A 72,089-nucleotide genomic window follows, 5' to 3' on the forward strand; every position below is an offset into this window, starting at 1 on the left:
TTTGGTAACTGTATATGAGAGCAGAAATACTTTTCACATTTCTAGTTGGAGTCTCTTTACTTTTGAAATTTTGAAATGTATTATACGCTTACCTGACACCCACACTATTGGTATGCAACTAATCTAATTTATATATGGTCTAGATCCAGATATTCTCTGGTGAATACATTTTCAACCACAACCACAAAAATGGCCAATGTGTTGTTTTTTCCTAATTAGTGGGAGAGTGCAATCATCCAGCTATATATAAATGCACCATTTACCATTTAAGCAACTCAAATAAGGGTGAATACCATTTTCCGTTTTGGCAATTATTTTGGAGGCGCTACCCATGCACACGTTGCTCATTCCATAAATGCCTGGTCTTTACAAACCGTACCTCATTGCCATATATGGCCAATACAGAATTCATTCCATATGTTAATCTGAGCTAATCAAACCCTTAGATCTCCATATATGGAGCTGGCCTGTTCTGACATCACAATGGTATGGTATGACAACTACGGCAAAACCTTGAATGTCGAAACCCTGACACACACCTGGTCACACAATATCGTCTCCATGAAGGCTGGAACTGGAAAACCATGGGCGGAATTAAGAATGCGCCCCCAGGGACAGAGAGAATGGGCGGATTACTGGTAGTGTAGTAGTGGCAAAGGTTGTTGACATTCGACAAGACCACTGCATATACAAAGGCGTGTGTCCCCGTGCAGAGTGCAGACTTCAACAAGAAAATTGTAGATCTGGAAGTTACTGCTGTGCCAAATGCAGCAAAATCTTTCCAGACTTTAAATACAGACTTGGGGCCGATTCATACTCCTATTTTAGAGCCGAATAAAAGTCGGTTCGGCTCTGTAGAGCCTACAATGTGACGTCATTTGAGGTTGGGGGGGGGGGGGCAGGTACTGTCCTAAAGTCGCCTCTTCGGTGCTACTGAAAATTTCTGACGAGCCGAAATCATTTTGGCACTACAGCGGTAAAATAGGAGTATGAATCGGCCCTTGTACTGAAGGTCAAAATAGCAGACTCTGGGGACGAGCAACATGGTTGACATGCTTCCAGAAAACCGTCGAGGTCCTGCTGGGTCACAAGTTCGTACTCACTGGCAGAGCTCAGAGACACTCAAAAACGTCTTCCTAACCAACCTCGACCAGTACATCGTCTTTATAAACATAAACAGAGTCAAGCTGGAGACATACAACTCAATCATCAGCTGCCCAGCAGCGGGCGAAAACTAGTCTAGAGTTCTCAACAGGCCTGAAAATTAAGGCTCATAGTTTCAGAGACATGAGGCATTGAAGATCCTACTTTGACTGGAGGGTCTATGGGGGCCATGTGCAAAAAACCCGGTGCTGGGGGTGACGGAGTCAGAGGCGTTGCCTAGCAACCGGGCCAATGTTAAAAGCTGGTTTTCGGCTAAACCGTTTCATATTTGTTGTAGAGCTTTAGGTACGAACATGTTCGTACTTAGCAGAAAGGGAGGATGAATATGTACTTAGCAGTAAAATAATTTAAAAAATCACACCTGTGTAAAGTGAGGGGCGCTCTTATCTTCGTACATCATCATTACGTAAAATAGACACTCTGGGCTGTATTTTGCGTGTCTTAAGTACCAGGTCTTATTACTTAACTTAAGACCTGGAGGCGTGATCAATGCCATTTGGCTATTCTGAGTGGCCAAAGAGCATTGACCACGCCTCCAGGTCTTAAGTTAAGTAATAAGACCTGGTACTTAAGACACGCAAAATAGAGCCCTATGCCTATTTGCTCAGACACATAATATGACATAAATTCTCCATCCATTGTCAATGGGAATTTAATGTTTGTGTAGTACAAAAATAGCGATTTGCTCGTCCACATATGACGAGATTCATTTTATGGGCCGGGAGCATGAATGCATTCAGCAATTGTCATGACAATCTATCCGTTACATTTTGAGATCTTGTACACAAACTAGAGTAAAGGCGGGGACCGGGCCCTATCTTGCCTTACCCCTTATGCCTAAACCTTTTTGAATTGTTTTACTATTTTGAAAAACATTTAAGAATAGTTAGAAATAGAATAGTCGACAACGTGTCAGGAACATGAAGGTGCACAAATTCAACAGAAATCCCCCCAGCGGTTTTTGTTGTTTTGGACCAAACCTTCAAAACAGACATACAAATACATATACAAACACATGGCCATATAGCTACAAAGGAGAGATTGTGCAAAATAAATCATTCATATTTTGACACTATCTGAATTTATATCATGCATAGGGCCTACTTTTTGTTCTAAATTGTCTGCTGGCTTTAGGGAAAGCCAACAAATATCACAAACAAGGTTTCCTATTTATTTTTTTGTTTCCCTCTGAATAAAATCAGAAGGCACCAAAGATCATTTTTAAATAAGACTATTAGATATGACTAAAAAAATGTTAAGACGAAAGACGATGTTGTCTTTGTTACAATAATATTCTCAATTTCTGATTTCAATGCAACAGGTCACATTTCTGTCTTTGCAAGCTTTTGGCACGGACAACAAAAACCTGAAATGTTAAGATGTATACCATAGTTGCCTACGGTTTCATAATAGTGTGGAACCCTGTGTTGGTTAGCTCAACCCAATGGCTATTCTAATAGCTCAGGAGTGGTTATCCTTTTTTTCTTGGGTTTTTCTTATTTGCCTAAACTGGAAGAACCACCAATGATTACTTACCTGAAACAGGGCTTTCAAAGCTTTGCCTCTTGAGTGCAAATCATCAGAGCATATAACCACATACAGTACATTTATCATCCTCCTATACCATGTGTTTAAGGGGCAAATTGCTCTCGAGTAGTATATCTGTAAAACAGCACTTCATAGGCTTCTGGTACATGGGGGTGCCAATTTTGACAACATGCCATATTGCCACAGTGAATAGGCCTATACTGATAAATGCTGTTTACACAGATCCATACGACTGTATGGAGTGTCTTATTGTCTGTAGTTGTGTGAGCAGGAGATGGGCCGTCACCGATGAAGCGATTAGAGACTCATCCCACATTAAACACCAGTGAAACTCCATTTGTCATTGTAGAGGATTTTCTCAAGGGAAGACGACTGCCCCCCCCCCCCTCTCTTCATTCTTTTTATCTGTATATTATTTGAGGAATTTCCTTGCATATTTATAGTTTTTAGTATTTATTTTTGTGCAACTATATGTGCAATGTTTGATTACGAAGCCTAAAAGGCAAACATAAACTATTTCTTTATTCAATATTCCAATGTTCAATGCCAAAAACATGATTACATCGTTAATCACAGTTATCTGTGTGACAATTAATCATTAACCTAAACGTGTTAATTGTAGATGGTTCGACATTTTGAGAACTATAGCTCAGGCTAACACTCTTGACGTTGACCTTGGCTCTGACCAGCTTGCTGCCCTAAAGCCATGCGCTGCCGTATACGCCACACAGACAAGGCGGGCCTGACCTCACCTGTCGCACAACAGCCGAGATGTTCCTTCTCAGACAAAATGGATCACTAACATTTCATAACACATGTGAACTTTAGGGAGAAAGGAATGGCAATAAGGTAAAGTGAGATGAGAAGACAGCATTTCAGTTTGTAGGCCACAAGGAACGACAACAAACACAGGGGGCCCCGCGTGAAATGGGATCCACCTTTAAGAATGATGGTAGTGATTGTGTGTGTGTGTGTGTGTGTGTGCGTGTGTGTGTGTGTGTGTGTGTGTGTGTGTGTGTGTGTGTGTGTGTGTGTTTGTGTGTGTGTGCTAGGGGTGGCATTCTCTGTGTAACAGCCTGCTTTCCGGTAGGGTGGCACTGTGCACGGTCAGTGACGACACCGTCTTGTCATGAAAAGGTCACAGATTTATTTTCCTGCCAACAACCAGTGTTGTGTTCAGTGTTGTTGCCATGTCAACTTATTATTTATAAGCGACTTCTTTAAACATATTTTTCTGTAAAGTTGCAGGTTCTTTTTTTTTCGTTTCTAAAGTGTAGTTGCTTTTTAATTTTAATTTATTTATTCAACCATTACATGTTTGATTATACTACTGAACAACAGGTGGGCTATAGGAACCAGAATGTTTGGCTTTTGTCTTGCTTTGTTTTTGGTTTTTTTATCCGAATGTAAACAATATATATGATGCTTGAATCCTTGACACAAATACTCATGTTTATGATCCATAGATGCTTATATTTCTAGAGGGTGACCCCATAGATGGGATGGTAACTGTTATTTATTTTCTTTATATACGGTACTTTACTGTCCAATATTATGTGTGTGGGTGTGTGTATGTACTATGGTATGTACGCGTACACATATTGTTTGATTATCCTGTCTGTGTGTGATCTCCTACAATTATAGCATTTATCTACTTTTTTTACTTTTTATTTCCTGAGTTGGCAACACATACTGTAATGTTCAATTGTTTGTCTTTTTGCTTTCTGTATGTCACCTTGTCTATTTCTGTTCATGAAAAATGAATACATTTTTTCAATGTAATTTTGAGACAACCGACTAGGCTACTCGATAATGTTAGTGTAGAGTAGATGATGATACATTTTATCTGTATTCATTGATTCAATGTGCAGATGCCTGGAGTTGGTTCTGGAAAGCTATAATTGACCGCCATCTGGCGGTGTCTGGAGGTAGTGCAGCAAACATACCGGTATAAAATTTGTATGTGTATGAGTATGATCAATACTTTTGAAGACTTAAACCACGCATCGGATTTGATAACCTCCAGATGACAGGGCAGGCTCAACTAGGCCTACACCTAATTAGGTGTGTAGCCTACATAAAAGTCAAACTCCTACATAATGTAGGCGTTTACCTCGTTAGGATTAGCTGGGTAGATAGGCCCAGATAACATCCCTGTGCATAAAATATAAATGTGCATAACCTTGATTTAAAAAATCATGTAAACTATGACATAATCCAGAGTTACTAGAGAATAATAGAACGTGATATATATGACAATACCATGCATAGCATATACTGTAGGTATCCTATAGGGTTAGCTCTCATTAGAGAGCTAGGTGGGTCATTATTAGCATATCATATGGGTATTATTTATGCTTTGCTATCTCACCACAAACGTTCTATAACAATCTTACCAAATAAACGCATCTTCAGTTGTATCTTGGCCCTCACTGCCCTCTGGTCCTGCATGCTAACCTTTAGGCTTTTCCATCCAGAACCAGTCAGCTTGACTGAATCCTCGCATTAGTGTTGCTGTGCCTGCCATACCACCTGGAAACTAGCACCACTATGGTGACTATAATATCGTTCACAAGGCTCAGATACCATCGCACTGTCTTTATATATATATTAGTTTTTAAGGAATTCTGTTCTGTACACTGCAATAGGGATAGCTACAACACAAATATCCTTCACAGAATTAAACTAATTTAATTATTTGGGTTGCATTTCAGCCATTGTGGGCAGTAAAGTTAAATAATAATAATAAAAAAGACCCTCAGGGTTCCTTGAGGGGATTCCAAATGGACACCGAGTGTACATATGTGTACCATTTGTACACGCCAGTCTCTTGAGTTATGGGGTCCTTCAAATAAAAAGACAAGCTAATAACAAAAAGACCCAAACACAGTTAGAATTTCTCAGCGCTTTGATACCAGCACCAAGAGAAGACCCTGCTTCTGCGAGGAGCTGCCATAGCGAGTTTATTTACAATTCACAAAATACAGGCTTCTCTTTCAGTTTTAAGCATTTCACATTATCATCTTTTTTTGACCCATTTAAACGTTCCACTCCTCTGTCTATTGCCATCAGTCTTTGGTTTTCCATGAATGAAAACTCGGCATATAGCAAGAAGACCAAACACTTCAACAACAGCTTTAAATTATCCAGCATGTTTTTTTTCTTCTTCCTCTTGCATTTAGAAATGTATGACACAGGTTATTCATCGATACCTGGTTGGAATATAGAATGGCCGATAGGCTATACAATTGGGTCATACAATAACTATAATTCAGTACAATTTGCCTCCAAAATATAGCTGGCTTTCATCTGCCCATCTCTCTACATCTTATGTACAATGCTCTCATTTCCTTGCATATGGCTTCAAAACACAAAGTTATGTTTCAAAGGAACTCTTGCTTTGTCGTTTGTGCGTTGGGTTTGTGGCGGCTATTTGGAAGGCCTTGTGTAGTAGTAGTAGTAATTGTCATTGTACACTTAACTTTTTTCACGAGTCAATGTAGAATGACTAAGTGCTACGAAGCCGTGCAGATTTCAAAATCAAAAGAACAAAAACAAAACAATCAAACAAAGAAACTGTATTTGCTAAGGCATTTAGTTATGCCCTTCGGGACCAATCTGAAATGAAGACTTCTATTCTAAAATGCAACATATTGTAGTAATGTAGTATTCCTGTGAAAACAAAGTCTTCTTGAAGTGTTACCATGAATTTTCCATTTCAACATTTTCACCAACATTTTGTCAAATATGGCCTTTAGCCCACGTTTGACAAAATGGTAAAAGCCGACTACTGCTAATCTTGAAAATGTACCCGTAGTACTAGGTATATATCATTTTTATAACATTTGCTAAAGAAATATTTTGAGATCAAACTCTGCAAACGTGTATCAGCAGCATCGATCTGCACAGACTGATCTGGAACCGAGTCACCTTTTTTTAATCAATGACCCACAGACTGGAGAGAACTGTGTGGACCTGAAACCACTGACCAGGGGGGTAATGGAGAAGCAGAGGACAGCACTGCCCGACCAGGCAGACATCATGTACAGACTAAAGAGCTGAACCATCCATCCGGTGCTTTCAGGTCCCTGAAACAGTCTACAACAGTGTTTCTCAAAAAAAGTCATCTCTGACGGTATACAGATTGAACCAAATGGACCGGGTCCATTTGTCAACTGAGTAACAGACTTGTAAGGGTCAATTTAGAACCCTCTGGATCCCACTTCTGAGAACCACTGGTCTACAGTCATATCCAGGTTCAAGAGTTACACTGCTATATTACATTGTATCGAGTGTTCATTTTACTTGTGTAGAATGGGCCCATAATGCGCAATACTACCTTCCAAGTTCCAACGTCATAAAAAAATGGTTCGGAAAGGTCTCCGACCTAAACTATAGTTTGGGAAGGACAGGATATCTGGAGGTACACAGCTTCCGAGGAAGGAGTATGTACAGTATTGCGCTTAAGGTCCATCTGGTTACATTTGTACTCCGGTTAGGATTTGTATGATTCTAGTGTGTCCTCTACGGTCCGATTCCTTAACAGTTCCCCTTCACAATTCCTTTAGGGGTTCCAAATGTACCCTGTGTAAACCTTTAACTCAGTGTACTTACAGTACAGGTCTGTAACTCTTGAGTGTACACAATTTTGTACACTCCCGAGTTATGGTGGTGCTTGAAATGGAAAAGTTTGAGAAGCACCGATTATTGTAATTGTATAGCAGACGTCCACACACCAGCTTTGACAGTGTGATAACTGGAAACGGCTCCAAATGTGATGGAACAGATTCCGGTTCCTCAATGTTGGATTCGGTTTCCGGTCCGGATCGCAACTCTAATTTGTACACTCTCTTACCACTCAGGATTTACTGTGTAATTTATGCTCATCCAGTCATTGTAACAGCACACCAATCACATCCATCCAATTAACAGAGGCATATGACCCTAATCCCAGCCACAGCTGTGTGTGGGTTTAATACTCAAGTGTTACAAAAATCTAAATGTGACACTCTCAGCTCAGTAGGCCGAGGAGAAGTCCTGCCAGTGTCGCCCACGGGGTGAAGGAAGTTCTTCAGACTTTAAATAAATCTACAAATAATTAGTTACTAGATATTCCTCATTAAACTTAACTCCAGAGAGAGGCAACGTGCCTTTTTCTGACTGTAAGCAGCCACATTACAACGCGCTGACGAAGTATCGGACCATTATTTGTTAATGTCACGTAACCGAACAGCCGTCTCCGGAAGAGAGATTGTTTCATGTGTAAAGTTTAAACTTGTTCCACAGATGAAGTGGTAGTAACATATACTGTATATGCAGTATATATATATTAAAGTGCAAAGTATGTCTACATTAACAGTTGAAAGAGGGTATATTTCCCCAACGCTGAAGGTGTGAGCATTGTCTAGATGTTAGGAGGTTTATCCCTATGGTCTAATTTGTCACTCTTCATCCCTATACACAAGCCACTTCAGGGAAGGGGACTGACAAATTAAACCCAAAAGGAAAAACAAAAAGGGCAGAGAAGGACATGGTTGGGTGGGGAGGAGGTAAACCCGACTCCCCGCCGAACCACCGTGAAGCTCTCGTCTTCTCGCCGCCATGGCGAGCCTCTCAGTCCCGCTCGCCGCCGCGGAGCTGCCTCTCGTGCTGCCGCTTGGTGATGGCGTACTTGAAGAACTCGTAGACGGACCAGCTGATGGCCGTGGAGGGCATCTGGTATATGACGCGGGCCTGGACGCCTTTGAAGAAGGCCGGCATGCCGCCCATCCTGTAAACCGTCCGAAAGGCCTCGCCCAGGCCCGAGATGTGGTGGCGGGTGGAGTGGCCGCCGCCGCCGCCGGAGGCCGCCGCCACGCCTCCCCCCGCGGCGGCCACGGCCGCGGGGGCCTGCGTGGCCTGGAGCACGTGGAGGGTCAGGGCCTCCTGGGTGTTGAGCAGCGTCTTGCACACGTCCAGCGGCGTGGTGACAGAGGCCGCCAGGGCGCCGGCCAGCGCGCCGGACACCACGTGCGAGGTGGGGTTGTACTGTCTGTGCGGGTTGAGCAGCTCCTGCAGGTACTCGTAGGTCATGAAGTGGAGCGCCTGGAACGGCACGTTCATGGTGAGCTGCGTGGTGTAGCTGCGGTAGAAGGCGGCGGGGCCCTCGCGCTGCACCAGGGCGCCGATGCAGTGCAGCACGCCGCGGTACGGAGAGTTGTACATCTGCATGCGCTGTTTCACCACTGGGGGAAGCAGAGAGGTGGTTAGGATGCACAGACATGTCAGAAATTACAACAAAAAAAATCTGTCTTTCCGATTGTACCATATAGTCACTTTATAACAGAATTCCTTCCCAGTTCATTCCCCAAATTGTCAACAGGAGTCTTCTCCATTAGTACAGTAACAGTAAAGAAGAGTCATGAGCTCCCCTAGTGTCACAGCTGCAGAGTTACATGCATGTGTGTGTCAGGCGAGCAAACATATTAGAACAGTGGTTCTCAAAGTGTGGTCCAGTCCATTCCAACCAAATGGAACCTTTAGACTAGAGGTCTATAACTCAGAGAGTGTACAAAATTACAAATGGAACCAAATGGACCCGGTTTCATTTGTACTCTTTGAGTTATCGGGGTTGTTGAAACAAAAATACTCTGAGAGAAGAACCAATGTATTTAATTAGACTAGATAATTAGAGTAAGAAGAGAAAAGACTTGTACCTTCCGCTGGGTTCATAACAGCATCATGGAGTAATGTGGCCATGCAGCCTGCTACACCTACAGGAGACAAAGAGCAGAGGGGAGTTTAGTATCAGGCTTTAGTACTAGGAAATTAAGTACTTTTACATTTGCACGTTTGTTTTGTCACCTTTTTTCCAGTTATGCGCACTGGAATCTGGCCAGTAGAACCACCACAGCCACTTAAAACATTTCCTAGGGCGTATCAGTAGATACCTGGCGTTTAACCAGGTCTGCTATTTTTGAAAAATCGAAGAACCACTGACATAGAAACATAGCCTTTTCAGAAAACTGTCGGGATGTAGACGACATTTTTAGCATCTGATCTCAGGTCAGATTGGGTTAAAAAGGCCAAGGGTGCCTTTTGTCTGTGCCACTTCTCCCAGCACACCATACCCCACCCAGTCCTTTCTTTCATTCCTGACCATCGGCACCGCAGCTCGCTGCACCATTGTACAGAGCAAGCAAGCCTAGTATTTCCGACCCACAATTGACCCAGATCTTATTGTCTCAACGGTTCAGGAATTGTATACATCACTGATGTTTATGTTAATCAATGTCCGACGACGTGCGTTGACTTTCCTTATTATTTTTAATATATATTTTGATCCCACGATTTTGTAACCCATTTTTCACCCCTGTGTCAATCATCTAATGTGATCCTGGGCTCTACACACCTTTACACCTGACAGGGGGGAGTTTCCCTGGTTGGACGTAGCGCGTGGTAGGAACACGTTATTCCAACCAATTCCTTTCCCCTCCATCATACGTTTAATTGTTAACATATTTGACACTACCGGCCATCCAACATTTGTGTGGCCGCGCCCTAAAGCAGAAAATACTTTGGTCATTACCCAACAGCGGCAGTGTACGTATGTCCATAGAACACGTCGTTTTCCTCCAGCAACCAGTCCCATTCTGCCATGCATTTTTTCTATAGTAAAGGCTCATACATTACGTCAGTCGCGGTGATGATCAGCTATCACCGCGGACACAGACCCATGTCTCTGTTTTTAAGTGGTGCAACCACTCCAAGGAACAGCAATGTCCGTGTCCACCTATGTGTTGGTTCACCTATGTATGTGTTCATGAGCACCAGTATGAGTACTAGTAGGGGCGCTGTTGTGCCATGCAGAAACAGAGAGAGAGACACTGTTGCCTGCTAATGAGCGAGAGAGAGAGGGGGGGGGGGGGGTGGAGAGAGGAGAGTTGCACCACTCGGTTCACACGGGTGTGTTTTTACTATCAGACAAGTCTTTTCACTCTGGAGCTATCACCCCGTTCACTGATTGGTCTAGAAGTTGGGTAAACCACAGGGAGGTGGGGTCAATCCTTAAGGACATCACCACGAGTATGATGGCCTCAACTCTTATCACCGTTTTAGGTGATAAGCTATCACATAAAACGCTGATAACCTATCACCAAAAACTGTATATGAGCCTTAATGCTCTAGGCAGCTGGCATTTTTTTTTGTTTTTTGCAGCAGCACACCCCAGGTACATAAATAAATGTACAATTTTGGAGGAGTGCACTACTAGTGCAGCTCATCAATATCACTTTTTTGACTAACCAATTACCTCATTTAGACCTGAGGTAAAAACATTCACTTTGAAAGAATATATATTCAAAGATTTGCGCCACATTTTTACGATTTTTCTAAAATAGCAGACCTACAAGCTCATAGCGCGCCACTCGGTGGCGTGCTATGAGCTTGTAGATCTGCTATTTCTTAATAGCTAAAGCATGACATAATGCTTGAAACACCAAAAGGGGTTCCCGCCCAGAATGGGTTAAAACCAAGGAAGAGGCGAGACTAAGTGGTTGATCATGGCTGTGTCTTACAGCCTGAATTGAAGGGCGATACCACAACCATGCCATCAATTTTTTACCAGTTTTTTGTCTAGGCTATTCGCGATAACGCAGAATCGCAAATGACACGGCATTCAAGCACAGCAATGGTTGCTAGGTTCAAACATTGCGTATGAGTGCCTCTGTGACTGTGTTTTAAAAAAAGCTCTCTACACATATCAAAAGTACTACTGCTACTAAATTAATAATAATAATAATAAATAAATAAACATTATGTGGACACAGCCCTTGATGTTAATAGAAGAAGCAATACTGTGGCACAACTGTTTTTTCCATGGCAAAAGTCAGGACAGGCAAATAAAGAAAATGGTAAATGGTGCTATTATCCAAAGCGCTATACATAGATTGTGCATTACATTCACCCAGTCACAGTGACACACATTCATACATAGATGGCAGAGGAAACCATGCAAGGCACCAACCTGCTCCTCGGGAGCAGTTCGGAGTCTTACTCTTGCTCAAGGACACTTCTCGACACTAACTCATGGGGGAGCCCGGGATCGAAATGGGAACCTCGCGGTTCCTTTCCGGGCTGCTCTACCGGCCACTCTACCCCTGAGCCAATGCCGCCTGGTGCTCGTGTGAAACCAAACAGAAGCACTTCCAACAGTCTTTTGGAGAAGTGGGGTGTCGCAGCAGCGACATCCTGTGTGTCGATGTGCAGTGCACACAGGGCTTCCTAGTTCCTACCGTTAGCAATGTGGCTGTTGGCTCCCGGGTAGACCGTGTTGTTCAAGGAGAATTTGATCTTCTCGTAGCAGGCGAAGTACAAGGCATGGGCTGGCCCCGCCCCGACCGCCATAACATTCATGCCACGGACAGGCCTCCACACCCCTTCGGTGCGCACGATCTGCCGCAGGGCGCCCATCACACTGCGGTAGCGTGCTCCAGGCTCTGGCTGCAGGCTCTGCATGCGCGTCTGTGACAGGGGCGAAGAGACAAGAGGTCACAGATCAACAGATTTCCGACTGGTATGAAACCATGCTGAAGACACTTCCCTTAGAGATAAACGTACATACATCCTACATGATCACTACAAGACTTGGCAACCATTCATAAATCTAACGGACATTTCCACTCAATTGTGTGTCAAATGTCAATGGGAAGACATGAGAACTTGGACCCTGTAACTATCGTGTTAGGATTTATTTTGTTTTTGTGTTTTGTAGTTTTGTCTTGTGTTTAAGTATTAACACATTTTGTACATAATACGTCCTGAAACGTCATAAGGATTGGAACCGAGAGGTGCCTTAGACGTCTGTGGACGTCCTAGCGACGTCCAAACGACGCGGGGCGAGATAATAATATTCAGAATAATTACTTTTTTTTTTTTGGCATTTCGCTTTTCGCTTGCCGTATGCTAACGCTCTGTGAAACTATTAGCTTGTCATTGACTCCCATGTTAGCGCGGCGGAAAGAATGACTCGTATCTCCTCATCCAGGGCGCTCTCCGTGGTGATGATTGGATCGATATGCTGGCGCTGCGTTTCTGCTCCTCATCCGTCTCTCCCGCAAAATATGAACTCTTTTTGTAGCATATATAAATATATTAAGATGATCGGAGATTGTGATGGCACTTTGTCAGTCAACTTTTTTAAGAAAGTATTTCCGGTTCATGGCTTTCAAAATGGAAGCGATCACTACTCTGGCGATTACTCCGGCGCAAGCAGCGCCTTTATTTTGATGCAGTTCCGGTACTAAATGTGTTAAGGGTGGTTCTGATTCTGTTAAATGTCACAACACTTTGGTTCTGTCTGAGCAGAATTCTTTTCGATACATACATGCATTGAATTAATAGAATAGAAAATAAAAGAGAAATCAAGTATCAACAGTTGTTTGTCTGGTCACCAATGTTACAGCAAAATTGGCACACTGGACAGTGCCACAGTGAAATACACACTGCTACACCGACAATAGGTTGAACCAACTGCAAAAAGCCATCCATGCCGGTGGAGTGGTTTTTCCGTCAGAGTTTTAACATTTTTGAATAGTACATTTTCCTGACAGCACTACAGACGTAAAATCTTGTAGTTTCTGGAATCAACTGACCCAAATGCATTAACTTACTAAACCTGACTGTATGAAAAGACAATGACGCAATCCGGCAATTCAATTTTACGCAATGTGAAAAAATCCCGCTTTCTTCCTGAGACGTAATCATTTAGGGCTGCGGTTGGAAGTTTGCCATGGAAATTCCTTCTCGAGACTGCTGGGAAATGACTTCGTCTGTTGGAATGTGCCAACTCACCCACCCCCCCCCCCCCCCCCCCCACCGTCACTGAAAATGTCATGTGTTTAGTGGTCCTGGTCTCGACTAGCCTGGATCCAGCCCATAGACCCCGCCCACTCTCTGAGTGAACTTCAAGAAGCTTCAGTCTGATAATCAGGCTAGGTCTTGACCGATTCCGGAGTGACCCACAACAACTGAGTGTTTATAAAGAAAATGAAAGGAGAAAACTATTCTCCCAACTTCCCTACTACACAGAGCCGAGTGTAAAGAAGAAAAAAGGAACCTAAAACTCTGACAATAAAGTAGTATCAAAACCATCAAATCATGATGGAATACAAAATACAAGTATCATAACACAATTGGAAATCGGAAAAACAAGTATAATATAACTAACTATTCATATGTCTATGTCTACACAGTATAATGGGGCACCTAGTGTGTGTTGCTTATATTTCTGACTAATATGTCTGGCTGAGATGTTTGACCATCATCATATAAGACAACAAAAAAACACTGAGCTTATGCTCAGAAAGCTGTATTTGAGTCATTAGGGAAACTCCCGTTTGAAATGTAAATGGCTTGCCTTGAACCTTGCCTGATATGTGCAACTACTCCACTATCTTGCTTGGACATAACACTGTTAATAGTTTACTGTCAGCCATGTACAATAAACTGTACACTGTTGTTAATAGTTTACAGCCAGCCATGTGCTGTAGACTGTATTTACTATACTTACTCGTCTTGTGTGCATGTCCCTGATTAATTGCCACGTGCCTTCACAATGTTCTGTGCACCATGCGTGTGACTGGATTGGGGGGAATCCTTTTATTTTTTGGCCAATATTGAACATTTGATGCCATTTACAACTGGCTGAGCAGGTAGAACACCACAAAGACACACAAGTATGCCTTTTTAGGGGAGGTCTGCTGTGGCTTTATAAAGAACAGAATCTTGCAGGCCATGAGGCCAAATGACAGAAATGGTAGGTGTCAGGAGAAGTAATGTGATCTTTAGACTGATTGTAACTATTGTCGGTTTGAAGCCTGCAATGTCCTCCTGTCAACGTGTTACTGTAAGACATTGCAAGTCATTCTGGGTAGCACCAGAGACTCTAGACTCTTAGAGCACCAAATGTATATAGGCCATCAGAACCTCAGGTCACCTTTTGAAACCTCTCTCTGCTTGACAGAGAGAGGTTTCAAAGGACCCTGAAGAATGAGGAAACTTATAAAAGCCAAAGCAAGAAATGCATCAGACAATGACCATAATGCAACAAGTCATGACGTAACGTTGAACAACCTTCTTTGTTGACACCAGGAAACAGATGATGAAAATGAAGACAATGGTCACAGTGAGGAAAGAACATTACTAGAATAGAAACCAAATTGACTTCCTAGTTCCTACAAAGATACCATCTGCAAAAAACAGAGCAAAGAAAAGAAAATCTGAAGCTACAGTAATTTAACTGGTTGACACAAACATGTTACGCTCAACGCTAAATCTTTGGAAAATACATTTCCTGTTATGGCCAAAGCATGCTAGTGGGCCAATTATCAGAATAAAACCTTCAAACTGTCCAAAAGAGAATCTATTTTATTTATGGTGAGATGCAATTTTGTGTAAATATCATGACAATGTTATTGTTTCGGCTCATACTACTTTCCTGTTGGGGCCATTTGTATATAGTAGTCTGTGAGACAAACTATGGACTTCTTCAGCTGCCAAGTTCAAAGCTGCAACTGAAGCGGGTAACATTATGGACGCACGATATCAGGTGTTAACTGCGTAGCTACTAGCTAGCTACTCACAGCAGCACAGCTTGTACGTTATGAGCACTAGACATGACAGACTCCAGCTGGCATTGTCAGACTTCGAAGAGCAACAGGGTGCTGCAAAGTAGTAACGAGAGGTACAATCAAACTGACATGACCTTGAGGCCTGAACAATATTTCTACTGTAATAATGTGCAGAAAAAGGTCAACTGTAATTTGCTGTGATAACTGTGATTTGTGACAAACAGCCAGATGATACTGCTCGAGAGTGAGACCAGTAACCAAGCTTCCCTGACCTCAACTAAATAGCCAGCCTCTCCATAGCACACCCAGTCACATGATGACACCCATCCTGTGGAATGATAACGTGCGTTATCATTCGTTACACATACCGGTAAATAATCACAAGCTCCCCATGATCCAGATGAACTACAAAGGCTACAGTTGCACAGTTAAGATCCTCAGTGTAACTCAAGAGAATACAAATGGGACCAAATGGACCCTTAAATGGCAATTTGCTCCCATTTATACACTCTCAAAAGTTAGTGTAGCATACTAACTGTGAAGTTACAGTGTACTATACAGTGTCATATCATAGTAACATAACACAGTAAACACATCATCATAGTAACTAATATAGTTCAAATCAATATACTACCATGTAGTTACAGTGCAATAACTGTAGTTACTCTAACTACACTGTAGTTATGCTAACTGTCTACTTACAGACAGTTATGCTAACTAGTGCTAGTCTGCTAACAAGCCCTTTCATCCAGGCTTAGGCTCAGTTGACGGGCCTTATAAACCCAACTCCCAAGCAATCGGCTCGTTGGACAACACAAACAAACATGCTATGAAATGTATATTCATTGTGATATATACCTTCACACAGTCGATGGGGTACATGATGCAGTGCTCCATGATGCCAGCCACGGACCCTGCCAACATGTGGGTGCTGGTGGGCACTCCCTGAGGAAGCCCCTCATAGTCTATTTCAGGGGGCTCCACCACCGCGGAGTGCTGCTCCGCCGTCCGATGGGGATACACCGGCACCGGGCTAAAGTCCTGCTCGCCGCCGCCTCCTCCTCCTCCCAGCCTCGGCAGGGACGACGACGACAGACTCCCGACGACGAACCCAGCAGCTCCCGTGGTGTCCAGGAGCCTGCCGCCGAGCCACCGAATGTCCGCCGCGGCGCTCGTGGTCACCCCGCCGCTGTTGTTGGCGGCGCAGCTGCTGGAGGTTCTCTCCACCGACATGGTGACTCCTCCGCCTCGCCGGGAAACGAAACCGTCCGCTTCCATGCGGGTGGACGCGAGGGAGGGAGGGGTGGTGACTGAGGTTCGTCGACTAGTCAAACTAGCGGCTGTCTGTTCGGGTGTCGTGGTCCGTCTCCCCCGCGGAGCAAGTGGGCTTTTCTTCCAGCCCTGATAATAAACCGTTTGAGAGTTCCGTTCCTGCCCGACGGTAACGGAGGGGAACCAACCATACAAGCCGAACCGACCGCGGAGCCTCAGGTCGTCACGGCGGCGCGGGCGGTCGAAGGGGTCGTGGATCGGACCGGAAGAGACGTAATATCGGGGGGTGGATATGGCTTCGAACCGGGAAACAGTCCTAGTTGGTTAAAAATAGCTGCCAGTCATCCATGATCGGGCGATACGTCAACGCGATTGGACAGTGGGTTCGTAAAAATAAAGGCGGGCAAGGCAAGAGAGACGCGGGCGGGACTTGAGAGCTGTGACAACAGAAGGGCATTGTGCGGTATTTTTCATAACAGCTGTGGTCACGTGGGTTACGAGCAAGAAGGGTGGGGGGGGGGGGCTTATGTAATTAAAAGTTGTTATGAAAATAATAATTTTATTTGGTAGTGATTTTGGTGGATCATTTCCCCACACAGACACACTAATAGGAACAACAATCTGTCCTTGACCTGTCATTCAAGGTCGAGCTACGAGCTGAGGTCGTGGATGGAATGGATCATTTTTGTATTCATCTCTCAGATGGAAAAAATAATATTTTCTGAATGAAACACCCGCAGTATAAAACACACGTGCAACATTGCATCATGGTTTCGGTTAGCGGCCTGGTCCGGTGCGAGTTGAGAGACCAGAGCTAGGTTTCGGAATGAATGAACTGAAGCAAAAAGCAGCAAAGTTTACAGTGGTGTACAGTGTACACTAATATGGAAGTTAATTTTTGGGCCCACTTCAAGTTCAGGCCTATATACATTTCGGTTATTTGAAAATAGCCGATCTACCTACGAGCATTGTGAATGTGAGTGTGAGCTATAGCCTAGATCTGATATTTTCAGAATATTTTGTATACATTTGAAAACTTGTGAAATGGGGCATCCTGCACAATGAGTGGCATACTTTTGGTACTTTCATTTGATACCATTTGATTGATTGATTGATTGATTGATTAACAGTTTGCAGAATTGCAGTACATTTCAAGTAGGCATACAACTCAATACAAAAACTGTTATTAAACTGTGAGTGGACGAAACCATAAAGATACACTTGTTTACAATAGGGCCTACCATTTTCAATTCATCAGATCATTTAGAGACCTACGAATATACACAACTATATAGTCAAAACAGGAAATCATCAGAGGAGGTAAAAAGGGGAAAGAAACATAGAGTGAGGGCGGGAAAGAAAAGGGGTGGGCGAAACCAATACTTTTGTACTTTTACTCATACATGATATTGAATTCGGGACTTGTACTAGATTGCAGTATTGATACTTTTAAACAATTGTGAGTACTGACTTTACTTACCCACCACCACTGTGACAACATTCTGTCCCTGTCATGTGGGCATTATTTTGTCCACGTGGGGGCGTAGTTCAGCGCACATGTGACGTGGCTTATAAAAACAACAAGCTCCACCCGGATATACGTAGTGTGGTGGATTTAAATACGTCGTGTTGTCATTTCCCATCTGTCTCAACGTCTCAAAATGATCTCGCCTGCCTGGCTGGCTGCTTCCTCTGTAGTAATCCGAGGAAGCAGTTTTTTACATTTTGCACTAAACAAATAATAACACATTTACAACGTCCACCAATTCAACAAGTCTTGGAACAGGAAACGCACAGTAAGTAAATGATCATCACACACATCGTTACATTTCAACCATATGGAAGTAACCAATGGAATAATGGCCCGCCCCGGGAAGCCGGTATTGGTGTTGCTAGCTAAAACTCTACACTTTATCATGTATATGTAAGTTGTAACATGGTAGCCTAATTGTAAGCTTATAATCTATTCTCTGGCAAAGAAAAATACATGCCGTCCTAAAAGCTAACAGGCTAAATGTGCTGATTTCATTCTGACAGATGGTATGTGGTGGCGACTTGTTAAAAATTACATAACAACTGTAGCTTGCTTGTGTGTCTTGTTTGTTGTCGTCTGTTTATATTGATTGCAAATCAATATCATGACATGGACCTGTGTTTTCCTTTTCTCCTCTCCTCCCATGTAGCGCAACAGAAGAAACCCCACCATGACTGAACAACCGTGCACAGTATTGTATTCCACTCTATAACATATGGCAAGGTAATATTGCATGTAAGGCAGTGGTATTTGCTCGTGGAAGCACATCTGAATTATGTTTTATGCCAGGGAGGGGGACCCCCATAAAAAATATTAAAATTTATGTTTTGAGCTTAGATCTGTGATCTGTGAGCCTCACAACGCATCACATTACGACACGTTGTGACTTTGGCTACATGAAAAATCATGTAAAATCATGTAGCCGATGATTTCTATGCCATATTATTAAGGGTCCATTTGGTTACCATCAATTTCATCACCATCATTTCACTGGGGACCCCCCTGGAGAACCCCCACTTTGAGAACCACTGTTGTTAGGAATATGATACTTCACTAATATATTTTTTTAGGAATAGCTTTTAGCCTATTTTACCACTGTTAGTTATTACATAACACTGTTATTAGTAGGCTTTATCTTTATAGATGCATGCAGCAGTCTAGTCTAGTGCACTATGGAAGTTAATTATCAAAGTGTGATAACACCTGTTACATGACGTCGTTCCTTGTCAAAGCACATTGATTTCACAATGTGTTGTATGGAAATATGACTGTCTTGTACTGTTTTCTGTTTTCTTTTTTGGTGTGCAGTTGTGCACAATGCATACATTTGTTGGACAATTCACAATGTGTTGTCACGAGAGTATAAATTATCCTGGCAACAGAGATGCCCATACAGAACATGTTCAGTTTGTTACTGGTTTCCCTCAATATGTGAAATTAAATTAGAGTAGAAAGTGTCTTATTTATGCATCGGCATCACAATCAAATGTTATATTGTGTACTAATACATCACAACACCCTTTGCCAGATGTCTTTGGTAGCTATGGTCTGAAGAACTCCATGTTACTTAATGCAACCTTAGTTTGTATTGGTATATTGGTAGTCTCGCGTAGCAAGTATAGAGTATCTCCCATTCTCCGTATGCTATATAGAGGATATATAGGAACTACACAAAAGATGGGAACGGGAGCCGTCAGACTATTTTGATTCATATCAGGACAAATTTGCACGACCGTATAAAGTAAACGAAACGGAAATGGCGAGGAGGAGGGTGTCAAATCCTTGGCTCATTTTCAGAGCTTCCGTTTGCTCCAGAGTCCAGACTGTCATGACGACGGGAGCTTTTGAAATTTGTAGGAGGCAACAACGAGAGTATAGTATAGCGGCCATGACGGATACATGTTTCTAATTCCATTGTCGTAATTGAATGACGTCCATTATCCATAGTGCATTTTGTTATATTGTTTGCTCATGCTCCTCTGTCTCCTCTCTCCTCCACACACAGGATCAGCCTGTCCTGTGTGCCGGCCTCCTGGTACTGTGGCTGTGTCCCCAGGCAGAGGCTGCTCCTGCTGCTGCTGCTGACCTGCATGACCCTGCTGCTGCTGGGCCTCTACGAGAACCAGCTCCTGGGCCCAAACCATCACCACCACCACCACCGCGCTGGGGGCCGCATCAACAAGTGAGCCAGCTTATAAATAATAACCACTAAAGTGACTTGAACGGACCCCGGCATCCATTCCATCCGTGTTCTGGTGGGGAAAACGTTCGCTGAAAATATAGCCAATCTACAGAAACTAAGAAACTTCACTTGTGTGGGGGACTCTGATCAACCAAGTATAGGGTTTAAGACGGTGGTTAAGTTTGGAGAACAGAAGGAGATAGAGAAGCTATTAATAATAGCCGATCTAATGTAGAATACCGGTAGATTGAACGGCACATCACTACATGTGAGCATGTCTGTTGCGTTATATCTAATCAACAATTAAATAACTTAAATGAGTTCAGGTGAATTGTTATCAAACTTGTATCATTGTACTGCCAGCCAGAATGATCATCTCAAATAAATGGTTCTTCCCCATTCTTGTTATCTAATTTTGTATCATATCATTGTATTTGCAAAGCCAGAATGATTAACTCAAACTTAATTATTCTTCCCCATTCGTGGTCCCTTCCTTCCTTCCTTCCTTCCTTCCTCCACAGATACCTGTCCATAGCCGAGACCATGGAGGCCACTGATGTCTTCAACCCGTCTCTGAACTACGGCGTGGTGGTGGACTGTGGCAGCAGTGGCTCCAGGGTGTTCGTTTACTTCTGGCCCCCCCACAACGGGAACCCCCACACTCTGCTGGACATCAAGCAGATGAAGGACCACGACCGCCGACCTGTGGTCAAGAAGATCAAACCTGGTGAGTGAAGAGCTCAGTTATACTTGGTTGTCTGTCGTGCTCAGTAAATAGCAGATCTATACAAGCTCACAACACGTCATATTCATGACGCATGCAAGTTGCAACACAGACACACAAATCAGGCTTAAAGATGGAGTGCCACCATTTGTTTCCACCCTAAAACATGATCATCAGGTATTATTACAATATAAGGGGGGAAGTCCAGTATTTGTTAAAATCATGCTTTTATGTGGACACGCCCACCAGTTCATATGCTGGTTTGTATGCCTGGTTTGCCTGGTGGGTGGTGATGGGTGGTGATCCACCTGAACTGATAGTGTGGTGTCACTATATTACTGTTTACTTCATTGTCCCATTTGACTGTCAAGGGTTCAGCCTCCAGGAAGAAACCCTAAATACAAAGTCAATACACCATTGCACATACACTAAAAACAACTCCAGGGTGTCTAATGAAGTACTGTCACCTCATAGACACCTGAAAAACTGGAAAAATTGTGGCACTCCATCTTTAAGTAGGAGACGGGAGGGTGTGTCCCGGCCAGCTCACACTATCAGTGATGCTAATGGGGTGCGTTTTGCATCCCAAAATGGCAGATTATTGATAATGGACCCATCTGTGGAGTGTGGACCTTTCTGGGGGTCCCATGGACTGGGCTTTACAAATGTTTGCCTCTAGCGGTGTTGGTGTATGCCGTTTGGGTCAAAGTAATAAACATAGTGATCACTGGAATGGAAGAATTAACACTTAAAGTGAAACACTTATTTTTTTCACATTTGAAATACAGTATGTTTTTCCTAAGCAACCCACACACATTGGTTAAATTTATGTAACTTGTCCTTGTTGTTCACCATACAGAAACCAGAGCCATTTATCCCTGATAAAGATCTGGGGATCTTGTAAATCAATGAGATGAAGAGTCTACATTTCCCAGGATATGTATTGTAATTTGTGAGAAAGGTTGATATTTGTCTTCTTGGAAATGGGTATAGAAAATGTTCCTCTGTAGTCTGTATACACATACTGTAGAAAAGTGCTATACAGTACATTCCAGATATTCATCTACTAAGACCTCAAAGACGCTTTACATGTGTGTTGGGGCCAGGGGAGAGAAGAAAACTACTTCATTGGGGGGAAAGAAACTCAGATAAGCAAAAGATAAGCTTGGAAAGGCGATTCTAGAGAGGTGGGTTTTGAAGGTAGGGAGGGAGGGGGTGTCTCTGTCTCTGTTTGGGGAGTGCATTCCAGAGGGAGGGGCCACCCACAGAGAAGACCCTGTCGCCACCAGGTTGGGAGCCTGGTCTTGGAGACCTCCAGGAGGCCGGCATCACTGACTGGACCCGAGGGAAAATACCCATACTTCAGGTGGTGGTGCTCTACGACGCTGCTCCTTGCGGTGGTGTGGTTATTTTCTTATCACTGGCTTACATAATGTCGAGATTATGGGCAGCAGAGGGTTGTATGTTTTTTTTTTTGTTGTTGAGGAGTCCTCACATGCGATTGACTGATGTTGGCCCGTGGCCAATATCAGCTCAGAATGTAGTGTGTGTGTGAACGGAACATAAACCAAAAGCATGGAAATATGTAATGTTTGTGTTCCTCATGAGCCCCGTGATCCTTTTGATTATTATCGTTTTGGATTAAACGCATTCCACCTGGCGTCTCTATTTTGGGTACGTCACTATACTAGGTGGAAACGTTCGCAAACCTTTCACAATACGTTTTACCATTTTCCAAAAGATTTCAAACGTTTTCATCAGCTGTCGCCGGTAGTCGCCGGGTCCCCATAGACAAATAATGCACTTCCGGAAGATTCGTCTGGCTGTCGCTCCGCTGTTAAAACGTACTGTCATAGTTACTACAGGGGGCCGCCAAATTTTATATATACAGTATATATTATTTTTACATTAACCACTTGAACTTGAATCATCCCTACTCTGAGCACTTTAGCCAAAAATAGACGATCTACAAACACCGCCTCAATGATGTAAAGTAACCAAGTTAATTTACTAGTAGTAGTGGAGCAATTTAAACTAGTTGTTCTCAAAAACGTTCATTCCAAAATGTATGTATTTTAGCTGTAGAAGCCTGAATCTGAAAAGAGCTTTGTGCCATGGACCACATAAGAGCAGATTCGTATTGTTAACATGTTTCAAAAATATTATTAATTTCTTAATTATTCAAGATAATACATCTATAAGGTCACAAAATGGGTTGTGATGCATTGTGAGTTTGTAGATATGCTATAGATATACTATTAAATAAGGTTAAATGTTGCTGGGGAACCCCTGGAAACTATTCAAGCCCCCGAACCCCACTTTGAGAACCACTGCTTTAAAGTAATGGTACCAGTAGCCTGTTACATTGAATAGACCAGAACACAAAGTAATGGCATTGATTTAATACTTTATTAGTAGTTTGTTTTCATTGGTGCCCTTATGTGCTCAATTCATCAAAATCATACAGTAGTACCAGTAGCTTGTTACATAGAATAGAGCAGAACACCATTGAACATGCTGTGGTTGTTAAAGTCATCAAAGAGCCTGTGCCCTCCATGTAAACGCATGTAAACTCTGTCCCCCTTCTCCAGCTCTATGATTCTTCCATTAGATACCTGTTCTTGACCTCCACTATTGTATGCACAGTTATACAAGAGCTTCTGCTCATTTTTATACATGTAGTTGCACACATACTCTGATGGCCACACACCAGTTGCAGAAAATGTGAAGTGATAGACCCCTTTTACGGGCGCAGAGAAGACGCCTGTAGATGAATCGTACGAGTCGCCGATGTTGGTGAAGACCTTCTGGTAGACCAGCGTAGTTTCAGAAGCATACGGTCCGACTTGTTGAGAATCGGTCAAACCAGCAGAGAAGGCCACTTTTGGTTTGTTCCACAGTTCCTGCACTTGGCTTTCAGCAGCAGTCAGCCTGGTTTCTATGGTGGACAACTGGGCAAGATGGGCTTCACGTTCATCCTTCAAGTCTTTGATCTGGGCCTCACCGGTACTCATTCTGGTTTGGAGGTCTAAAACATGGCTTTCGCTGGTGCCGAGTCTGGTTTGGAGGTCCACAACATGGCTTTCGCTGGTGCCGAGTCTGGTTTGGAGGTCTTTCACGTGGCCCTCGCTAGCACTCAATTTAGCAGCCATTACCCTCATGAACATTCTCTGCTTTTTTGCGTCTTCCTCCATGTTCCTCATCTTCTCTTGCTGCACCACCACCATATCTCTCACCTCCATCAGCGCTGCCCAGTAGTCAGGTTGTAAGAGGGTACCTGGTTCAACATTGCTCTGTCTCTGGTTGACCAGTCCGTTCTCTCCCTGAGCCCTGGCCCCGGCCAGACGGAACAGTAAAACAAGCAAAGCCCCACAGACCTTCATCCTGAAACAGAGAGTCACTATTGATATCGTGCAGCCGCCTTTTATATTCTACCTCCTCGTACGTGAACTCTGGACACGTCATTGTACCCAGTGGAAGGTTTAGTTTAGTGTACTGGACACTAAAGTAAATGGTGTCAAGGACCGCCTGAGAACTCCAACATGTGGTTTGATAAGATTTGGCAACGTTGAATGTCCTGGTTCTGAAAAGAGTTGGTGCAAATATATTTAATGTAACCAGCTGTCCTTATGTTGTAAAGTAATAGCCTTGTTTATTTTTGGTCTCCACCAGGCCGAAGGCATAGGAGAGAGTATGTTTTGCACACCGTCCGTGTGCGTGTGTCCATCCGTCCGTGTGTGTGTGTCTGTTGGTGTGTGTCTGTCCGTCCGTCTGTGTACAGCTAATCTCAGCTACCCACTCACACTCCCTGGATGCCAACGATGAACCTCTTTTCTTATAGTGCCAACAGGAGGCCGACTTTTGAAAAACATATTTTTTGATATTCCTCCTCCAGATTCAAAAGCCTCAAATCATGAACGCAGCGTGCAATTAATGTGAAATCTTTCACTGACTTTCCTACTAGGCTGAGGAATATATCCCACCCTTATCACATTGGCGGATTTTAGCAAAACACATTTTTGGAACAAAATTCCTCAAATCATCCAATTGACATCGGCCATCTTGCCATCACTCATTTTCAGTGCAAATTCCTGCATTATGTGCAAATTCAAAACAGGTGGTACGCAGGGAAGTTGAGTGATATCTAACGAGCACTTCCAAACTGCAACACTTAGAAAAAGAATCACCTGCAAGGACAGAAAGTAACTCATAACATGTCTACAGTGGAGTTTTATGAAACAAACACTTTGAGGATAGAAAGAGAATAATTCAAGCTTTTCGTACACCTGCAATGTTGGTGAGTTTGACGTTGTGTAATACAATCAGACAGGACTTTTCTGTTTGGATGAATGGGCTGCCAATGGGAAGTTGCACCTTGTTAGCACCCTGCCATTAACTTATATGGTAAGGTGGTCTGCATATGGACCATTGCCATCCAAGGCGTAAGAAGAAATGGCACCCTTTTCACATTGGCCTATTATAGCGCTACCAGGAGGCCACAACCTGACGTGCCCTGGTGGGAACCTGTGCTCCGAGGGGTATTTTTTCTAGTTATATGCTGTATTTGTTGATCTACAAAGTTTCTTTGTAAATTTTGATTATCATTTCAAAACATACATTAACCACTTCAGCCCTACAGTATATACATATATATATATATATATATATATATATATATATATATGAAAATAGCCGATATACAAGCTAATGCGTTGCGATGTGAAGCATTGTAAGCTTGTAGATCTGCTATTTTCAAAAGAAAAATATATACAATTTATTCATTTGTTTATTCAACTTGTGAAATGGAACATTGTACATAATGAATACTTTCTACTTTTGATACTTTTTTGTACATTTTGATACCAAATAATACTTTTGTACTTTTACTCAACTCAATTTTGAATTCTGCAGTATTTCTACATTGCCGTATTGATACTTAAGTAAAGCATTTTAGTACTTTTCCCACCACTGCAAGGCCTTGGACTACGAGGAGTTCTGAGCTTGTAGATTGGCTATTTTCGTCAAAGAGGTTTGGTGTAGATTTTACTTATATTGACCCTATAAACAATTTAGTATTATTTAGTATATGTAAGGTTTTGCACACGCAAATGGTACCTCGTCAGATAATCCCCACATAGCCTACAACAACTTCTGTGAACAGACTTCAATGTAGTAGCTTTTCATAAATTATATTTGTACTTGGGCTGTCTGCTGTCATGAAAGTTTATAGTTAGAGAAATTCAAAGTCCAGCCGTCTGCTGTCCAGCCTCTCCCCCCCCCCTCACTGGGGAACATTCTGGGAGGAAAACAGAAACGGGGCGAGTCTTGACTCTTCTTGTTACCGTTCATACCAGGTGCTGTTTTTTATCTTAGTCCCACAACTCAGATTAGATTGTTCAGTCGGCTCAGTATGTGCCTAGAAGGGCACACGCGGATTGGCCCCAGCACAGAACATTATTATGTGTTATGTTGTGTTCTTTTCACGAGGGTGGCTAGGCCCCCTCTGGCACATTTGAACAGCTGCCATAATTATTAACCCATTCTGACCTGAGATCAGATTCATACGAGGTTTCCACGGGACACACACTGGTCTGATTAACCCATTCTGACCTGAGATCTGATTCTAAAAATGTCAGTCGTTCTTCGAATTTTTCAAAAATAGCAGACCTACAAGCTCGTATCGCGCCACTCGGTGGCGCGATATGAGCTTGTAGATCTGCTATTTTTCAATAGCTAAAGCATAACATGATGCCAACACCAAAATGGGTGCCCGGTCAGAATGGGTTAAGATTTATTTTTAAGAACATGGAAAAAAGCAGACTTTCATGCTGCACAATACATATTCACGTATTCATTTGAATTGTTAACGGGTGCGGTATAAAAGGGGCCGTGTTTACTAAAATGCCATCCTTTTTTTTATGATTTATGATTTAATTCGGTTTACATGTGCCAGTGGATAAAGAATAGAGAGGACGTGGAGCTAAATGGAAATTATAAAAAATTTGTATTTACTAAAAAACTACCGGTATGTATTACAGTAGGTACTACAGCTATACCCTGTGCTGTTTATCTGTAACATACTGTAATTAGCTCTGATAACTAACAAATTGCCTGTTTCTTTCATAAGCTTCTTACACACAAGAGTAATTGTATTATGACACCTGTTGTAGCTGGTGTGTGTTCTTAAAATCTGTGCAAAGATATGCATCTTTTTCATTATAAAAGACAGAATTATTTGTTTTACTGTTCCTTCATATAGGCCCCAAGGAACCAGCTCAGGACCAAGTGGGTGAAAGTTAAACGATTAGATTTTTATACCAGAAAAACAAATCACCTCTCAGTCAGCACTGGGTCTTACCCATAGAGTATTAAAAGGATAGAGACTGAACTGGCGCGAAGCTCCGCCCCGTCCGCTATTCATGTCAGTGGAAGGTGTCTATTTCCGCCTTTTTTTTTGGGCGCATTTCCGCATTTGACCTCCAAAATTTGGATGTCAACTGCGGAAGTGCAACCGAGCGCTCAATGTTAAAGCTCAGCTGCACGGGGGGTTTTCTCGTCATGAATCCACGGGTCCGCCTGCAGTCCTTCCTCTTACCACCCAGCGTTTCAACATTGGAGTGCCTATAGCTGGCCCCTTGGTCTTACCCAGCGTTGTGTTGTCATCATCCTCATGCTCTCAGGTATCTCCACCTTGGGCCAAACGCCAACCAAAGCCAGTGACTACCTGCAGCCACTCCTCCGCTTTGCAGCAGCACACGTCCCCAGGGCCAAGCACAAGGAGACCCCCCTCTACATTCTCTGCACCGCAGGCATGAGGCTGCTGCCAGAGAAGTACGGTTTTAGATGTAGTGTGTGTGTGTGTGTGCGTGCATGTACTGAGTGCTACTGTAGGTTTTTAGTAGGGATGCACCGAAATTCTTGGCCGAAACCGAATACCGAATATAGGAAACAGTTGGCCGAATACAAAATATCCGAATATGATTAATATTATATATCTTTTTTCCTACCATTGCTGTCATGGCCGTACCTTAAAGCTACCTGATTTATGGCTAAATAAATGGTTATGGAAAAACTTTACTTGAAAAATAATCACTATTATTATGGGTCCATAAAAAACGTTTATTCGGCTCTCTTGAATGCATTCATTGCATACACTAGTATTCGGTGATATATTTTCTGCCTATTCGGGCTGAAACCGAATAGGCCGAAAATGCATTTTTAGCCATTTTCTGCCGAATATTTTCTGCGGCCGAATATTCGGTGCATCACTAGTTTTTAGTAGAGCCAAACGATTATATCCGTTTGGCTGATACATCAGCCATCATCATTAGATATTCTTTGACGAGATCGGTATCTGCAATTACGCAGCCGATGTGTCCCAATCATTATAGGTGATCATTGAATCAAAATGTCAATGCGTTACACGTTAGAGTGACGTATACCTGTACTGTGTGTTATTAGCCAACAGACTGCAATCCTGGAGGACCTGGTCACCGATGTTCCCCTTGAGTTTAATTTCTTGTTCTCACAGTCGCATGCCGAGGTCATATCTGGCAAACAGGAAGGTGAGTTTCTATGTGGGATTACTTGGATATTATCATTGAATGCTCACATTGCTTTGAGTAAGTTGGTTTTAATGTTGAGCAATGGGCAAATTTGATCAAGTGTCCTTTAGTCACACATGAAGAATTTATTTATTACAGAAATAGATAAATGTATCAGTTTACAAATGAGCATTCACTTGTGTGTTGTCTCCACTAATATTGGCCTACCTGAATGTGTGCGCTAGGCAGCTATCTTAATACTGCTGCCTTTTTCTACCTCAGGAGTGTATGCATGGATTGGCATTAACTTTGTGCTGGGCAGATTTGACCATGCTGATGAGGGTGAGTGTGCAATGGTTTAATCGCGTTCAACCTGGCATCCTTCATTTTGTGCATCATATAAGCAAAAATGTAACCAAAACTAAATCAATTCATGGAAACCATGAATTCAAGGCTTCATGATCAGGGGTCATTTTGGACATTTTTGTCAACATTCCATTTTTGTCACAGACATACAAAATGAGTGGACAAAAGAATATTTCCAGAAACACATGAATAAATAGCCCCTGAATGACCATAACAGGTCAGTAGCTCTGAGAAGAGTTATAGTGTTCGAATGGAACCAAATGGACCCGGGTCTTTGCAAATAAAACATTTGAGAACCACGAGGACTAGACCACTAGTGGACTCTTAACCCATTCTGACCTGAGATCAGATTCATACGAGGTTTCCACGGGACACACACTGGTCTGATTAACCCATTCTGACCTGAGATCAGATTCTAAAAATGTCAGTCGTTCTTCGAATTAAAAAAAAATAGCACACCTACAAGCTCGTATCGCGCCACTCGGTGGCGCGATATGAGCTTGTAGATCTGCTATTTTTCAATAGCTAAAGCATAACATGATGCCAACACCAAAATGGGTGCCCGGTCAGAATGGGTTAATGTGCCATTAGTGTGATTGTAAATAATTGTCATACATAGTCTGAAGAAAACCTGGAGACTTACTTGACATTCAGTATTAAAGTGGGTTTTATAAGAACATTCATTATAACGGCGTGTAAAACGAAATAAAATAAAAATGTGACGGACATGACCAAGTCTTTGCCACGGACGTATTTGTCCGCGTACGGACATGTTGGACTGTTGGTGACCCCGTTCATGATCTGAGGTCTAATTGATAGAAAATATATCATTTTTTTGGGGGTAAACTGTCCAAATCTGATGCAGGATGATCGTTAATCTGTGACAGCATTTATGTTCTTGTGAACACACACACACACACACACACACACACACACACACACACACACACACACACACACACACGTACACACACACGCACACACACACGCTGCATGTGCAAAGAAAATAAGCATTTGGAGTTATTTAATGTGCAACCGAAAAAAAAGAGAACAATGAAATAATCTTCCTCCATTCCCTTCAGCAGAAGACGCCATGGTTGAGGTGACGACAGGGTCACAGAACCAGCAGCCAATCAGCCGACGGCGTACGGTGGGCATCATGGATATGGGAGGGGCTTCGCTGCAGATAGCCTATGAGGTGCCCAGTGCTGTCACCTTCAGTTCACCAGATGAGGTGAGACTAACCATGTCAAGTGTGTGTGTGTGTGTGTGGGCGGGGGGGGGCGGGGGTCCAGGGGTTCCCCCAGCAAAAGTAGTTAACGTAACAACACAATCATTTTAACCACTTATCTATTTATACGTTAGCTATTAGTACGGATATTTTGCTGTTGGACTCATTTGTTCACTTATTATCTTTGATGACCATTTCTATGCATGTATTACCGTGTTGTTCTTGCTTACTGTAAGTTGCTCTGCGTTAAGAGTGCGCGCTTGTGTGTGTGTGTGTGTGTGTGTGTGTGTGTGTGTTCCAGGAGGCGGCAGGGAAGAGCCTGCTGGCGGACTTCAACCTGGGTTGCGACGTGGAGCGCACGCAGCACGTGTACCGCGTCTACGTCACCACCTTCCTGGGCTTCGGTGGCAACATGGCCCGGCAGCGCTACGAAGACATGCTGGTCAACAACACAATGGCCAAGAACAGGTATACGCACACGTCACTGTGGATTCCGTCGACCACAACTATGACGAAAAATGTCAGTCGACTTAGCTTTTTTCACTGGCGAAAAACGAAAAAAAAACCTGCTAGCTATGATGACTGAAACTAAATATATTGACAATTTCGTCGCAAAAAAAAAAAAAGTAGGCTAAAATGTCAGGGAGGGACAAGTGACAAGTGATCTTTTCAGATTGGATAGCTATAACCTTTAATTAGTTCTACGAGTGATTCATTGGGGAATGCATGGGGTCACCACAGTGCAGTGTGCGACATGCGAGACGCTAGTGACAGCTGAGCTGAGCCCAGAGCCACAATATTGACTGCAACTTTATCCTGTGGGATTTATACAACGTATATATATATATATACTGTATATATATTTACAGCAGTACAGTATCCAATGTCGCTGCCCACCATGGAATAAAAATAGGCTTTGTATCCTACATATAAACCAAGTTTCACTTTTCATTAATGGCTTACTCTGAAACCGTAGCTGATAAAGGCACATCGAGAAAACCACACGCTAGTGCTTTTTTGATTACGTTGCTGGCCATTTTATCACCGATTTGCCTCCAGGATGGAACCTACAGTAGGTTGTGACCAAGTGGGTCACTACCCAGGGTACGGAAGGACACGACACAGGCAGTTGTTCTCAAGTAGGCTGTTTTATTCCTCTTAAGCCAGGGCATATAACCATTTGAAAGCATCACAACTTCACAATATTGGTTTACCCAGGAGAGCAGATGGCTCTCCACTGTCCGGACAGAGGCTCTCTCCTGAGTGTTTGTGGAGGTGACTGATTTATCCTGTTGTGCCGTGATCAAGTCCATGATGCACAACAGGTGCGCAGCCACACCCAGCTCTGAGTCCAGTTCTAGTTTGACTCAGGCCAGGTGTGATTGCTTAAATCAGTCATCCTCCCTCTCACAGTAATTTCATCTTTTCGTGTGATCATAATATTGTCACCCACTTACGTTGGATTGTTCTTCCCTTCTGCAGGTTGCTGACGGTTCAGACTGGCCTGAGTGAAGATAAACCCTTCATGGACCCGTGCCTCCCCGCGGAGCTGTCGGACACGGTGGTCCGTGGCGGTCACACGGTGTACCTGAGGGGCCAGGGGGACTGGGCACAGTGTCAGGGCGCCGTACGTCCCTTCCTGGGCCTCCACAACGGAACCATGTCCCCGAGAGGCGTCTACCAGGTAGAGTAGGACCTTCTGTTCCAAGAAGTATTTAAAAACCACACAACGATACTGGAAGGTTCACGATACGTTTTTTTAAAAACACACAATTATTGAGTGGTGCAACCACTCCAAGGAACAGCAATGTCCGTGTTCACCTATGTGACGTTAATGAGCACCAGTATGACTGAGTACCAGTAGGGGCGCTGTTGTGGCAGAAGAAGAGAGAGAAAGAGACAGTGCTGCACTGTTGCCTGCTAATGAGAGAGAGAGAGAGAGAGAGGAGGGGGGGGAGAGAGAGAGAGGGGAGTTGCACCACTCAGTTCACACGGGTGTGATTATTTTTTCTGACCATTTTTTTACATTATTTCTGTCACACAAAACCAGTATTTTCTTCTATTATTATTATTATACATTTGTTCTTACAATATTGCGTTCTCTCTTATCCTCTTCAATATAGTAGCAAATGACTGAAAATCAATTTCCTTACACAGATCCTGCGTTATTCTCGTCTTTACTTTATTAATCGATAAACGTTTTTTCAAATTGTCACCAGTTTGAATCGAGTTTAATCGATGTACGATGAATCATTACATACCTACCTGTATATGGATATGGGCCTCATTCCCTGTGTGGTTCGTTTGGTCTCCAGGCCCCCATTGACTTCAGCAACAGTGAGTTCTATGGCTTCTCCGAGTTCTACTACTGCATGGAAGACGTGCTGAGGATAGGAGGACAGTACGACAGCGGAAAGTACTCGCGCTATGCCAAGGTAATTTGGATTAACGAGCCGTTATATCATTTTGGGGCGTCCTGGACATGAAATTGATTGATTGAAATATGTATTAACAGTTTGCAGAATTACAGTACATTTCAAGCACAAACTCAATACAAAGACTGTTAACTGTGAGTGGATGACCCAATTAAGCATTACACTTGTTTACAACAGGGTCCACATTGTTCAATTCATCAAAACATTTAGAGACATACAAATAGACACGTCTATGTAGCTAAAGAACAGAACAGGAATTCATCATAGAATTTAGAAAGAAAGAAGAATAGAATGAGTTTGAGCACCACTGATAACCGCAACATATGTTAAATAATGTGCTAACAACTGTTTAGGAAACGGCGCTATAGTTCACGCTGTATCACAAATCACAGTCGGGGACTTAGCCTAACAACAACTTTCAGTCTGTTGGTTTTTTGCTTTATACCCTCTGGCTGCATACAACAAATATATTAAACAAATCACGATCATCACACTTCAAGATCACCGTGATTTATTCCGTGCTTGGTCGAGTACATTAAACACTTTCAAACTGGCTGGCGTCCCCATCTTGTGCATTATAACTTTTTGTGTTTTTTTAAGACATTAAGTCCTAACAGTGTGTCTGTCTGTCTGTCTGTCTGTCTGTCTGTCTCTGTCTGTCTGTCCGTCTGTCTGTAGGAGTACTGCGCCACCCAGTGGCCTAAACTGAAGCAGCGCCTGGACAGCAGGCTGTTCTCCCAGCAGGCAGACGTCAACAGACTGAAGTAAGTTCGTCTCATCCAGGGTGTCATCATGAGTCCAATGATTAGACTTATGACACCCTATTTATAGTGGACTAATGATGGGATTAGACTCTAATCCAATCATCTGTCCACTATAAATTCAGCCAAATTGCTGTACATTTCAGTACACATAGCAATCCCATTTTAGTTATGTATTTGTTTTTGTTTTATATCGTTGCTGACGGGCAGAAACCTCCCATCTCCAGTTGCATACTCTTTTTGTAAATTACTACTTGATCATAGTACAGTAAATGACTGCTTGATCATAGTACAGTAAATAGTACAGTAAATTACTGCTTGATCATAGTACAGTGAATAGTACAGTAAATTACTACTTGATCATAGTACAGTAAATAGTACAGTCAATTACTACTTGATCGTAGTACAGTAAATGGTACAGTAAATTACTACTTGATCATAGTACAGTAAATAGTACAGTAAATTACTACTTGATCATAGTACAGTAAATAGTACAGTAAATTACTACTTGATCATAGTACAGTAAATAGTACAGTCAATTACTACTTGATCATAGTACAGTAAATAGTACAGTCAATTACTACTTGATCATAGTACAGTAAATAGTACAGTAAATTACTACTTGATCATAGTACAGTCAATTACTACTTGATCATAGTACAGTAAATAGTACAGTCAATTACTACTTGATCATAGTACAGTAAATAGTACAGTAAATTACTACTTGATCATAGTACAGTAAATTACTACTTGATCATAGTACAGTAAATAGTACAGTAAATTACTACTTGATCATAGTACAGTAAATAGTACAGTAAATTACTACTTGATCATAGTACAGTAAATGACTACTTGATCATAGTACAGTAAATAGTACAGTCAATTACTACTTGATCATAGTACAGTAAATAGTACAGTCAATTACTACTTGATCATAGTACAGTAAATAGTACAGTAAATTACTACTTGATCATAGTACAGTCAATTACTACTTGATCATAGTACAGTAAATAGTACAGTCAATTACTACTTGATCATAGTACAGTAAATAGTACAGTAAATTACTACTTGATCATAGTACAGTAAATTACTACTTGATCATAGTACAGTAAATAGTACAGTAAATTACTACTTGATCATAGTACAGTAAATAGTACAGTCAATTACTACTTGATCATAGTACAGTAAATAGTACAGTAAATTACTACTTGATCATAGTACAGTAAATTACTGCTTGATCAGTACAGTAAATAGTACAGTAAATTACTGCTTGATCATAGTACAGTAAATTACTACTTGATCATAGTACAGTAAATTACTGCTTGATCAGTACAGTAAATAGTACAGTAAATTACTGCTTGATCATAGTACAGTAAATAGTACAGTAAATTACTGCTTGATCATAGTACAGTAAATTACTGCTTGATCATAGTACAGTAAATAGTACAGTAAATTACTACTTGATCATAGTACAGTAAATAGTACAGTAAATTACTACTTGATCATAGTACAGCGTCGCAGAAAAGCATCAAAAGTAGCAGATCCACAAGCTCGACACGCAGCACGAAGGAATGCACTTTAAGCCTGTAGATTTGTTTTTGAATCTTGAAAAGTAACCCTTTTGTGCACGACAATTTACATTTAACCAAAAAAGCTTGTCTTTTGTTTCAAATTATTATTATTAATTATTATTATTATGGGTCGCATGCACTTATAATACAGCTGTGGCAACATAGCAGAATGTGGTGAAATGTATAGTTTTTTTTGTAGGGCCTCCAGTGTGGATAGAAAGTACAATATGGAGGGGAAAAAGGCACGGACGGAAAGACAAGCAAGGCACATTCCTGTGAAAATGTGGCTTTTGTGCTCATGTCAAGAGTTTAATTGTGTTTCAAGGTTTTTTTTTTCTACCCGCGTAGAAACGCATTAGCTTGTGTAGTCGGGGCAAGAGTGGTCAGCGATGCGTTCTAGTGTTGCAAGTTCGCTACGATCACTAAATATCACTCAAATATTGCATGTTCTGATTCTGCACTGTCTGGTGTTAATTCTGGTTGTGTGAGACTTAATGTCCTTGTTTGCATGAATTACTGGCAGTTACCTCATTTAAACAGAAATGGCCAGCGTTGGATCCCCAGAGAACAGACTATAAGCCGTTTGGAACGTTGTAGATGTTGGCTAACTAACTTACAGTAAGAGCTGTTGTAGATCATGTTGGTAAGACAGTTAGTCTTACAGTATGAGCTGTTGTAGAGCTTTGTCCTGTCGGGTGACTTGGACAATGTCGTTGAGGTTGAATGCGTTGGCTTGATCCAGACCTTCGCAAAAGTCAATAAAAGCTACTAACGCACCTTGGGACCTTTCTTGAAGAATACATTGTCCACAGCTCGAATTTCAGTTTGCGCATAGTTACTGATCCACAAGTGAGCATACAAACAGCTTTCTTGGACATTGTTCTTGGCCCGTGCTGTGGTAAAAAGCATCTGCCCAGCCAGGTGGGCAAGGCATGCGATTGATTGGGAAATGGCATGCACCTGGCTGAGACATAAGCCCTGGAGAGACGTGCTCTAAGGTGCCCACAAATAAGTCCGTTCTACAAATGTCTTCTAAATCAGTAGTTCTCAAATTCTGTCGTGCCAAGCACCCCCAAATTGATAATTGTGTTGCAAACCACCTAACTCCGTTTTTGAGGTTTTTGATTTCTTTGCATAAATCAGTGCTATTGCCTATTGAACACCCTTTACGTCTGTGTGTTGATTAAAACGATATTGAACCAATGAGAAGTACCGTAAAAAAAAAAGTGCTTCGGACAAAACCTCTTAACTCAATTAAACCCTCAAACTGTCTGTTCAAACACCTCTCCCCCTCTCATGCAAGTAATATATAACGTCACAACACCAACTTTGATGACAGTATTGCTACCTGCCATTTAACCCATTTTGGGCGGGAACCCCTTTTGGTGTTAGCATTATGTTATGCTTTAGCTATTGAAAAATAGCCGATCTACAAGCTCATAGCGCGCCACCGAGTGGCGCGCTATGAACTTGTAGGTCTGCTATTTTTTTTAATCGTTAAAATGTGCCTCAAATCTTTCTGAAAATTGTCATGATTTAGAAAACATTTATTTAAAATTTCAACGTCAGGCTTGAATGGTTATAATTTTCCCCCCTGTATACTCCTGAAGCGTTTGGCTCATCCTTTCCGTACTTCCAGGTACCAGTGCTTCAAGTCAGCCTGGATGTACGAGGTCCTGCACTCGGGCTTCCGTTTCCCCAAGGACTACCGCAGTCTGCAGACGGCCCAGCTGGTGTACGACAAGGAGGTCCAGTGGACCCTGGGAGCCATCCTCTTCAAGACCCGATTCCTGCCTCTCAGGTACGTCGGAGTCCGGTGACTCGGTCCCAACAATGCGGAAAGAACTTTGGAGAGACGATGACGACGAAATCTGCCTCTGACTGACTCCCGACCGGGTCGCCGACCTGTCCCCTATAGGTCGTGACTTCCGACCTGTCCCCTATAGACGAATCCAGGAACGGGTCTCATACCTCATACTTTAAAGGCTTAGTATGAGGTATAAAATACTAAACTACATAAGTTCATCTCGATGTTCTGGGCATCTTTGTAATGTTAGTGTTAGTAAAAAGCAAGTAAAAGAGTAACGTTTGAGGCAGACTAACATCAGTCACTCTGCCGTTCACTGTAGTGGAAGAGGTGCGCCTGGTGAGGGTTTAAACCCCGCAGCTACGTCGAGTCCGTCTACAGGAAATACGTAAGCTGAGACCATGAGACCCGTTCCTGGATTCGTCTATAGGTCGTGACTTGTCTCCTATGTCGGCGACCCTCCGCTGTAAGTCGACAACCTAGCGGCTGTAGGTCGGAGACCTAGCTTGTAGGTCGCTTTGGAAATTATTCCACCTGTGGGAATTATTCCACCTGTGGGACTTGCATGGAATGGAGTTCTCAGTCGCCGCGACTGATTTCTGTCATTTGGTCATCATGTGTTCTATGAAAGCAATAAGCATGCACCGAAAATAGGCAGCACAACAGGAGGTGTGAACACCTTACACCAGTACTGGCCTCCGTTCATTGACTGCCAGCAAGTTTTAGAATGAGATTTTAACATGCTTGAACCCATACATACACCAAGCCGAGGGTCCTTGAATTATAAAACAAGTCAAAAGGAGCAGCACCTGCGCTGCTTCAAGAGAATAACTCCCACCTCTCCTCTCCTCTCCTCTCCTCTCCTCTCCTCTCCTCTCCTCTCCTCTCCTCTCCTCTCCTCTCCTCTCCTCTCCAGGGACCTCCAGCAGGAGACCTTCCGGAAGGACCAGAGCTCCAGCTGGCTGCGCTCCTCCTTCGTGTACAACCACCACGTGCTGTCGCTGTGCATCCTGGTGGTGCTGCTGGCCATCCTGCTGTACATCCTGCGCCTGCGGAGGATCCACCAGCGGGAGCAGCGGCAGGCCGACGCCCTGGACCTCCTCTGGGTGGAGGAGGGAGAGTCTCTCCTGGCCTGAACGCCCGCCTGGACCTCCTCTGGGTGGAGGAGGGAGAGTCTCTCCTGGCCTGAACGCCCGCCTGGACCTCCTCTGGGTGGAGGAGGGAGAGTCTCTCCTGGCCTGCCCTGAACGCCTCACTATAACGACGTCCTCCTCCGTCCGTCTGTGACGCACACCCCGTTTTCTTTTTCCCCCCACGAAGGGAGGGTCTGCCCCACTACTCAGCCACCATGACTGAGTCGGTCGGCTCAAGCGAACTTCGCAAACGTTCGACGCGGCAACTCGCTCGCTTTGGCTTCGCTCGGTGGTGTCTCTCTTGTCGTGGCTCAAGTTTGCTTGAGACGGCGCCTCCCCTCCGACGAGGTCTTCTAGGGCGAAAGTCCCTCACTTCGTAACTGTGTACACTGTGTAAACTGTGTCTCGTCTGCGACGGGACTGAACGTATTCAATAAACGATAAACTAGAGTAGAATCGTGTTTAGAGGCTGACTTCTGACGTGTCACACGGATGCGACGGTCATCTATTTTCAGCGCCGCGCGACACAGCGTGCACAACGGCGCACACGTTAGGCTTAGGCTTGAGACCATGGCTCGTCTCATTGAGTGGATAAAAACAAATCGAAATGTAGGCCAACAACCCCCTGCCTACTGGAATGCGGTCTTTGGACACACACACACACACACACATGCCTCCATCCCTCCCATGTGATGTGGACTGAACATGAATGTTCTACTAGACCCCGGCTGTGACTGTTAAAACAAGAAAAATGAAGAAAGAAAAAAGGTAATGTCAACAAATCGGGATTTGCCAGCGCTGGAACGGAATTGACCTACGATTGACCTCGACTGAAACAACAGAAGCTCACTCTCTGTTTTAACCCACAGACTGCACAGGTCAAGCCTGTCTTATCCTTTTGTGTCGTTCGACGACGGAAGTCGCTGAAAACAGCGGATCTACAAGCTCACAATGCATCACATCTGCGCCGCATTGTGAGCTTGTAGGTCAGCTATTTTCAGCACGTGACCCCTGCCATTTGATGGGCTATACATTAAGCATTCAGAGGCCACCACAGAACATTTCCATTTCCAGTCTTGTCGGTGGGCCAAAAAGACATTTTTGTATTGGGCAGAGGGGAAGGCAGACAGCCGTCGACCTTGAAGACGAGGGAGAGAAAATGTAATATGCATGACCCCTGCTCTCAAAGGATTTCCTCTGCAGGCAAAAGACTGAGATGGAACTTTTAAATGTTCAAAGGTAACAATTTCAAAACTCATTCCTCCTGAAGAAGGTGACTTGAATCAAGGAGCCAAAAATGTTTGTTTTAGTCTGACTGTACTTCTTTTAACCCATTTTTAGGTCGGGAACCCCTTTTGGTGTTTTAAAACATTATGTTATAATTTAGCTATTGAAAAATAGACAGATCTACAAGCTCATAGCGTGCCACCGAGTGGAGCGCCACGAGCTTGTAGGTCTGTTTTTTTTTTTTTTTTTTATCTTGGAAATGTGCCGCAAATCTTTGAAAATATATTCTTTCAGAGCGAACGTTTTTACTCAAATTGTTGCGTCCCTGGAACAACATATTTTCAGATGGGGGGGGGGGGGTCCGCGGACAAATACAGATAATTCTGGGGGTCCTTGACATGGAATATTGAGCACCACTGAAACATAGGTATTTCAGAAAACTGCCATGATTTAGAAGATTTTTTCATTTTATTCCGATGTCGGGCCTAAATGGGTTAAAGTCTGTCCCAATTCACTTCTGTTCGTTCCCTGACTGTCATGCCTCTGATCGGCCCGACCTCTGTGGTGATGATATACTCTCACAACGTGTCTGAGTAGAACTTTATCTATAACTACGTTTTTTTTTTTTTTAATAATGCTTTATCTGTCTGGGTTCAGAAAAAAAAAGACTTGAATGATTTATTGCATTGCATCCCAGTTTTGGGGTTGTCATTGTAGGTGGATATTTTAAAACATTTCAACATAACGCCGATCTTTAGATGCATTGTGAGATTGTAGATCAGCCATTCTTCATGCGATTGTGTACTGTACATATAGATAGGGCTTAGGTGGTTAAGTCGAGCTATGATTTAATCAGTGTTTCGTAACCGCGGTGCTAATAGGAATATCCAGAGCCATTTAATAATGATGGTGTAGTAGGTTACTACAAGGATTCTCACACTGTTCAGGCCCCCCCCCCCCAAATCATATCTTCATTCCTTAAGCCAATAATTTGATGACCGCCTATACCGTCTCTGGTAGGCGAGTCTAAAGAATCATCAAAGTGTTGACTCAGGAATGCGACAAAAACCGAAACATTTCCATTAATTCAAGGCTTCATGGGGTGTGTAATTGATAGAAAATAAGTGATGTTTTTATTTTTTGGGGGGGGGGGGGGGGGGGGTGTGAACTACTCCTGTAAGCTAATCACCTGGGCCCCCCAAAAATGTATTACTTACCAGTGGTGTAGGCTAAAATAAAACGGGGGATATTTTGTCAAAACGTGTTTGAGCGAGAGAGAGAGAGAGAGAGAGAGAGAGACCAACAAGATGGAGAGTCCCCTCAATTCAGTCCATGTAAGTTGACAGATTTTCATGATGGCTAGTTGTATACAGCTCCGTGCAGCTGGCTATTTATTGCTGTAACCTCATCCAAGGAAGGACTTATAAAAGGATTGGACCCAGAGACAGAGAAACAAGCCCAGGGGCTTTGCTCGGGTTTATTATGTGATGTCTATCGCAATAGAGGAAATGTGGTATCAATTTGTTGTTCTCCGTTCGGCATTCACGCAGCCATCTGGTGACATCTCTCTCCAGCGCTGCGGCAGTTCGTTTTTTTTTTTTTAGTGCTACATCTCTCTGCCCATAAATTGACGACTTTTCCAACAACGGTTGTGAAAAGGCCAGGCAAGTGTTGGTGGTAGAACGGGAACTGTAAATGAAATGTCACAATGGAAACGGCTCTCATCTCATCTCATCCTCCTCACTGCTACAACACCCAGTGGCTCCCAAATGTTTTTATGTTCAATGCACACCAAATGAATACGTTTTTAATTTACATACCTGCAGACCCCCCCCCCCCCCCCCCATCTGAAAATATTTTGGGACCAACGTACATGATTTGTATTTAGTTAAATCACATTTCTTTTATTTTTACAGTGGCAGATCTATAAGCCTACAACATATGGACATATCACATCACAGCATGTTGTGAGGAGCTTGTAGATCGCCCTTTTTCGATGTATAAAATGGGGTTAAAGGGTTGTAAAACCGATTTTTATGCTACTGTATAATTTCGTCTCCGGCGTCGGGTGGAAACCTCATTTTGTCCAAAACGTATTTCTGTTCAGGATTAAAATGAAAAGCAAATCAAAAGTAGCAGATCTATACAAGCCCTAAAACGTGCAGATCTGCTACTGTATATACAGTATACCTGCCTGATGCTTTTGTGTGACACTGTAGTATGATCAAGTATAGGGCGTCAATTTTACCAAACTTGGAAAATGGGCATAAGCGGTTTCTGCTCGACCACATACCACCACATACCCCCCCCTCCCCCCGACCTCTAAAAGACCCCGAGGTGGTATCCGGGGACCACCACTTTGTGTGATTGAGAGATCCACTCGTTCTGCCTGTATTGACTGTAATGAAGACTATTTGGGTGGTGTTTTCAGGGGCGTTCGTTTCTACTGCTCCACTTTGTAATTTTATTAGTATTATTAACCAGGGACCAATCACGGTTGACGTCTCACTAAAGCTGGGCATTGTGCAATGAAGAACAATAACTCACCACCGATAGAGCGGAGCACTATAGCTGCTTCTAAAAAAAAAAAGGTAATAATTTGATGCTAATGTGAAAAACAACAACTTGAACTCCAATAAATCGAGATTCATTTTTCTTTTTGAAATAAACATGTAGTGTCTTTGTTTTGTTGGTTCTTCCAGAGCTTGTCTGAACCTGTTGCAGTGGAGCAGGTTTGGTTGAGTAGACCAGTGGTTCTCAAGCTCATCATATTTTAATTTTGAACTGAGGATCGACCCCCCCCCTGGCCTGCACCCTGACAGGCACTTGGAATTGTAGGAGTTGAGGCATTACATTTAGCTTGACTCTGTTCCACAGATAACTATTGTGAAAATAGCAGATCTGTTGGCTCGTCGTCATTATATTATTTGGCAATATGACCAGTTTTCATAGTCTATAGTTTGTTGATTACTTTTGATGCAGTAATGGTCTTATTTATTTTCTTAAGTCATTAAGAAAGTCACAACACTTAAGTCACCTTTTTCTTTACGTTTACTTCTATTTAAAAAATATATATATATACATTTCCAAAGATTATTTGTTTCAAAACTTTTCCCTACTTTTTCAAAATACCGTTATATTTGAAAAGGGGCTTATGTGGATAATGTATAATCTATATCTATGTTTGTACGTTTTGGGTCCCAGAGAGACCTTTGTGGGTCTCTGAGTTGAAAAGGTTTGAGAAGGACCAAATGGAGACGAGAGGAACAACCCTCAGCGATACACAGGGTTTGGTTGGTATATGCTTCATGTGCCCAAACAGGCTTTGCCAGTGCTTGCCTGGGCACAAGCAAACCAGCACGGGAAGGCAGGGAGGCATTCCAGTAGTGAAGCCAGGCGAAGTGCCAGAATTTAAAATGAGCTTTCCAGAGCCTTGTTGTTCCTCTGATGAGGGGTTTATCCCACTTCCACCTGGATACCCGTCATTCCTGCTACAACCGCATGGAGGTGCTGTTTGGCATCTGTTATTTCTACCAGTTGATGCTGGTAAGTGACTGCCTTAGTAGTCTAGTAGCCAGCCTATAGAGCCCCATTGTGAACCCGGACATGTTGAGTACACCAACGTTTTATGTTATAAATGTTTAGTATGGGTCCCCAGCATGTAGAAACGGCCGGATGCTACCTTGCATATGTTGGGCAATTTCCATAATTGGCATAATCTGTGACTATACCATTAACAACCTATAGAAGGCAAAATATTCAAAATTTCATCATGCTTTATGTAGCATGTGACATGTCAAACTAGGGGGTTTTCATGATGCTGAAGCATTAGTTTTGCAAAAATCATTGGGCTAAAAACGGCCTTGCCCAATTGTGCTGTTAATGGTGTATGGTCACAGATTATGCCAATTATGAAATTCAAATGCTAATAGGGTGGCTTTTGTTCTGCTGTATAAATGTTGCATACAGTACAGTACAGGCTTTACTTCCATTTGACTACTATGATGAAGCCACCTCAAGCCAAGAAGAGATTCGTCCAGTCCATGCTACAATTCGGCGCCGCTGCCGCTTAGGTTCATCTTACGGTGGACATCTTTGAAAGGTGTCATAGTTTTAGAAATATAGTGCTTTCAAATTTGAGACTTTTAACATGGGGCTCAATGGCAGATTTTGGCACACAAAAAATCACTTTCACCTAGAAACTCCATTCACACTTTTTATTATTCAGCTTACTGTGGAGACACATGCTGGAACGTTTTACTTTGAAATGTTTTGTAGTTTCTGAGTTATTGTGGGCTCGCCACAGCGAGCACTCACTAGTTATCCCCAGTTTATATTTGTGGGCTCGCTACAGCGAGCACACACTAGTTATTGCCAGCCTATATTTATTCCGCTTCTTCTTTATTCTGCCGTTTTTTTGGCACCCTACTACTTCCACATACTTTATGCTAGAAATTTAGTTCAAACTTCAAACTGTTCAGCTCTTTGCAGTGATGTGTGCTTGCATACAACTTTTTACAAAGTTTTATACTTTTTATACTTTTTAACTTTTTAACTTTTTTTTACATCCTTTATAATGAGAGTCGATGGAAGAAAGGTCCCATTTTTCACAGTTAACTTTTTTGAGCTCTTATTACTCCGTCATACTTTCACTTTGAAACTTCATTCAAACTTTATAATGTTCATCTATCTTTGAACTTTCATTGGTGAAAAAGTTGTTTTGAAAAAGTTTATACTTTTGAATATATTTCACTTTATTTATAGCTTTTTCCTCCCATTGACAATGTATGGGATTTATCTCTAAATCAACCTCACTTTTGCAGCCTCATTACTCTGGCATACTTTGTCGTAGAAACGTGATTTAAACTTTAGAACGCTCACACGACTCTGGACTTTTTCGTGGTTCAAACCGTATTCGAATACGTTAAACGTTTTTTCCGAAATTGCAGTTCAATCGCAGGCCGTTTCGCGTAATTAGTGCCATTTTAGAGTGCGGGCCTTCTTTGACTAGAGTGTGGAGACTGAAATTCTTTCCTTGAAAATGTACCAAACAAATTGTCGTCCCGGCCAAAGTATTCATTTTACACGCATGTTCTTTTGTCATTTTGTAGCCACACATGTCCTTTTTCACACAATGTGACCACCAAAGCACAGAGACATACAGAATGTGAACTACGGCCTTTTAAGTGACACAAAAACAGTCAATCTGCTCATTGACCTCCATTGTATAATTCTTACGAGGAAATTATCGCGCTGACAATTCTTAACTCGCTCTTATAACCACATTTTCAATCGTACCAACACCACAATCGCACATGGTGTACCTCAATAGCTCAGGCCACTCACAGCGAAAAAAATATTTGCATTCGACTTTTACTTTTTGCGATAGAGCAATTTGTTCGGGCATAGTTTCCCCCATCCAGGACCATTGAAATATCCCAGTCATAGTACTGGCATAGAACTTGGAAGTCTTTTACTTCCACAGCTGAGACATATAAGGGCTTAATTACAGGGCTGACATTAAAGTTACAAGATCTCAATGAGTTTCTCTGCGATACCTTGTGAGCTTGTAGGTCTGCTATTTGTGCAATTAGGCTAGACACACGCAAATGCACGCACGCACGCACGCACACACACACCCTGTCTTCTTATTGGCTGGCCTTTACACAGCTCTTGCAACGAGCATAACGAGGATAACTTTTTTTTTCAAAATTTCAAAAAACATGGGCTATAACCCATCGTTTTTTTCATATTTTCATTATTTTCAAATCCTCAAAAATGATAAAAAAACGGCGTGCTATAGTATGCCGTACGATATGGGCTATAGCCCATGGTCCAAAATGATGAGAAACGAGAATAACTCAAATTGTCGTAGTGGTTAAGATGTTGGCTTTCCACGTGGGAGACCAGGGTTCGATTCCCGGCTGTTACACTATCATACAAAAGAAGACCTCAACAGCGCTAAGAAAGATCTGATTAATATGATGCTGTGTTATTTAAACTTTACTAACTGAAGGCTAACGAACAAAAGATCACTTCAAAATTACCAGGAGACTTTGCCTGAGAGTGTCTGACTGATGGTGCAGTGGTCTAATCATCAGGGTTTCAGTACAGACATTCCATGTTCAAGGCCTGTTCCTCCTACAGCTCAATGCTGCAGTAATTTGAACTTTTCAAGGCTAGAATAAAAAATAAAAACTCAAAAGCACCCGGAGACATCTGCAGAATGCCCAAAGGTGCCGTGGCGTAATGGTGTGGAGCGCTTGGCCCGATGCCTCTGCTACAGTCAGTTGGCCGGTTCAAGTCCCATGTCATGACATCAAGGTGCTGGAGGACCATCGGGAGTTCCTCCTACAGCTCAATGCTGCAGTAATTTGAACTTTTCAAGGCTAGAATAAAAAATAAAAACTCAAAAGCACCCGGAGACATCTGCTGAATGCCCAAAGGTGCCGTGGCGTAATGGTGTGGAGCGCTTGGCCCGATGCCTCTGCTACAGTCAGTTGGCCGGTTCAAGTCCCATGTCATGACATCAAGGTGCTGGAGGACCATCGGGAGTTCCTCCTACAGCTCAATGCTGCAGTAATTTGAACTTTTCAAGGCTAGAATAAAAAATAAAAACTCAAAAGCACCCGGAGACATCTGCTGAATGCCCAAAGGTGCCGTGGTGTAATGGTGTGGAACGCTTGGCCCGTTGCCTCTGCTACAGTCAGTTGGCCGGTTCAAGTCCCATGTCATGACATCAAGGTGCTGGAGGACCATCGGGAGTTCCTCCTACAGCTCAATGCTGCAGTAATTTGAACTTTTCAAGGCTAGAATAAAAAATAAAAACTCAAAAGCACCCGGAGACATCTGCTGAATGCCCAAAGGTGCCGTGGCGTAATGGTGTGGAGCGCTTGTCCCGTTGCCTCTGCTACAGTCAGTTGTCCGGTTCAAGTCCCATGTCATGACATCAAGGTGCTGGAGGACCATCGGGAGTTCCTCCTACAGCTCAATGCTGCAGTAATTTGAACTTTTCAAGGCTAGAATAAAAAATAAAAACTCAAAAGCACCCGGAGACATCTGCTGAATGCCCAAAGGTGCGGTGGCGTAATGGTGTGGAGCGCTTGGCCCGTTGCCTCTGCTACAGTCAGTTGGCCGGTTCAAGTCCCATGTCATGACATCAAGGTGCTGGAGGACCATCGGGAGTTCCTCCTACAGCTCAATGCTGCAGTAATTTGAACTTTTCAAGGCTAGAATAAAAAATAAAAACTCAAAAGCACCCGGAGACATCTGCTGAATGCCCAAAGGTGCCGTGGCGTAATGGTGTGGAGCGCTTGGCCCGTTGCCTCTGCTACAGTCAGTTGGCCGGTTCAAGTCCCATGTCATGACATCAAGGTGCTGGAGGACCATCGGGAGTTCCTCCTACAGCTCAATGCTGCAGTAATTTGAACTTTTCAAGGCTAGAATAAAAAATAAAAACTCAAAAGCACCCGGAGACATCTGCTGAATGCCCAAAGGTGCCGTGGCGTAATGGTGTGGAGCGCTTGGCCCGTTGCCTCTGCTACAGTCAGTTGTCCGGTTCAAGTCCCATGTCATGACATCAAGGTGCTGGAGGACCATCGGGAGTTCCTCCTACAGCTCAATGCTGCAGTAATTTGAACTTTTCAAGGCTAGAATAAAAAATAAAAACTCAAAAGCACCCGGAGACATCTGCTGAATGCCCAAAGGTGCCGTGGCGTAATGGTGTGGAGCGCTTGGCCCGTTGCCTCTGCTACAGTCAGTTGGCCGGTTCAAGTCCCATGTCATGACATCAAGGTGCTGGAGGACCATCGGGAGTTCCTCCTACAGCTCAATGCTGCAGTAATTTGAACTTTTCAAGGCTAGAATAAAAAATAAAAACTCAAAAGCACCCGGAGACATCTGCTGAATGCCCAAAGGTGCCGTGGCGTAATGGTGTGGAGCGCTTGGCCCGTTGCCTCTGCTACAGTCAGTTGGCCGGTTCAAGTCCCATGTCATGACATCAAGGTGCTGGAGGACCATCGGGAGTTCCTCCTACAGCTCAATGCTGCAGTAATTTGAACTTTTCAAGGCTAGAATAAAAAATAAAAACTCAAAAGCACCCGGAGACATCTGCTGAATGCCCAAAGGTGCCGTGGCGTAATGGTGTGGAGCGCTTGGCCCGTTGCCTCTGCTACAGTCAGTTGGCCGGTTCAAGTCCCATTTCATGACATCAAGGTGCTGGAGGACCATCGGGAGTTCCTCCTACAGCTCAATGCTGCAGTAATTTGAACTTTTCAAGGCTAGAATAAAAAATAAAAACTCAAAAGCACCCGGAGACATCTGCTGAATGCCCAAAGGTGCCGTGGCGTAATGGTGTGGAGCGCTTGGCCCGTTGCCTCTGCTACAGTCAGTTGGCCGGTTCAAGTCCCATGTCATGACATCAAGGTGCTGGAGGACCATCGGGAGACGGTCCTGTTTCCTGAGATGTAACGGTTGGGGCTTATGTCTGAAAGAACCCTGTCCAGCTAATCTTTTACCATGAAAATGTCCAATTTAACATACTCTTACCACCTCTCAGTGTGCCATTTACCAACTGGCCTGGAAGCCAGACATAAAAGAGGGACTTTCCAACCAAGTTTTGGGCCACCTCAATTTCCCAAATTTGCAATTTCCGCAATTTGCAATTTCCAATTTCCGCAATTTGCAATTTCCTCAATTTCCGCAATTTCCAATTTCCCAAATTTGCAATTTCCGCAATTTGCAATTTCCGCAATTTTCAATTTCCGCAATTTTCAATTTTCAATTTCCGCAATTTGCAATTTCCTCAATTTCCGCAATTTCCAATTTCCCAAATTTGCAATTTCCGCAATTTCCGCAATTTTCAATTTCCGCAATTTGCAGTTTTTCATTGTCAAATTCATATAGTCACAGACTATTCTGTCAGATGATGGGCCAAAATGCATTGCTATTTCTTTTTAAAAGTTTGCCCTAATTCTTATCTGTAAAACTTTAGGTGGACAGGGTTCTTTCAAACATAACCCCCAAATGCTACTTTTCAGGAAACAGGGGGAGAGAGCACCGTCTCCCGATGGTCCTCCAGCACCTTGATGTCATGACATGGGACTTGAACCGGCCAACTGACTGTAGCAGAGGCAACGGGCCAAGCGCTCCACACCATTACACCACGGCACCTTTGGGCATTCAGCAGATGTCTCCGGGTGCTTTTGAGTTTTTATTTTTTATTCTAGCCTTGAAAAGTTCAAATTACTGCAGCATTGAGCTGTAGGAGGAACTCCCGATGGTCCTCCAGCACCTTGATGTCATGACATGGGACTTGAACCGGCCAACTGACTGTAGCAGAGGCAACGGGCCAAGCGCTCCACACCATTACGCCACGGCACCTTTGGGCATTCAGCAGATGTCTCCGGGTGCTTTTGAGTTTTTATTTTTTATTCTAGCCTTGAAAAGTTCAAATTACTGCAGCATTGAGCTGTAGGAGGAACTCCCGATGGTCCACCAGAACCTTGATGTCATGACATGGGACTTGAACCGGCCAACTGACTGTAGCAGAGGCATCGGGCCAAGCGCTCCACACCATTACGCCAGGGCACCTTTGGGCATTCAGCAGATGTCTCCGGGTGCTTTTGAGTTTCTATTTTTTATTCTACCCTTGAAAAGTTCAAATTACTGCAGCATTGAGCTGTAGGAGGAACAGGCCTTGAACATGGAATGTCTGTACTGAAACCCTGATGATTAGACCACTGCACCATCAGTCAGACACTCTCAGGCAAAGTCTCCTGGTAATTTTGAAGTGATCTTTTGTTCGTTAGCCTTCAGTTAGTAAAGTTTAAATAACACAGCATCATATTAATCAGATCTTTCTTAGCGCTGTTGAGGTCTTCTTTTGTATGATAGTGTAACAGCCGGGAATCGAACCCTGGTCTCCCACGTGGAAAGCCAACATCTTAACCACTACTACAATTAGAGTTATCCTCGTTTCTCATCCTTTTGGACCATGGGCTATAGCCCATATCGTACGGCATACTATAGCACGCCGTTTTTCATCATTTTTGAGGATTTGAAAATAATGAAAATATGAAAAAAACGATGGGTTATAGCCCATGTTTTTTGAAATTTTGAAAAAAAAAGTTATCCTCGTTTCTCATCATTTTGGACCATGGGCTATAGCCCATATCGTACGGCATACTATAGCGTGCCGTTTTTCATAATTTTTGATGATTTGACAAAAATGAAAAAATGAAAAAAACGATGGGTTATAGCCCATGTTTTTTGAAATTTTGAAAAAAAAACTTAACTTAAACCCCCAATGCATTCTCTATGGCAATAGCACAAACTTTGGTATGCTACTAGCGCGCAGGGTCCGGCCCATTCCTCTCTGTTATGTCATATGACGAGCATTTAACTTTTAATATCACAATTATTGTAGCTAATCTTTAACTGAATCTGGAAGTATTCCTTTATTAAATGATTCTTCATAGTCTGGAATTATAACTGATACATTTTCTTTTGTGACTTTCGCCTTTATTTTATATGGAGGGACAGTCAGTGGTGTAAACTTTATTTATATAGCACATTTCATACATAAAATGCAACTCTTTCACATTCTGTCTCTCCCTCAGTCTCCACACTGGCCTCCCATATCCCATTCCAGCACACCCAGTTCCATTTACACACCTGTCAACTACCTAATCAGCCCAGCAGTGAACACTTCTCCAATCAACCTGCTCACTATAAAACTGGACTCAGTACAAACACTCATTGTCAGTTCATAACCTGTGTCACAGATGTCCTGCCTGTTCATGTGTTGACTTTGATGTCATTCTGATTCATGCCTGATTCCTACCTGCATTCCCCTGTGTAAGATATCTCGTAATTCTTTATTAAATACTTTATTATTATACTCTAGTTTGTTGTGACTTTGCTCCTGGGTTCAACTCTGTCTGCATCCTTGACAACTAAAGTACTTCACATATTAAACTTTATTTATATAGCACATGTCATACATAAAATGCAACTCAAAGTACTTCACATGAAAATTAAATAAAAAATAACAAGCAGCGGAATGCCAGAAACAAAAAGTAGGTCAATCTACAATTAGCAAATAAAAATAGCAATACAAAACTAAAACATTAAAAATGGTAAGGAAATTTGTATTGGATAATACATTTTAAATTGATATTATTAGATATTCAACTTTATTGACATTTATAATTAAATTGGTGTCTTTACACTGTAGAATCCATTGTTGTTTGTTTCTGTTGCTTAACTCTGTTGCTTTAACTACATATAAGTGTCTATTTGTTTGTCTCTAAATGTTTTGATGAATTGAACAATGCCCTTTGTTCAATTCATGCCATACTATAGCACGCCGTTTTTCATCATTTTTGAGGATTTGAAGAAAATTCAAAATTTCAAAAAACATGGGTTATAGCCCATCGTTTTTTGAATTTTTGAAAAAAATGTTATCCTCATTTTTCATCATTTTTGAACATGGGCTATAGCCCCTACCGTACGGCATACTATAGCACGCCGTTTTTCATCAATTTTGAGGATTTGAAAAAAAATCAAAATTTAAAAAAACATGGGTTATAGCCCATCGTTTTTTGAATTTTTGAAAAAATGTTATCCTCATTTTTCATCATTTTTGAACATGGGCTATAGCCCCTACCGTACGGCATACTATAGCACGCCGTTTTTCATCATTTTTGAGGATTTGAAGAAAATTCAAAATTTCAAAAAACATGGGTTATAGCCCATCGTTTTTTGAATTTTTGAAAAAAATGTTATCCTCATTTTTCATCATTTTTGAACATGGGCTATAGCCCCTACCGTACGGCATACTATAGCACGCCGTTTTTCATCATTTTTGAGGATTTGAAGAAAATTCAAAATTTCAAAAAACATGGGTTATAGCCCATCGTTTTTTGAATTTTTGAAAAAAATGTTATCCTCATTTTTCATCATTTTTGAACATGGGCTATAGCCCCTACCGTACGGCATACTATAGCACGCCGTTTTTCATCAATTTTGAGGATTTGAAAAAAATTCAAAATTTCAAAAAACATGGGTTATAGCCCATCGTTTTTTGAATTTTTGAAAAAATGTTATCCTCATTTTTCATCATTTTTGAACATGGGCTATAGCCCCTACCGTACGGCATACTATAGCACGCCGTTTTTCATCATTTTTGAGGATTTGAAGAAAATTCAAAATTTCAAAAAACATGGGTTATAGCCCATCGTTTTTTGAATTTTTGAAAAAAATGTTATCCTCATTTTTGAACATGGGCTATAGCCCCTACCGTACGGCATACTATAGCACGCCGTTTTTCATCATTTTTGAGGATTTGAAGAAAATTCAAAATTTCAAAAAACATGGGTTATAGCCCATCGTTTTTTGAATTTTTGAAAAAAATGTTATCCTCATTTTTCATCATTTTTGAACATGGGCTATAGCCCCTACCGTACGGCATACTATAGCACGCCGTTTTTCATCATTTTTGAGGATTTGAAGAAAATTCAAAATTTCAAAAAACATGGGTTATAGCCCATCGTTTTTTGAATTTTTGAAAAAAATGTTATCCTCATTTTTCATCATTTTTGAACATGGGCTATAGCCCCTACCGTACGGCATACTATAGCACGCCGTTTTTCATCATTTTTGAGGATTTGAAGAAAATTCAAAATTTCAAAAAACATGGGTTATAGCCCGTTGTTTTTTGAATTTTTGAAAAAAATGTTATCCTCATTTTTCATCATTTTTGAACATGGGCTATAGCCCCTACCGTACGGCATACTATAGCACGCCGTTTTTCATCATTTTTGAGGATTTGAAGAAAATTCAAAATTTCAAAAAACATGGGTTATAGCCCATCGTTTTTTGAATTTTTGAAAAAAATGTTATCCTCATTTTTCATCATTTTTGAACATGGGCTATAGCCCCTACCGTACGGCATACTATAGCACGCCGTTTTTCATCATTTTTGAGGATTTGAAGAAAATTCAAAATTTCAAAAAACATGGGTTATAGCCCATCGTTTTTTGAATTTTTGAAAAAAATGTTATCCTCATTTTTCATCATTTTTGAACATGGGCTATAGCCCCTACCGTACGGCATACTATAGCACGCCGTTTTTCATCAATTTTGAGGATTTGAAGAAAATTCAAAATTTCAAAAAACATGGGTTATAGCCCATCGTTTTTTGAATTTTTGAAAAAATGTTATCCTCATTTTTCATCATTTTTGAACATGGGCTATAGCCCCTACCGTACGGCATACTATAGCACGCCGTTTTTCATCATTTTTGAGGATTTGAAGAAAATTCAAAATTTCAAAAAACATGGGTTATAGCCCATCGTTTTTTGAATTTTTGAAAAAAATGTTATCCTCATTTTTCATCATTTTTGAACATGGGCTATAGCCCCTACCGTACGGCATACTATAGCACGCCGTTTTTCATCATTTTTGAGGATTTGAAGAAAATTCAAAATTTCAAAAAACATGGGTTATAGCCTATCGTTTTTTGAATTTTTGAAAAAAATGTTATCCTCATTTTTCATCATTTTTGAACATGGGCTATAGCCCCTACCGTACGGCATACTATAGCACGCCGTTTTTCATCATTTTTGAGGATTTGAAGAAAATTCAAAATTTAAAAAAACATGGGTTATAGCCCATCGTTTTTTGAATTTTTGAAAAAAATGTTATCCTCATTTTTCATCATTTTTGAACATGGGCTATAGCCCCTACCATACGGCATACTATAGCACGCCGTTTTTCATCATTTTTGAGGATTTGAAGAAAATTCAAAATTTCAAAAAACATGGGTTATAGCCCATTGTTTTTGAATTTTTGAAAAAAATGTTATCCTCATTTTTCATCATTTTTGAACATGGGCTATAGCCCCTACCGTACGGCATACTATAGCACGCCGTTTTTCATCATTTTTGAGGATTTGAAGAAAATTCAAAATTTCAAAAAACATGGGTTATAGCCCATCGTTTTTTGAATTTTTGAAAAAAATGTTATCCTCATTTTTCATCATTTTTGAACATGGGCTATAGCCCCTACCGTACGGCATACTATAGCACGCCGTTTTTCATCATTTTTGAGGATTTGAAGAAAATTCAAAATTTCAAAAAACATGGGTTATAGCCCATCGTTTTTTGAATTTTTGAAAAAATGTTATCCTCATTTTTCATCATTTTTGAACATGGGCTATAGCCCCTACCGTACGGCATACTATAGCACGCCGTTTTTCATCATTTTTGAGGATTTGAAGAAAATTCAAAATTTCAAAAAACATGGGTTATAGCCCATCGTTTTTTGAATTTTTGAAAAAAATGTTATCCTCATTTTTCATCATTTTTGAACATGGGCTATAGCCCCTACCGTACGGCATACTATAGCACGCCGTTTTTCATCATTTTTGAGGATTTGAAGAAAATTCAAAATTTCAAAAAACATGGGTTATAGCCCATCGTTTTTTGAATTTTTGAAAAAATGTTATCCTCATTTTTCATCATTTTTGAACATGGGCTATAGCCCCTACCGTACGGCATACTATAGCACGCCGTTTTTCATCATTTTTGAGGATTTGAAGAAAATTCAAAATTTCAAAAAACATGGGTTATAGCCCATTGTTTTTTTAATTTAAAAAAAAAATGTTATCCTCATTTTTCATCATTTTTGAACATGGGCTATAGCCCCTACCGTACGGCATACTATAGCACGCCGTTTTTCATCATTTTTGAGGATTTGAAGAAAATTCAAAATTTCAAAAAACATGGGTTATAGCCCATCATTTTTTGAATTTTTGAAAAAAATGTTATCCTCATTTTTCATCATTTTTGAACATGGGCTATAGCCCCTACCGTACGGCATACTATAGCACGCCGTTTTTCATCATTTTTGAGGATTTGAAGAAAATTCAAAATTTCAAAAAACATGGGTTATAGCCCATCGTTTTTTTAATTTTTGAAAAAAATGTTATCCTCATTTTTCATCATTTTTGAACATGGGCTATAGCCCCTACCGTACGGCATACTATAGCACTCCGTTTTTCATCATTTTTGAGGATTTGAAGAAAATTCAAAATTTCAAAAAACATGGGTTATAGCCCATCGTTTTTTTAATTTTTGAAAAAAATGTTATCCTCATTTTTCATCATTTTTGAACATGGGCTATAGCCCCTACCGTACGGCATACTATAGCACGCCGTTTTTCATCATTTTTGAGGATTTGAAGAAAATTCAAAATTTCAAAAAACATGGGTTATAGCCCATCGTTTTTTGAATTTTTGAAAAAAATGTTATCCTCATTTTTCATCATTTTTGAACATGGGCTATAGCCCCTACCGTACGGCATACTATAGCACTCCGTTTTTCATCATTTTTGAGGATTTGAAGAAAATTCAAAATAACAAAAAACATGGGTTATAGCCCATCGTTTTTTTAATTTTTGAAAAAAATGTTATCCTCATTTTTCATCATTTTTGAACATGGGCTATAGCCCCTACCGTACGGCATACTATAGCACGCCGTTTTTCATCATTTTTGAGGATTTGAAGAAAATTCAAAATTTCAAAAAACATGGGTTATAGCCCATTGTTTTTGAATTTTTGAAAAAAATGTTATCCTCATTTTTCATCATTTTTGAACATGGGCTATAGCCCCTACCGTACGGCATACTATAGCACGCCGTTTTTCATCATTTTTGAGGATTTGAAGAAAATTCAAAATTTCAAAAAACATGGGTTATAGCCCATCGTTTTTTGAATTTTTGAAAAAAATGTTATCCTCATTTTTCATCATTTTTGAACATGGGCTATAGCCCCTACCGTACGGCATACTATAGCACGCCGTTTTTCATCATTTTTGAGGATTTGAAGAAAATTCAAAATTTCAAAAAACATGGGTTATAGCCCATCGTTTTTTTAATTTTTGAAAAAAATGTTATCCTCATTTTTCATCATTTTTGAACATGGGCTATAGCCCCTACCGTACGGCATACTATAGCACTCCGTTTTTCATCATTTTTGAGGATTTGAAGAAAATTCAAAATTTCAAAAAACATGGGTTATAGCCCATCGTTTTTTGAATTTTTGAAAAAAATGTTATCCTCATTTTTCATCATTTTTGAACATGGGCTATAGCCCCTACCGTACGGCATACTATAGCACTCCGTTTTTCATCATTTTTGAGGATTTGAAGAAAATTCAAAATAACAAAAAACATGGGTTATAGCCCATCGTTTTTTTAATTTTTGAAAAAAATGTTATCCTCATTTTTCATCATTTTTGAACATGGGCTATAGCCCCTACCGTACGGCATACTATAGCACGCCGTTTTTCATCATTTTTGAGGATTTGAAGAAAATTCAAAATTTCAAAAAACATGGGTTATAGCCCATTGTTTTTGAATTTTTGAAAAAAATGTTATCCTCATTTTTCATCATTTTTGAACATGGGCTATAGCCCCTACCGTACGGCATACTATAGCACGCCGTTTTTCATCATTTTTGAGGATTTGAAGAAAATTCAAAATTTCAAAAAACATGGGTTATAGCCCATCGTTTTTTGAATTTTTGAAAAAAATGTTATCCTCATTTTTCATCATTTTTGAACATGGGCTATAGCCCCTACCGTACGGCATACTATAGCACGCCGTTTTTCATCATTTTTGAGGATTTGAAGAAAATTCAAAATTTCAAAAAACATGGGTTATAGCCCATCGTTTTTTGAATTTTTGAAAAAATGTTATCCTCATTTTTCATCATTTTTGAACATGGGCTATAGCCCCTACCGTACGGCATACTATAGCACGCCGTTTTTCATCATTTTTGAGGATTTGAAGAAAATTCAAAATTTCAAAAAACATGGGTTATAGCCCATCGTTTTTTGAATTTTTGAAAAAAATGTTATCCTCATTTTTCATCATTTTTGAACATGGGCTATAGCCCCTACCGTACGGCATACTATAGCACGCCGTTTTTCATCATTTTTGAGGATTTGAAGAAAATTCAAAATTTCAAAAAACATGGGTTATAGCCCATCGTTTTTTGAATTTTTGAAAAAATGTTATCCTCATTTTTCATCATTTTTGAACATGGGCTATAGCCCCTACCGTACGGCATACTATAGCACGCCGTTTTTCATCATTTTTGAGGATTTGAAGAAAATTCAAAATTTCAAAAAACATGGGTTATAGCCCATTGTTTTTTTAATTTAAAAAAAAAATGTTATCCTCATTTTTCATCATTTTTGAACATGGGCTATAGCCCCTACCGTACGGCATACTATAGCACGCCGTTTTTCATCATTTTTGAGGATTTGAAGAAAATTCAAAATTTCAAAAAACATGGGTTATAGCCCATCGTTTTTTGAATTTTTGAAAAAAATGTTATCCTCATTTTTCATCATTTTTGAACATGGGCTATAGCCCCTACCGTACGGCATACTATAGCACGCCGTTTTTCATCATTTTTGAGGATTTGAAGAAAATTCAAAATTTCAAAAAACATGGGTTATAGCCCATCGTTTTTTGAATTTTTGAAAAAATGTTATCCTCATTTTTCATCATTTTTGAACATGGGCTATAGCCCCTACCGTACGGCATACTATAGCACGCCGTTTTTCATCATTTTTGAGGATTTGAAGAAAATTCAAAATTTCAAAAAACATGGGTTATAGCCCATCGTTTTTTGAATTTTTGAAAAAAATGTTATCCTCATTTTTCATCATTTTTGAACATGGGCTATAGCCCCTACCGTACGGCATACTATAGCACGCCGTTTTTCATCATTTTTGAGGATTTGAAGAAAATTCAAAATTTCAAAAAACATGGGTTATAGCCCATCGTTTTTTGAATTTTTGAAAAAATGTTATCCTCATTTTTCATCATTTTTGAACATGGGCTATAGCCCCTACCGTACGGCATACTATAGCACGCCGTTTTTCATCATTTTTGAGGATTTGAAGAAAATTCAAAATTTCAAAAAACATGGGTTATAGCCCATTGTTTTTTTAATTTAAAAAAAAAATGTTATCCTCATTTTTCATCATTTTTGAACATGGGCTATAGCCCCTACCGTACGGCATACTATAGCACGCCGTTTTTCATCATTTTTGAGGATTTGAAGAAAATTCAAAATTTCAAAAAACATGGGTTATAGCCCATCGTTTTTTGAATTTTTGAAAAAAATGTTATCCTCATTTTTCATCATTTTTGAACATGGGCTATAGCCCCTACCGTACGGCATACTATAGCACGCCGTTTTTCATCATTTTTGAGGATTTGAAGAAAATTCAAAATTTCAAAAAACATGGGTTATAGCCCATCGTTTTTTGAATTTTTGAAAAAAATGTTATCCTCATTTTTCATCATTTTTGAACATGGGCTATAGCCCCTACCGTACGGCATACTATAGCACTCCGTTTTTCATCATTTTTGAGGATTTGAAGAAAATTCAAAATAACAAAAAACATGGGTTATAGCCCATCGTTTTTTTAATTTTTGAAAAAAATGTTATCCTCATTTTTCATCATTTTTGAACATGGGCTATAGCCCCTACCGTACGGCATACTATAGCACGCCGTTTTTCATCATTTTTGAGGATTTGAAGAAAATTCAAAATTTCAAAAAACATGGGTTATAGCCCATTGTTTTTTTAATTTAAAAAAAAAATGTTATCCTCATTTTTCATCATTTTTGAACATGGGCTATAGCCCCTACCGTACGGCATACTATAGCACGCCGTTTTTCATCATTTTTGAGGATTTGAAGAAAATTCAAAATTTCAAAAAACATGGGTTATAGCCCATCGTTTTTTGAATTTTTGAAAAAAATGTTATCCTCATTTTTCATCATTTTTGAACATGGGCTATAGCCCCTACCGTACGGCATACTATAGCACGCCGTTTTTCATCATTTTTGAGGATTTGAAGAAAATTCAAAATTTCAAAAAACATGGGTTATAGCCCATCGTTTTTTTAATTTTTGAAAAAAATGTTATCCTCATTTTTCATCATTTTTGAACATGGGCTATAGCCCCTACCGTACGGCATACTATAGCACTCCGTTTTTCATCATTTTTGAGGATTTGAAGAAAATTCAAAATTTCAAAAACATGGGTTATAGCCCATCGTTTTTTTAATTTTTGAAAAAAATGTTATCCTCATTTTTCATCATTTTTGAACATGGGCTATAGCCCCTACCGTACGGCATACTATAGCACGCCGTTTTTCATCATTTTTGAGGATTTGAAGAAAATTCAAAATTTCAAAAAACATGGGTTATAGCCCATCGTTTTTTGAATTTTTGAAAAAAATGTTATCCTCATTTTTCATCATTTTTGAACATGGGCTATAGCCCCTACCGTACGGCATACTATAGCACTCCGTTTTTCATCATTTTTGAGGATTTGAAGAAAATTCAAAATTTCAAAAACATGGGTTATAGCCCATCGTTTTTTTAATTTTTGAAAAAAATGTTATCCTCATTTTTCATCATTTTTGAACATGGGCTATAGCCCCTACGGTACGGCATACTATAGCACGCCGTTTTTCATCATTTTTGAGGATTTGAAGAAAATTCAAAATTTCAAAAAACATGGGTTATAGCCCATCGTTTTTTGAATTTTTGAAAAAAATGTTATCCTCATTTTTCATCATTTTTGAACATGGGCTATAGCCCCTACCGTACGGCATACTATAGCACTCCGTTTTTCATCATTTTTGAGGATTTGAAGAAAATTCAAAATAACAAAAAACATGGGTTATAGCCCATCGTTTTTTTAATTTTTGAAAAAAATGTTATCCTCATTTTTCATCATTTTTGAACATGGGCTATAGCCCCTACCGTACGGCATACTATAGCACGCCGTTTTTCATCATTTTTGAGGATTTGAAGAAAATTCAAAATTTCAAAAAACATGGGTTATAGCCCATTGTTTTTGAATTTTTGAAAAAAATGTTATCCTCATTTTTCATCATTTTTGAACATGGGCTATAGCCCCTACCGTACGGCATACTATAGCACGCCGTTTTTCATCATTTTTGAGGATTTGAAGAAAATTCAAAATTTCAAAAAACATGGGTTATAGCCCATCGTTTTTTGAATTTTTGAAAAAAATGTTATCCTCATTTTTCATCATTTTTGAACATGGGCTATAGCCCCTACCGTACGGCATACTATAGCACGCCGTTTTTCATCATTTTTGAGGATTTGAAGAAAATTCAAAATTTCAAAAAACATGGGTTATAGCCCATCGTTTTTTGAATTTTTGAAAAAATGTTATCCTCATTTTTCATCATTTTTGAACATGGGCTATAGCCCCTACCGTACGGCATACTATAGCACGCCGTTTTTCATCATTTTTGAGGATTTGAAGAAAATTCAAAATTTCAAAAAACATGGGTTATAGCCCATCGTTTTTTGAATTTTTGAAAAAAATGTTATCCTCATTTTTCATCATTTTTGAACATGGGCTATAGCCCCTACCGTACGGCATACTATAGCACGCCGTTTTTCATCATTTTTGAGGATTTGAAGAAAATTCAAAATTTCAAAAAACATGGGTTATAGCCCATCGTTTTTTGAATTTTTGAAAAAATGTTATCCTCATTTTTCATCATTTTTGAACATGGGCTATAGCCCCTACCGTACGGCATACTATAGCACGCCGTTTTTCATCATTTTTGAGGATTTGAAGAAAATTCAAAATTTCAAAAAACATGGGTTATAGCCCATTGTTTTTTTAATTTAAAAAAAAATGTTATCCTCATTTTTCATCATTTTTGAACATGGGCTATAGCCCCTACCGTACGGCATACTATAGCACGCCGTTTTTCATCATTTTTGAGGATTTGAAGAAAATTCAAAATTTCAAAAAACATGGGTTATAGCCCATCGTTTTTTGAATTTTTGAAAAAAATGTTATCCTCATTTTTCATCATTTTTGAACATGGGCTATAGCCCCTACCGTACGGCATACTATAGCACGCCGTTTTTCATCATTTTTGAGGATTTGAAGAAAATTCAAAATTTCAAAAAACATGGGTTATAGCCCATCGTTTTTTGAATTTTTGAAAAAAATGTTATCCTCATTTTTCATCATTTTTGAACATGGGCTATAGCCCCTACCGTACGGCATACTATAGCACTCCGTTTTTCATCATTTTTGAGGATTTGAAGAAAATTCAAAATAACAAAAAACATGGGTTATAGCCCATCGTTTTTTTAATTTTTGAAAAAAATGTTATCCTCATTTTTCATCATTTTTGAACATGGGCTATAGCCCCTACCGTACGGCATACTATAGCACGCCGTTTTTCATCATTTTTGAGGATTTGAAGAAAATTCAAAATTTCAAAAAACATGGGTTATAGCCCATTGTTTTTTTAATTTAAAAAAAAAAATGTTATCCTCATTTTTCATCATTTTTGAACATGGGCTATAGCCCCTACCGTACGGCATACTATAGCACGCCGTTTTTCATCATTTTTGAGGATTTGAAGAAAATTCAAAATTTCAAAAAACATGGGTTATAGCCCATCGTTTTTTGAATTTTTGAAAAAAATGTTATCCTCATTTTTCATCATTTTTGAACATGGGCTATAGCCCCTACCGTACGGCATACTATAGCACGCCGTTTTTCATCATTTTTGAGGATTTGAAGAAAATTCAAAATTTCAAAAAACATGGGTTATAGCCCATCGTTTTTTGAATTTTTGAAAAAATGTTATCCTCATTTTTCATCATTTTTGAACATGGGCTATAGCCCCTACCGTACGGCATACTATAGCACTCCGTTTTTCATCATTTTTGAGGATTTGAAGAAAATTCAAAATAACAAAAAACATGGGTTATAGCCCATCGTTTTTTTAATTTTTGAAAAAAATGTTATCCTCATTTTTCATCATTTTTGAACATGGGCTATAGCCCCTACCGTACGGCATACTATAGCACGCCGTTTTTCATCATTTTTGAGGATTTGAAGAAAATTCAAAATTTCAAAAAACATGGGTTATAGCCCATTGTTTTTTTAATTTAAAAAAAAATGTTATCCTCATTTTTCATCATTTTTGAACATGGGCTATAGCCCCTACCGTACGGCATACTATAGCACGCCGTTTTTCATCATTTTTGAGGATTTGAAGAAAATTCAAAATTTCAAAAAACATGGGTTATAGCCCATCGTTTTTTGAATTTTTGAAAAAAATGTTATCCTCATTTTTCATCATTTTTGAACATGGGCTATAGCCCCTACCGTACGGCATACTATAGCACGCCGTTTTTCATCATTTTTGAGGATTTGAAGAAAATTCAAAATTTCAAAAAACATGGGTTATAGCCCATCGTTTTTTTAATTTTTGAAAAAAATGTTATCCTCATTTTTCATCATTTTTGAACATGGGCTATAGCCCCTACCGTACGGCATACTATAGCACGCCGTTTTTCATCATTTTTGAGGATTTGAAGAAAATTCAAAATTTCAAAAAACATGGGTTATAGCCCATCGTTTTTTGAATTTTTGAAAAAAATGTTATCCTCATTTTTCATCATTTTTGAACATGGGCTATAGCCCCTACCGTACGGCATACTATAGCACTCCGTTTTTCATCATTTTTGAGGATTTGAAGAAAATTCAAAATAACAAAAAACATGGGTTATAGCCCATCGTTTTTTTAATTTTTGAAAAAAATGTTATCCTCATTTTTCATCATTTTTGAACATGGGCTATAGCCCCTACCGTACGGCATACTATAGCACGCCGTTTTTCATCATTTTTGAGGATTTGAAGAAAATTCAAAATTTCAAAAAACATGGGTTATAGCCCATTGTTTTTGAATTTTTGAAAAAAATGTTATCCTCATTTTTCATCATTTTTGAACATGGGCTATAGCCCCTACCGTACGGCATACTATAGCACGCCGTTTTTCATCATTTTTGAGGATTTGAAGAAAATTCAAAATTTCAAAAAACATGGGTTATAGCCCATCGTTTTTTGAATTTTTGAAAAAAATGTTATCCTCATTTTTCATCATTTTTGAACATGGGCTATAGCCCCTACCGTACGGCATACTATAGCACGCCGTTTTTCATCATTTTTGAGGATTTGAAGAAAATTCAAAATTTCAAAAAACATGGGTTATAGCCCATCGTTTTTTTAATTTTTGAAAAAAATGTTATCCTCATTTTTCATCATTTTTGAACATGGGCTATAGCCCCTACCGTACGGCATACTATAGCACTCCGTTTTTCATCATTTTTGAGGATTTGAAGAAAATTCAAAATTTCAAAAAACATGGGTTATAGCCCATCGTTTTTTTAATTTTTGAAAAAAATGTTATCCTCATTTTTCATCATTTTTGAACATGGGCTATAGCCCCTACCGTACGGCATACTATAGCACGCCGTTTTTCATCATTTTTGAGGATTTGAAGAAAATTCAAAATTTCAAAAAACATGGGTTATAGCCCATCGTTTTTTGAATTTTTGAAAAAAATGTTATCCTCATTTTTCATCATTTTTGAACATGGGCTATAGCCCCTACCGTACGGCATAGTATAGCACTCCGTTTTTCATCATTTTTGAGGATTTGAAGAAAATTCAAAATAACAAAAAACATGGGTTATAGCCCATCGTTTTTTTAATTTTTGAAAAAAATGTTATCCTCATTTTCCATCATTTTTGAACATGGGCTATAGCCCCTACCGTACGGCATACTATAGCACGCCGTTTTTCATCATTTTTGAGGATTTGAAGAAAATTCAAAATTTCAAAAAACATGGGTTATAGCCCATTGTTTTTGAATTTTTGAAAAAAATGTTATCCTCATTTTTCATCATTTTTGAACATGGGCTATAGCCCCTACCGTACGGCATACTATAGCACGCCGTTTTTCATCATTTTTGAGGATTTGAAGAAAATTCAAAATTTCAAAAAACATGGGTTATAGCCCATCGTTTTTTGAATTTTTGAAAAAAATGTTATCCTCATTTTTCATCATTTTTGAACATGGGCTATAGCCCCTACCGTACGGCATACTATAGCACGCCGTTTTTCATCATTTTTGAGGATTTGAAGAAAATTCAAAATTTCAAAAAACATGGGTTATAGCCCATCGTTTTTTGAATTTTTGAAAAAATGTTATCCTCATTTTTCATCATTTTTGAACATGGGCTATAGCCCCTACCGTACGGCATAGTATAGCACTCCGTTTTTCATCATTTTTGAGGATTTGAAGAAAATTCAAAATAACAAAAAACATGGGTTATAGCCCATCGTTTTTTTAATTTTTGAAAAAAATGTTATCCTCATTTTCCATCATTTTTGAACATGGGCTATAGCCCCTACCGTACGGCATACTATAGCACGCCGTTTTTCATCATTTTTGAGGATTTGAAGAAAATTCAAAATTTCAAAAAACATGGGTTATAGCCCATTGTTTTTGAATTTTTGAAAAAAATGTTATCCTCATTTTTCATCATTTTTGAACATGGGCTATAGCCCCTACCGTACGGCATACTATAGCACGCCGTTTTTCATCATTTTTGAGGATTTGAAGAAAATTCAAAATTTCAAAAAACATGGGTTATAGCCCATCGTTTTTTGAATTTTTGAAAAAAATGTTATCCTCATTTTTCATCATTTTTGAACATGGGCTATAGCCCCTACCGTACGGCATACTATAGCACGCCGTTTTTCATCATTTTTGAGGATTTGAAGAAAATTCAAAATTTCAAAAAACATGGGTTATAGCCCATCGTTTTTTGAATTTTTGAAAAAATGTTATCCTCATTTTTCATCATTTTTGAACATGGGCTATAGCCCCTACCGTACGGCATACTATAGCACGCCGTTTTTCATCATTTTTGAGGATTTGAAGAAAATTCAAAATTTCAAAAAACATGGGTTATAGCCCATCGTTTTTTGAATTTTTGAAAAAAATGTTATCCTCATTTTTCATCATTTTTGAACATGGGCTATAGCCCCTACCGTACGGCATACTATAGCACGCCGTTTTTCATCATTTTTGAGGATTTGAAGAAAATTCAAAATTTCAAAAAACATGGGTTATAGCCCATCGTTTTTTGAATTTTTGAAAAAATGTTATCCTCATTTTTCATCATTTTTGAACATGGGCTATAGCCCCTACCGTACGGCATACTATAGCACGCCGTTTTTCATCATTTTTGAGGATTTGAAGAAAATTCAAAATTTCAAAAAACATGGGTTATAGCCCATTGTTTTTTTAATTTAAAAAAAAATGTTATCCTCATTTTTCATCATTTTTGAACATGGGCTATAGCCCCTACCGTACGGCATACTATAGCACGCCGTTTTTCATCATTTTTGAGGATTTGAAGAAAATTCAAAATTTCAAAAAACATGGGTTATAGCCCATCGTTTTTTGAATTTTTGAAAAAAATGTTATCCTCATTTTTCATCATTTTTGAACATGGGCTATAGCCCCTACCGTACGGCATACTATAGCACGCCGTTTTTCATCATTTTTGAGGATTTGAAGAAAATTCAAAATTTCAAAAAACATGGGTTATAGCCCATCGTTTTTTGAATTTTTGAAAAAAATGTTATCCTCATTTTTCATCATTTTTGAACATGGGCTATAGCCCCTACCGTACGGCATACTATAGCACTCCGTTTTTCATCATTTTTGAGGATTTGAAGAAAATTCAAAATAACAAAAAACATGGGTTATAGCCCATCGTTTTTTTAATTTTTGAAAAAAATGTTATCCTCATTTTTCATCATTTTTGAACATGGGCTATAGCCCCTACCGTACGGCATACTATAGCACGCCGTTTTTCATCATTTTTGAGGATTTGAAGAAAATTCAAAATTTCAAAAAACATGGGTTATAGCCCATTGTTTTTTTAATTTAAAAAAAAAATGTTATCCTCATTTTTCATCATTTTTGAACATGGGCTATAGCCCCTACCGTACGGCATACTATAGCACGCCGTTTTTCATCATTTTTGAGGATTTGAAGAAAATTCAAAATTTCAAAAAACATGGGTTATAGCCCATCGTTTTTTGAATTTTTGAAAAAAATGTTATCCTCATTTTTCATCATTTTTGAACATGGGCTATAGCCCCTACCGTACGGCATACTATAGCACGCCGTTTTTCATCATTTTTGAGGATTTGAAGAAAATTCAAAATTTCAAAAAACATGGGTTATAGCCCATCGTTTTTTTAATTTTTGAAAAAAATGTTATCCTCATTTTTCATCATTTTTGAACATGGGCTATAGCCCCTACCGTACGGCATACTATAGCACTCCGTTTTTCATCATTTTTGAGGATTTGAAGAAAATTCAAAATTTCAAAAAACATGGGTTATAGCCCATCGTTTTTTTAATTTTTGAAAAAAATGTTATCCTCATTTTTCATCATTTTTGAACATGGGCTATAGCCCCTACCGTACGGCATACTATAGCACGCCGTTTTTCATCATTTTTGAGGATTTGAAGAAAATTCAAAATTTCAAAAAACATGGGTTATAGCCCATCGTTTTTTGAATTTTTGAAAAAAATGTTATCCTCATTTTTCATCATTTTTGAACATGGGCTATAGCCCCTACCGTACGGCATACTATAGCACGCCGTTTTTCATCATTTTTGAGGATTTGAAGAAAATTCAAAATTTCAAAAAACATGGGTTATAGCCCATCGTTTTTTGAATTTTTGAAAAAAATGTTATCCTCATTTTTCATCATTTTTGAACATGGGCTATAGCCCCTACCGTACGGCATACTATAGCACGCCGTTTTTCATCATTTTTGAGGATTTGAAGAAAATTCAAAATTTCAAAAAACATGGGTTATAGCCCATCGTTTTTTTAATTTTGAAAAAAATGTTATCCTCATTTTTCATCATTTTTGAACATGGGCTATAGCCCCTACCGTACGGCATACTATAGCACGCCGTTTTTCATCATTTTTGAGGATTTGAAGAAAATTCAAAATTTCAAAAAACATGGGTTATAGCCCATTGTTTTTTGAATTAAAAAAAAAATGTTATCCTCATTTTTCATCATTTTTGAACATGGGCTATAGCCCCTACCGTACGGCATACTATAGCACGCCGTTTTTCATCATTTTTAAGGATTTGAAGAAAATTCAAAATTTCAAAAAACATGGGTTATAGCCCATCGTTTTTTGAATTTTTGAAAAAAATGTTATCCTCATTTTTCATCATTTTTGAACATGGGCTATAGCCCCTACCGTACGGCATACTATAGCACGCCGTTTTTCATCATTTTTGAGGATTTGAAGAAATTTCAAAATTTCAAAAAACATGGGTTATAGCACATTGTTTTTTTAATTTAAAAAAAAATGTTATCCTCATTTTTCATCATTTTTGAACATGGGCTATAGCCCCTACCGTACGGCATACTATAGCACGCCGTTTTTCATAATTTTTGAGGATTTGAAGAAAATTCAAAATTTCAAAAAACATGGGTTATAGCCCATCGTTTTTTGATTTTTTGAAAATAATGTTATCCTCATTTTTCATCATTTTTGAACATGGGCTATAGCCCCTACCGTACGGCATACTATAGCACGCCGTTTTTCATCATTTTTGAGGATTTGAAGAAAATTCAAAATTTCAAAAAACGTGGGTTATAGCCCATCGTTTTTTGAATTTTTGAAAAAAATGTTATCCTCATTTTTCATCATTTTTGAACATGGGCTATAGCCCCTACCGTACGGCATACTATAGCACGCCGTTTTTCATCATTTTTGAGGATTTGAAGAAAATTCAAAATTTCAAAAAACATGGGTTATAGCCCATCGTTTTTTGAATTTTTGAAAAAAAATGTTATCCTCATTTTTTATCATTTTTGAACATGGGCTATAGCCCCTACCGTACGGCATACTATAGCACGCCATTTTTCATCATTTTTGAGGATTTGAAGAAAATTCAAAATTTCAAAAAACATGGGTTATAGCCCATTGTTTTTGAATTTTTGAAAAAAATGTTATCCTCATTTTTCATCATTTTTGAACATGGGCTATAGCCCCTACCGTACAGCATACTATAGCACGCCGTTTTTCTTCATTTTTGAGGATTTGAAGAAAATTCAAAATTTCAAAAAACATGGGTTATAGCCCATCGTTTTTTGAATTTTTGAAAAAAATGTTATCCTCATTTTTCATCATTTTTGAACATGGGCTATAGCCCCTACCGTACGGCATACTATAGCACGCCGTTTTTCATCATTTTTGAGGATTTGAAGAAAATTCAAAATTTCAAAAAACGTGGGTTATAGCCCATCGTTTTTTGAATTTTTGAAAAAAATGTTACCCTCATTTTTCATCATTTCTGAACATGGGCTATAGCCCCTACCGTACGGCATACTATAGCACGCCGTTTTTCATCATTTTTGAGGATTTGAAGAAAATTCAAAATTTCAAAAAACATGGGTTATAGCCCATTGTTTTTGAATTTTTGTTAAAAATGTTATCCTCATTTTTCATCATTTTTTAACATGGGCTATAGCCCCTACCGTACAGCATACTATAGCACGCCGTTTTTCATAATTTTTGAGGATTTGAAGAAAATTCAAAATTTCAAAAAACATGGGTTATAGCCCATCGTTTTTTGAATTTTTGAAAAAAATGTTATCCTCATTTTTCATCATTTTTGAACATGGGCTATAGCCCCTACCGTACGGCATACTATAGCACGCCGTTTTTCATCATTTTTGAGGATTTGAAGAAAATTCTAAATTTCAAAAAACATGGGTTATAGCCCATCGTTTTTTGAATTTTTGAAAAAAATTTATCCTCATTTTTCATCATTTTTTAACATGGGCTATAGCCCCTACCGTACGGCATACTATAGCACGCCGTTTTTCATCATTTTTGAGGATTTGAAGAAATTTCAAAATTTCAAAAAACATGGGTTATAGCCCATCGTTTTTTGAATTTTTGAAAAAAATGTTATCCTCATTTTTCATCATTTGTGAACATGGGCTATAGCCCCTACCGTACGGCATACTATAGCACGCCATTTTTCATCATTTTTGAGGATTTGAAGAAAATTCAAAATTTCAAAAAACATGGGTTATAGCCCATCGTTTTTTGAATTTTTGAAAAAAATGTTATCCTCATTTTTCATCATTTTTGAACATGGGCTATAGCCCCTACCGTACGGCATACTATAGCACGCCGTTTTTCATCATTTTTGAGGATTTGAAGAAAATTCAAAATTTCAAAAAACATGGGTTATAGCCCATTGTTTTTTGAATTAAAAAAAAAATGTTATCCTCATTTTTCATCATTTTTGAACATGGGATATAGCCCCTACCGTATGGCATACTATAGCACGCCGTTTTTCATCATTTTTGAGGATTTGAAGAAAATTCAAAATTTCAAAAAACATGGGTTATAGCCCATCGTTTTTTGAATTTTTGAAAAAAATGTTATCCTCATTTTTCATCATTTTTGAACATGGGCTATAGCCCCTACCGTACGGCATACTATAGCACGCCGTTTTTCATCATTTTTGAGGATTTGAAGAAAATTCAAAATTTCAAAAAACATGGGTTATAGCCCATTGTTTTTTTAATTTAAAAAAAAAATGTTATCCTCATTTTTCATCATTTTTGAACACGGGCTATAGCCCCTACCGTACGGCATACTATAGCACGCCGTTTTTCATCATTTTTGAGGATTTGAAGAAAAATCAAAATTTCAAAAAACATGGGTTATAGCCCATCGTTTTTTGAATTTTTGAAAAAAATGTTATCCTCATTTTTCATCATTTTTGAACATGGGCTATAGCCCCTACCGTACGGCATACTATAGCACGCCGTTTTTCATCATTTTTGAGGATTTGAAGAAAATTCAAAATTTCAAAAAACATGGGTTATAGCCCATCGTTTTTTGAATTTTTGAAAAAAATGTTATCCTCATTTTTCATCATTTTTGAACATGGGCTATAGCCCCTACCGTACGGCATACTATAGCACGCCGTTTTTCATAATTTTTGAGGATTTGAAGAAAATTCAAAATTTCAAAAAACATGGGTTATAGCCCATTGTTTTTTGAATTTTTGAAAAAAATGTTATCCTCATTTTTCATCATTTTTGAACATGGGCTATAGCCCCTACCGTACGGCATACTATAGCACGCCGTTTTTCATCATTTTTGAGGATTTGAAGAAAATTCAAAATTTCAAAAAACATGGGTTATAGCCCATCATTTTTTGAATTTTTGAAAAAAATGTTATCCTCATTTTTCATCATTTTTGAACATGGGCTATAGCCCCTACCGTACGGCATACTATAGCACGCCGTTTTTCATCATTTTTGAGGATTTGAAGAAAATTCAAAATTTCAAAAAACATGGGTTATAGCCCATCGTTTTTTGAATTTTTGAAAAAAATGTTATCCTCATTTTTCATCATTTTTGAACATGGGCTATAGCCCCTACCGTACGGCATACTATAGCACGCCGTTTTTCATCATTTTTGAGGATTTGAAGAAAATTCAAAATTTCAAAAAACATGGGTTATAGCCCATTGTTTTTGAATTTTTGAAAAAAATGTTATCCTCATTTTTCATCATTTTTGAACATGGGCTATAGCCCCTACCGTACGGCATACTATAGCACGCCGTTTTTCATAATTTTTGAGGATTTGAAGAAAATTCAAAATTTAAAAAAACATGGGTTATAGCCCATCGTTTTTTGAATTTTTGAAAAAAATGTTATCCTCATTTTTCATCATTTTTGAACATGGGCTATAGCCCCTACCGTACGGCATACTATAGCACGCCGTTTTTCATCATTTTTGAGGATTTGAAGAAAATTCAAAATTTCAAAAAACATGGGTTATAGCCCATCGTTTTTTTAATTTTTGAAAAAAATGTTATCCTCATTTTTCATCATTTTTGAACATGGGCTATAGCCCCTACCGTACGGCATACTATAGCACTCCGTTTTTCATCATTTTTGAGGATTTGAAGAAAATTCAAAATTTCAAAAAACATGGGTTATAGCCCATCGTTTTTTTAATTTTTGAAAAAAATGTTATCCTCATTTTTCATCATTTTTGAACATGGGCTATAGCCCCTACCGTACGGCATACTATAGCACGCCGTTTTTCATCATTTTTGAGGATTTGAAGAAAATTCAAAATTTCAAAAAACATGGGTTATAGCCCATCGTTTTTTGAATTTTTGAAAAAAATGTTATCCTCATTTTTCATCATTTTTGAACATGGGCTATAGCCCCTACCGTACGGCATACTATAGCACGCCGTTTTTCATCATTTTTGAGGATTTGAAGAAAATTCAAAATTTCAAAAAACATGGGTTATAGCCCATCGTTTTTTGAATTTTTGAAAAAAATGTTATCCTCATTTTTCATCATTTTTGAACATGGGCTATAGCCCCTACCGTACGGCATACTATAGCACGCCGTTTTTCATCATTTTTGAGGATTTGAAGAAAATTCAAAATTTCAAAAAACATGGGTTATAGCCCATCGTTTTTTTAATTTTGAAAAAAATGTTATCCTCATTTTTCATCATTTTTGAACATGGGCTATAGCCCCTACCGTACGGCATACTATAGCACGCCGTTTTTCATCATTTTTGAGGATTTGAAGAAAATTCAAAATTTCAAAAAACATGGGTTATAGCCCATTGTTTTTTGAATTAAAAAAAAAAATGTTATCCTCATTTTTCATCATTTTTGAACATGGGCTATAGCCCCTACCGTACGGCATACTATAGCACGCCGTTTTTCATCATTTTTAAGGATTTGAAGAAAATTCAAAATTTCAAAAAACATGGGTTATAGCCCATCGTTTTTTGAATTTTTGAAAAAAATGTTATCCTCATTTTCATCATTTTTGAACATGGGCTATAGCCCCTACCGTACGGCATACTATAGCACGCCGTTTTTCATCATTTTTGAGGATTTGAAGAAAATTCAAAATTTCAAAAAACATGGGTTATAGCCCATCGTTTTTTGAATTTTTGAAAAAATGTTATCCTCATTTTTCATCATTTTTGAACATGGGCTATAGCCCCTACCGTACGGCATACTATAGCACGCCGTTTTTCATCATTTTTGAGGATTTGAAGAAAATTCAAAATTTCAAAAAACATGGGTTATAGCCCATTGTTTTTTTAATTTAAAAAAAAAATGTTATCCTCATTTTTCATCATTTTTGAACATGGGCTATAGCCCCTACCGTACGGCATTTGTAAGTGTAAGGCTTAATTGGGTCGTCCACTCACAGTTAACAGTCTTTGTATTGAGTTTGTGCTTGAAATGTAGACCTACTGTAATTCTGCAAACTGTTAATAAATATTTCAATCAATCATTCAATCAAAATTGACATTTCAACTATTGATCAGACGCTGTGCATTGACGACACCTAGTGGTCATTCATTTTAATTGCATGCATGCAGAGAAATCACAACATTGTGAGACGCACTGGGTCGTTGCCATGTTTTGCCACGGAAACCAGCGACCTGCCTTGTGTAAGTAAGTAAGTAAATTTTATTTATAAAGCACCTTTCTTAACAATGTTACAAAGTGCTGTACAGTGACACAATAAAATCAATCATAATTAAAACAGGACAGTACAACAAGCAAATAAGAACAACATAATCAAGTCAAATAAAATCAGAAAAATGTTCCCGAAATAAAAACGTTTTCAGTGGACGAAGCCAGGCTTGATACGAGCAGACGTGGCAACGCGATCGAAACACAGGGGCAATCTCCCGTTGGCCGAGAGGTTGGAACTCACGGGCCAATGGGAGCCTGTGTCGTGTAATTTCTCCCTTTACACTGACTATAATTCTATCTATTTGAGACAGAAACGGCTAAGCAATACGGCAGGCTGTAGTCAAAAGCACCGGACGAATGAAGGCAGGCAGAGAGTGTTCTGAAGTGTAGTGTAGAGTCGATCATTTTATTGCAACCGAGACCAAGACAGA

General features: G+C 39.8%; 2 protein-coding genes across 4 annotated transcripts; one reads left to right on the plus strand and one right to left on the minus strand.

Moving 5' to 3' along the window:
- Window positions 1–5,602: 5,602 nt before the first annotated feature.
- Window positions 5,603–16,842, minus strand: LOC308309804 (mitoferrin-2-like). The gene is made up of 4 exons (XM_080755719.1): window positions 16,179–16,842; window positions 11,985–12,213; window positions 9,408–9,464; window positions 5,603–8,936 (listed from the first exon to the last, which is right to left on the minus strand). Exons 1-4 carry the CDS (start codon window positions 16,596–16,598, stop codon window positions 8,326–8,328), a joined length of 1,317 nt encoding a protein of 438 aa, XP_080611845.1. The 5' UTR covers window positions 16,599–16,842; the 3' UTR covers window positions 5,603–8,325.
- A 1,408-nt stretch (window positions 16,843–18,250) lies between these two features.
- LOC308313341 (ectonucleoside triphosphate diphosphohydrolase 7-like) lies at window positions 18,251–41,766 on the plus strand. Of its 3 annotated transcripts, none has more exons than XM_080760430.1 (14): window positions 18,251–18,388; window positions 18,776–18,849; window positions 20,132–20,308; window positions 20,830–21,035; window positions 27,713–27,863; window positions 28,494–28,597; window positions 28,859–28,918; window positions 30,025–30,176; window positions 30,475–30,641; window positions 31,656–31,857; window positions 32,489–32,608; window positions 33,287–33,372; window positions 36,580–36,741; window positions 37,664–41,766. In XM_080760430.1, the coding sequence occupies exons 2-14, from the start codon at window positions 18,842–18,844 to the stop codon at window positions 37,881–37,883; spliced, it is 1,815 nt and encodes a 604-aa protein (XP_080616556.1). In that variant the 5' UTR covers window positions 18,251–18,388; window positions 18,776–18,841; the 3' UTR covers window positions 37,884–41,766. The 3 variants fall into 3 exon arrangements, with proteins under 3 accessions (XP_080616556.1, XP_080616557.1, XP_080616558.1); XM_080760431.1 differs by having other exon boundaries at window positions 30,028–30,176; XM_080760432.1 differs by lacking the exon at window positions 28,859–28,918.
- The last annotated feature ends 30,323 nt before the right edge of the window (window positions 41,767–72,089 follow it).

Source organism: Protomyctophum bolini (assembly GCF_963924005.1).
Source record: "Protomyctophum bolini genome assembly, chromosome: 3".
In the NCBI taxonomy this organism is placed as follows: domain Eukaryota; kingdom Metazoa; phylum Chordata; class Actinopteri; order Myctophiformes; family Myctophidae; genus Protomyctophum; species Protomyctophum bolini.

What these genes read in the sequence shown, in the direction of transcription:
- LOC308309804 (XM_080755719.1), bottom strand. Translation starts at nt 16,598, where the DNA reads ATGGAAGCGGACGGTTTCGTTTCCCGGCGAGGCGGAGGAGTCACCATG. An exon ending in ACCCCATCGACTGTGTGAAG is followed by an intron (nt 12,214 to 16,178) that starts GTATATATCACA and finishes CCCCTGTCACAG; the next exon opens with ACGCGCATGCAGAGCCTGCA. An exon ending in TGTTATGAACCCAGCGGAAG is followed by an intron (nt 8,937 to 9,407) that starts GTACAAGTCTTT and finishes TGCTTCCCCCAG; the next exon opens with TGGTGAAACAGCGCATGCAG.
- LOC308313341 (XM_080760430.1), top strand. An exon ending in CATATCTGGCAAACAGGAAG is followed by an intron (nt 28,598 to 28,858) that starts GTGAGTTTCTAT and finishes TTTCTACCTCAG; the next exon opens with GAGTGTATGCATGGATTGGC. An exon ending in CCTTCAGTTCACCAGATGAG is followed by an intron (nt 30,177 to 30,474) that starts GTGAGACTAACC and finishes TGTGTGTTCCAG; the next exon opens with GAGGCGGCAGGGAAGAGCCT.